General features: G+C 39.8%; 2 protein-coding genes across 6 annotated transcripts; one reads left to right on the plus strand and one right to left on the minus strand.

Annotated features, from left to right (window-relative positions):
- Positions 1 to 21,278: 21,278 nt before the first annotated feature.
- Positions 21,279 to 47,463, minus strand: LOC146665727 (uncharacterized). 5 transcript variants are annotated; one of them, XR_014912653.1, is made up of 10 exons: positions 44,051 to 44,160; positions 36,390 to 37,596; positions 35,161 to 35,308; positions 34,983 to 35,063; positions 34,835 to 34,894; positions 26,797 to 33,948; positions 25,205 to 25,467; positions 24,940 to 25,111; positions 24,435 to 24,555; positions 21,279 to 24,130 (listed from the first exon to the last, which is right to left on the minus strand). XR_014912653.1 is itself a non-coding variant. In XM_085413472.1 (5 exons), the coding sequence occupies exons 1-5, from the start codon at positions 36,606 to 36,608 to the stop codon at positions 33,407 to 33,409; spliced, it is 1,050 nt and encodes a 349-aa protein (XP_085269598.1). In that variant the 5' UTR covers positions 36,609 to 37,666; the 3' UTR covers positions 33,270 to 33,406. The 5 variants fall into 5 exon arrangements, 1 of the variants encoding a protein (XP_085269598.1); XR_014912655.1 differs by lacking the exons at positions 36,390 to 37,596; positions 44,051 to 44,160 and adding an exon at positions 47,383 to 47,463; XR_014912654.1 differs by lacking the exon at positions 44,051 to 44,160 and having other exon boundaries at positions 37,393 to 37,666.
- Positions 47,464 to 54,884: 7,421 nt separating this feature from the next.
- LOC146665728 (uncharacterized) lies at positions 54,885 to 56,629 on the plus strand. Its single transcript, XM_085410955.1, has 4 exons — positions 54,885 to 55,178; positions 55,699 to 55,899; positions 56,370 to 56,490; positions 56,592 to 56,629. The coding sequence occupies exons 1-4, from the start codon at positions 54,915 to 54,917 to the stop codon at positions 56,627 to 56,629; spliced, it is 624 nt and encodes a 207-aa protein (XP_085267081.1). The 5' UTR covers positions 54,885 to 54,914.
- Positions 56,630 to 60,723: the final 4,094 nt, after the last annotated feature.

The raw sequence follows: 60,723 nt of genomic DNA on the forward strand, positions 1-60,723 counted from the left end.
CCAGAGGTACACTTCAACTGTGAGAGACAGAATGTGAAAAAAAAATCCATGAATTCACATGGTAGGATTTGTAAAGAATTTATTCGTAAATCAGGGTGGAAAATAAGTATTTGGTCACCTCAAACAAGGAAAATCTCTGGCTCTCACAGACCTGTAACGTCTTCTGTAAGAAGCTTTTCTGTCCCCCACTCGTTACCTGTATGAATGGCACCTGTTTGAACTCATCATCTGTATAAAAGACACCTGTCCACAGCCTCAAACAGTCAGACTCCAAACTCCGCCATGGCCAAGACCGAAGAGCTTTCGAAGGACACCAGGAAAAGTATTGTAGACCTGCACCAGACTGGGAAGAGTGAATCTACAATAGGCAAGCAGCTTGGTGTGAAAAAATCAACTGTGGGAGCAATCATCAGAAAATGGAAGACATACAAGACCACTGATAATCTCCCTCGATCTGGGGCTCCACGCAAGATCTCATCCCGTGGGGTCAAAATGATCATGAGAACGGTGAGCAAAGATCCCAGAACCACACGGGGGGACCTGGTGAATGACCTGCAGAGAGCCGGGACCAAAGTAACAAAGGTCACCATCAGTAACACACTACAACGGCAGGGAATCAAATCCCGCAGTGCCAGACGTGTTCCGCTGCTGAAGCCAGTGCATGTCCAGGCCCGTCTGAAGTTTGCCAGAGAGCACATGGATGATACAGCAGAGGATTGGGAGAATGTCATGTGGTCAGATGAAACCAAAGTAGAACTTTTTGGTATAAACTCAACTCGTCGTGTTTGGAGGAAGAAGAATACTGAGTTGCATCCCAAGAACACCATACCTACTGTGAAGCATGGGGGTGGAAACATCATGCTATGGGGCTGTTTTTCTGCCAAGGGGACAGGACGACTGATCCGTGTTAAGGACAGAATGAATGGGGCCATGTATCGTGAGATTTTGAGCCAAAACCTCCTTCCATCAGTGAGAACTTTGAAGATGAAACGAGGCTGGGTCTTCCAACATGACAATGATCCAAAACACACCGCCCGGGCAACAAAGGAGTGGCTCCGTAAGAAGCATTTGAAAGTCCTGGAGTGGCCTAGCCAGTCTCCAGACCTCAACCCCATAGAAAATCTGTGGCGGGAGTTGAAAGTCCGTGTTGCTCGGCGACAGCCCCAAAACATCACTGCTCTCGAGAAGATCTGCATGGAGGAATGGGCCAAAATACCAGCTACTGTGTGTGCAAACCTGGTAAAGACCTATAGTAAACGTTTGACCTCTGTTATTGCCAACAAAGGTTATGTTACAAAGTATTGAGTTGTATTTTTGTTATTGACCAAATACTTATTTTCCACCCTGATTTACGAATAAATTCTTTACAAATCCTAGCATGTGGATTCATGGATTTTTTTTTCACATTCTGTCTCTCACAGTTGAAGTGTACCTCTGGTGCAAATTACTGACCTCTGTCATCATTTTAGGTGGGGGAACTTGCACAATCGGTGGCTGACTAAATACTTTTTTGCCCCACTGTAGCCCAGTGAATTGTGACTGGAAACTGATGATGATGATTCATAACATAAAACATGACACACTGCTCTCCCGTACATAATTATGAGTTAAAGGTATTGGTATCAGTATTGGTATTGGCATTTCTTTCCCTGTATTTACTTGGTATCGGTCAGTATCACCATTTTCAGTATCGCATTGTACCACAGAGCATCTAAGATTTCATCAGGGATTGCTATGCACACTCTCGCACACAAACTAACGTTGATTGTTAAAAACGATCATCTACCCTATTTGCTGCTCCACGTCATGACCACATGGCATGTGCATATTCGAGTTTTTGTTCCTCTTATTTTATTGTGTTCTGTTAGACTCAACAAACAGCGCTACAGCTTTCATTATAAAGAATTCAGAATGAGTTTACTGGGCAAAGGTAAAGTGGGAGGTTTCTCAGCAGGAACAGCACTGAAGCTTCTGCCGGAGAGGAGAAGTTAGCAGCGGCCAAGTTGCCTATGATAATATTTTGCAATAGTTGTGATCCGACTTTGAGTGCCTACTTGTTTGAAACTTGAACATGTGATCCAGAGGAGCAACTGGCAGGCAAGTGGGATTCCAGAGAGTAACAGTAGAGGGTGAACAGCCAGGTGAGTTACAGGCAAGTGCTTTTCTTTGTAGGAGCAGTGACCGGCCGGATAGCAGTGTCCGTAAAACTCCACAGGGTAACAATCTGAATCTGAGGCAACAGGTTTTGGCAACAGGTTTGGCATGCTGGCTTCAAGCAGGCAACTGAAAAACAGACAAAATGACTGCAAGAATTACTGAGCAAAAAAGCAAAAAAAAAAAATAAAACCCACACAGGAACTAGCTAAATACATGGATGGTCTAATTACACCATAATGGCGAGAGTAGCACAGCAACGGCAAATCAGCCGTTAAATACTATGAGCTGATGGGTTTACTCAGAAACAAGTGCAGGGGAGGAAACCCAGGAAAGAGGACCATAGCACGCTCACCTACTCCCTCCCCTTTCTTAATGCTTTTTAAAAAAAATCAGATTGCACGTCCTCATTCCTCTCCTGCATCTCAGTCCCTCCCAACAATGAGGCAAGTGGAGGAGGCAAGAAGAGAGAGGAGCTGAGGCATAAAACAAAATGAAGCCTCATTTTAAAGCGATGACGTCTGGCGCAGCTGCAGCCTAAATTGTTTCCTTATAGCATAACTGCAGTTGTGTTTTATGATCTCAGATGTAACAACATCCATAACATGTTTTACATTTAGGGCTACTTTAAATCTAATTTAGAAATCATTCTCTTGCCTGTTAGCCACATCCTGTTTTATTTATTTTTTTAGTTTCATTCCCTGTCTCTGTCTTCCCATCTCTGCAATTCCAGAATCATTTTCCCTGCTGTCTCAAAACCCAATCAGCCTTTTTTTCTTTTGTCCTCTCTCTTTTTCCAGAACGTCAGTTTGCCCACCTGTTCACCTGCCTGTTTTATCCCCATGTCCTTGAGTTTTCTAAGTAGTTATCCCTGTTTGCCTTTTGTTTTTCACCCTGCCTGTCCATCACAGGGACTTAAAACACAACACCCAGCTTTAGGTGCTTCTTGTCCATATGCAAGCCAAGAATACCTTAAATTTGAGAGAAAATGAGAAAAAGAAAAAGAAGCGCAACAGGTTGTACTGATGTCAGACTCAATGAGAAGCATTCATTAACCTTCAAAATGCTTTAAAAAATAGGAATGGGTTCAGCATGAAGGTAAACTCCATGAGCAAGACACAAAAACACAAATACAATTCTTCGTTTCCTCATGTGGTGATTCTCAGAAACATCCCTAATAAATGGACATATACAGAGAGAAGGGCAAACTAGATTGAGGGAGGCGTCCTGCGTGCTGAGGGTGATGGTTATGGTTGTCCATGAAAAGAGAGTCTTAATTGTTTCCTTGGAGACAGCCAGAAACAGCCCATGAGTTCAGCCTCTGACATCCACGCTTTTCTCATTAACTCAGCACCTGACATTCAGAGGAAAAGGAAAACAGCAGTCTTCAGCGACTCTTTCCCCCCTCAAACTGGTCGGAGCACTGACCGTCAGGTCGAAACCACTTCTTCATTATCCTTTTTATTGTTCTGCGTTCGTTGACAGTGTCCGCGGTGTTAATAGCATGACACTGGTCTCGTTTGTGGCTGAGAGATGTGTAGTCACAGTCTGCGTGTGGACACCCACTGTTTGTGAGCCTTTTCAACATAACAATGCAATGAGTGTTACGCCAGTGGATTTCACACCTTATGTAAGACATACAGCAGAGCAATGCGCAGAAAGGCCAACGTGGTTACTGCAATGAAGCATGCTTCCCATCATCCTCAGCTGCTGCTTGCAGAGAATTGTATGATTGTCGGGGATTCTCTCTCGAATACTGAAATGTTTATGCCTTACAATAAAAAGTTCCTTGAGGCAACTTGTTCTGTGAATTGGTGTTCACAGTCAAAGGGTTACTAATTACGTTTTTTAAACAACTCAAGACACTTTTGGTTTGAAGACTCTGGATGATAATGTTTGGAAAGGTGTATATACGTAAGAAGAGGCTGGCAGCGATGTGACTTCTATCTACTGTCAATAAAACCCAGCGATTTGAAGCGGTGACAGATAAAACATCCATTAGTGATGCAAAGTGGCTGGGTACCTAGTTGCCCGGGAATGATGTGTGATGTGTCTCCAATGCAGTTTCCTTCTTTCCTTTGCACTGTCTAAAAACACACTGGGAGCTTTTCAGAAACCGAGTGCTTAGTCTGCACATCCCAGCAGACAGTACTGGGATACTTTGAATCGTAAGTATTGTCTTGGGTGGGTGCGATCCGCTCCAGTGACAGTGTTGCCACTAGATTCCTGTGGTTTGTTTTGTTTGTTTTTGCCTAAACTGCCTAAATCCAACCAAACTGCTTGTGAAAACCAGACACTGTATATAAAAGACTGTTTATAGACTTTATACAGACACAGACTGTATATAAAGAATACCACAGGCATCATTTTGGAAAGTATATTTTGAATCCTTTACATGTGTGTTTTAGTTCCTATCCTGTTAGTTTTTTGTAACCATAAGTTGCCACATTTGGATAAGAGGGCAGAAAATTATCAGCTAATATTTGCAAGCTGCAAAAAAATGTATTGTACTGGTGCGCCACACAGACTCATAGACACATTTTTGCTAATTATTGCTAAATAACAGAGGAACAAGAACCTGAACCACAGACTTTTTTGGCAGGTTTCTTCCACACACCAAAGCAGACTATTGATTATTTGTCAGAAAATGTAGATAAAAATGCTCCAAGAGGCACCACAAACTCACATGGCATAGTTGGGACATCTGTCAATCAAAGCAGGGACACCACGGAAAACAGTATCCAGATGGAGGAGTTGTAAATCCAGAATTAAATTCAAAATCCTGCTCCTCACATACAAGATCTTAACTAATCAGGCCCCATCTTATCTTAATGACCTTGTAGTACCACATCACCCTATTAGAGCACTTCGCTCTCGCTCTGCAGGCCTACTTGTTGTTCCTAGAGTATTTAAAAGTAGAATGGGAGGGAGAGCCTTCAGTTTTCAGGCCCCTCTTCTGTGGAACCAGCTTCCAGTTTGGATTCGGGAGACAGACACTATCTCTACTTTTAAGGTTAGACTTAAAACTTTCCTTTTTGCTAAAGCACATAGGTAGGGCTGGACCAGGTGACCCTGAATCCTCCCTTAGTTATGCTGCAGTAGGCATAGGCTGCTGGGGGACTCCCATTGAATATTTCTTCCTCAGTCACTTTTCTCACTCACTATGTGTTAATAGACCTCTCTGCACTGAATCATACTTGCTATTAATCTCTTTCTCTCTACCACAGCATGTCTTCTATCCTGTCTTCCTTCTCTCTCCCCAACCAGTCGCAGGAAATGGCCGTCCTTCCCGGAGCCTGGTTCTGCTGGAGGTTTCTTCCTGCTAAAAGGGAGTTATTTCTTCCCACTGTCGCCAAAGTGCTTGCTCATAGGGGGTCATATGATTGTTGGGTTTTTCTCTGTATGTATTATTGTAGAGTCTATCTTACAATATAAAGCGCTTTGAGGCAACTGTTGTTGTGATTTGGCGCTGTATAAAACTGAATTGAACTCAATACCAAACCACCACCTAACCTAGTTCTGCTAGGAAAAGGGAAACTATCCAGAGAGGCCAAAACTATATTTTGTACTAGGTCTAAACATACTTTTTAATTCTGTAATGTTGGATATTTTAATATGACACCATTAAGATTTTAAGCCTCAAGTGGCCATTAGGTGAACTGCAGTTTTAGACGCCTACACTTTATTTTTCAACCCCAGAGGCAGGCCTTTGTTTCAGCACAATTGTACTTCATCATATCAAATGTGGGAACTTTTTCAGAAACATTTGAAATACCCATAAACAATACAAGCAGTGCAGTGGTAATATTGCTTAAGAGTATAACCCAGAAAGTGATGTTTTTTAAGCCTAAACAAGTAGTTTTATTGCCAAAACATAAATATTCCAAAACATTTTGACAAGCTCTTGTCTTCTTTGAATGTTTGATTTACACTACTACCGCCACTTCTCCTTACTTTTTTAAAATGACCACTTTCTCTACAAGTCAATTGTTATTATAGAACATGTGCAATTTTCTGAAACACCTTTTTTTTTAACTAAAGTATCTGAAGCCACATCATTCATGCAGTTGACTGGTGCAGCATTTCTGCAATCCAACACCTTAGGTTCAACCGCTGACTGGCACTTTAGACTGTGACTGAACTTCTGCTTGCCTTCCCTACAGTCTCTCCTTTTTCATGTTCTCAAAAAACAAAACAAAAGCCTGAGACAGATTTTTTTTTTTTTTTGTCTCAAATTGAAACCGTTTTAAACTGCATCAGTTTGCACTAAATTTAACCCGAGAGGTCATCAGGCACAATGGACAGAAAGAGATGACCAGACCTGACTGATATGCTTTCAAGTAGCACTGATTTCCTCAGGATTTTCTAACACGGATAGAACACACACACAGTTCCACAGTGAAAAATTGGGTTCACGGTGACACAGAGGAGTCTAAATCATCAATATGTGATAAGCTGGGACTGAAACTATAAGATTTTCTGCTTTCGAAGGAGTCCAAATAAGAAGTGCTGAGTTTTTGTGATGTCTTGATACCAAAACCACTACGTATAGGCAGACATATAAGTGAAGTCCAGGCAATTGAGTGTTTAAGAAAAAACGTAAGCAAAAATGTTGGAGGCTACAGGGAAACATAGGATGATTCAATAGCATGTTTACAGTTTCATACAAGTGAAGTTCTTTGTTCTTTTTCTTTTGATAAGCCCAGATTTAAAAATTCTCTTTGCACTTTTGGGCCATTTTTCTTCTTCCATCACTGAAGATAAAACCATGCAACACTCAACCTTAATATTCCTGCTCAGGATCAGCGGCGCCTCGCCACTCTCCTCTGTGAGCTTCCTCGTGTCCATGGCAACACCTCAGTTTAATATTGATTTTACCATTTGAACACTTTGCAGATCTTGTTATGCCTTATTATCGCTGAAGCAGAATGTCTTTCTCCAGCCACTGGACTGCGATTTCGGTTTAGAGCCGCACAGGCTCCATTAAAAGCAGGCCTCAGCCTATTTGGGCCCCAATGAAACACTCTAATAGTACCATTAGAGCAGGTAGATTAGTCACACATGCAGGCACGCTACATGCGCTCACAGTGAGCTCCCAGCTCATGCTGTGAATGTAGTCAGAAAAAGCAAGAAAAGGAAAATGTAAAGTTGGATAAAGTTTGAAAGTGAGTCTTGATTCTGAGATTGTAGGACAAAAAAAATTGATCCGTGTCTGTTTTCATGTCCTAATATGGCACGTATATAGTAAAACAAGTGAACCTGACAAAACCACATGATTAAGAAAAGGCTTTTCTATTAACTGAGCCTGAAGCGATCGAACAGTTGAAGTAGCGGAAACAAATAAAAAGAAGAATCAAGAGGAAGAGAACACAGAGGAACTTTATTAACAACAGGGGAGATAGAAACATAATTAAATAAACGGAGACAGGTCTTACTAAGCAATTTGGAAGACGATAGTGATTCTGCAGGCCTCTGCTCCTGTGGGAACCCACTATGAGCATGCTCAGGAAGGGGCCAAAAGCCAAACGTGCTTTCATTTACTCTCTATTTTTAGAACTGATGAAATGTACAGACCTGTTTTTGTGTGAAACACCAACGAACATGAAAGGTATGATTGTAATGCTGTAACTGGAATACTTTTATGGGTCAAAGACTGGCTTCCCCTGGCCTCTGAAAACCATTTCAGGACATTATAAAGGATTATGAGAGCCATCAAATGTCTATCATGGTCAGTAAGCAGATGTAAGAAAAAGTGTTTGGACATTTCTGTGGATGCCTGAATGTGGCAGCCATGGCTCTTATTTTAGCTCATATTATGGATTTAAAAAAAGATATCACAAAATGCTGCAATTTGTTGTATGTGCTGTAAGAATTCTTTTGACTAAACATTAAATTTGATGTTGTCAACAAGCATCACCGTTTAAGTATTTAAGAGCAAATATTTTATCATTCTGGATCTTGATCTGTTAAAGCAAATATGTTGTCAGTGCTCACTATATTAATTTTTATTTTTCATGGGTATTTTTTACAATTTACTCTTTACATTACAATAAATCACTTAGTTTGTTTATTCAGACCAAAGAAACAATGCAAACCATTTGAGAGAATGAATTCAGTTTTCTGGCGTGTAAACATGGTGATAAAACGGCAATACGATGGAGACAGTCTGTTACCAGTTTGCAACTGAATGGAGCCACGTTGGGAATTGCATGCAGAATACAACCAATTGAACCAGCTGATTCAAGTCCTCTGTTGCAAAGAGGTGTGTCACAGACTGAGGAAGATTGATTGAATTAGAATAGAATTCAACTTTATTGTCATTGCACATGCACAGGGCAACGAAATGCAGTTTGCATCCATCCAGAAGTGCTTTAGCCGATTGCAACGTTTTGCCAGTCTCTGTGTTTATAAATTAGACGGCAGTTATTTGCAAACGTTCTGTCTGAAAGTGATTATAGTGACTCTGAACTGGGATGCAACTGTTTGGAGACAGATTGCTTCCCACCAGGCAACCAGTGCAATCACTTTGTGATTGAAAAGTATCGCCCAGAGGTAGAACTTGCAACACCCTTAACCTCTGGGCAACCAGTTACCATAGTTATTTGTAATTGTGAATCTGAAAAAATGTATTCCAATGACTAGGAAACCACTGATTTTTACTAGTTCCAAGAAGTTGCAGTCCTATTTTTACTCTAGTGTGACTGAGCCTTAACTATTAAAATCAAAGATAAAATAATTTGTTTTAGTTCTAGAATCTATTGTAAATTGCTTTGACACAGTCCTGTTTAAAGGTTTGCGTATAGCAGTCACACAGTGTATATGTGTAAGATTTTTTTTCTTAAAGTCAAAGCAAATCAGGATTGGGCAGAGAGTAGTGTTTTTGCTTGAAATACAGATTCCTAGCATCTATGCAGCTTTGAAGAGCTTCTAGCGTGGTTGTAATCTTTTTGTATTGTTGACTCTTCCATCTCCAAATTTCATGATATGTTATAAATGAAATATCTTGTTTTTTATGTAATTTTTTTTAATCAATCAGGCTTTTAATGCCATTTATTACAATTTGCATTGGCTATGTATTTGTCCATTATAAATATTTCATGAGCCAAGATTTAAAAATAACCCAGCATTATTTTTTCTGTAATGAGGCCTTTCTTCAATCATTAATAGCGTATTTGCGTGCATAGTAGATGAGATGTCTTCCACAGGTAGGAGGGAATATAAGCCAACTGGGAATTCAGCTAAATGACAGTGAGAATGTCAGATTTGATCCGGCTCTCGTTTCTAAGTGAAATCCTTCTTTTTTTTTTTCTCCTCTTCTCCTGTCAAATGTGCAGCTGGGTCTCCGTTCCCAATAGGTTCCAGTTAGAGGCATGTTTTGATTTCTTCACATGAAATATCACTCCATCTTTAAAAGCCCATAGGGCGGTGGTGTTCCCCCACTCTGACCTTTACCTGTCAATCAATAAAAGCAACCCTCCTTTCATCCGGAGACCCGACAGGAAAAATGAATACATCATTTGCTACTGCATATTTGCCATCAAGCCAATGATTGTGGGCCACTTAAATAAAGTTACTACTAGTTACTAGTTATTGCTTATAAACTGTGCGCTAAACTGCTGTTTCTCACTGCTTTTTTCTTTGAGGTTTCACTTTAATGTCTCCAATGTTTTTTTTTTTTTTTTTTTTTTTTTTTTTTTTTTTTTTTTTTTTTGTTTGTTAGTGTGTTGTTTGTTTGCTTGTCTTAGTTTGTTTGTTTGTTTAGAAATGGACAGAGAACTGACAGTATGATTATTGCAGTTGTATATTTATTTATTAATGTTTCTGTCCATCCAAAAATATTAATAAAAAAATAAAAAAAAATAAAAAAAAAAAAATGTCTCCAATGTTAGCTCTGCTCTGGATTTACAGATTTTACACTCTCAACTAAACTGCTCTCCATTTTGGCCTTTTTCAGTTGTTGATGTTTGAGTATTTGCTCCACCCACATCAGCACCACCAGGTGAACATGTTCACAGTTTACACGTTTAATGTGGAATGCTAATTTTGAAAATGTGAACAAAGGCACCCATTCAAAATGTTGTCAGCCACTTGAAAAGTTGGTGTCACCACCAACATTACTGGCACTACGTGACCTACTACAGCAACTAGGGTTGGTCAATACACAGTTATTGCATCATGTAATGGTCAAGAAATCCTCTAAAAGAATCTCACTGCTCATTTGTTCCAGCTGTCCTAAACAATCCACGTAAGTATTCCTGAAATGAAATGTACACATTTTAATTTTGAAAGCCCCCCCAAAAAAACAAACAGAACAAACAGAAAAAGTTAGAAAGCTCTAAGTTACTGGAGTGGAGAGTCCCCCCGAATGGATCATCCATTTGATGTTTATGATAGGACAAAAGGTTCCACTACTTCCTAGGGGTAGGGAAGATTTGCCCACCACAAACCACTTCGAAGTTCATGTTATACAGCTTTCACATATAAGACTTGAAACTTGTTTTTACTGTTTTATAAATTTGTGCTTTTTCTTCCCTTTTCACATGTTGTTTGGGTAACTTTAGACACTAAAATTACTTGAACGACAGTAGGAAAAAACATCTTTTTACAACATGTACAAATTATAAAAGCTCAGGTTTCTAGGTTACCAGGGTGAAGACCCCTGAGAATTTTAAGGTATCCTACAAAATATAATTTGTTTTGGTTTGTCACTGATTAGAATGGATTTAGGAATAGGAGAGCACCTGCTGGCCTTATGGCAGTGATTACAACTGATAACATCCATTCAGTGATGATTACAGTATTTGAAGCCGGTGAGAAACATTGCAGGAAAACCCTTTGTTGCAGCTAGAAGAGGTCTTTCCTTTATTCAGCCTTATTTCCTTCTATTTTGATCTCTGATTTGTTTATTACTAGAATTAGAATATGTCTACTCTCTGGAAGACTGCTAGTCCAGTAGAGCTGTGTTTTCCCATATAATAGTGCCTAAAGAGAAGTACTATGTGCATACCTTTTTTTAGACTACATGCTTTATAGGTCCAACCTCCCATTTGATTGATTGTCTCACTTCCTGAAGGCTCAGCATTGATTTAAAGTGTGGGAGCAGGGAGTCCACATCATCATTGACAGCCCCGACCTCACTCTGATGTTTACAATTTAAGCCACATATGTTTGCTAATGCAGCATTACTCAGTGGTGTAAGCATGCTGAATGCTCACATTATCCTACTCACTACTGACAACCGCCGGCTGCTTCTGACTGATGGGCCATCCACGTGAGGGGGAGCGGTGAGTGATAAAGAGCTCAACAGAGTTTTAATTAATGGTGTCTAGCCAAGGTCAGAGTCATCACGTCAGTGAGCTGTGGCCCCAGATTTGATTGATCACATTCTGCTCTAAAGCAGTCAGGTGACAAACATTGATCTGGCTCTGTGGTCTGTTCCAGTACTCCAAATACAACATCTACCCATAAATTCATCCTTTTACATATCCTTTATTCATCCAACCAATGCTTCCTCTGATCTTTTTACCTATCCTAGCATTTATCCAGCTACAAACCATCAACCAGCCCAATCTTACATGCATCTATAGACAAACGTTGAACCATACACCCTTTACCCATCTGACCATATACTCATCCACGAACTATCTATCTATCTATCTATCTATCTATCTGGAATCATTCATCAACCACCTACCACTTTACCGTCCAACCATTTATAAATCTACAAACCTTTCATTCATTGAACTATCCACATTTCATCCATTCTTTATTGCTTTACTCATCCTACCATTTAAAGTGGGGCAAAAAAGTATTTAGTCAGCCACCGATTGTGCAAGTTCCCCCACCTAAAATGATGACAGAGGTCAGTAATTTGCACCAGAGGTACACTTCAACTGTGAGAGACAGAATGTGAAAAAAAAATCCATGAATCCACATGGTAGGATTTGTAAAGAATTTATTCGTAAATCAGGGTGGAAAATAAGTATTTGGTCAATAACAAAAATACAACTCAATACTTTGTAACATAACCTTTGTTGGCAATAACAGAGGTCAAACGTTTACTATAGGTCTTTACCAGGTTTGCACACACAGTAGCTGGTATTTTGGCCCATTCCTCCATGCAGATCTTCTCGAGAGCAGTGATGTTTTGGGGCTGTCGCCGAGCAACACGGACTTTCAACTCCCGCCACAGATTTTCTATGGGGTTGAGGTCTGGAGACTGGCTAGGCCACTCCAGGACTTTCAAATGCTTCTTACGAAGCCACTCCTTTGTTGCCCGGGCGGTGTGTTTTGGATCATTGTCATGTTGGAAGACCCAGCCTCGTTTCATCTTCAAAGTTCTCACTGATGGAAGGAGGTTTTGGCTCAAAATCTCACGATACATGGCCCCATTCATTCTGTCCTTAACACGGATCAGTCGTCCTGTCCCCTTGGCAGAAAAACAGCCCCATAGCATGATGTTTCCACCCCCATGCTTCACAGTAGGTATGGTGTTCTTGGGATGCAACTCAGTATTCTTCTTCCTCCAAACACGACGAGTTGAGTTTATACCAAAAAGTTCTACTTTGGTTTCATCTGACCACATGACATTCTCCCAATCTTCTGCTGTATCATCCATGTGCTCTCTGGCAAACTTCAGACGGGCCTGGACATGCACTGGCTTCAGCAGCGGAACACGTCTGGCACTGCGGGATTTGATTCCCTGCCGTTGTAGTGTGTTACTGATGGTGACCTTTGTTACTTTGGTCCCAGCTCTCTGCAGGTCATTCACCAGGTCCCCCCGTGTGGTTCTGGGATCTTTGCTCACCGTTCTCATGATCATTTTGACCCCACGGGATGAGATCTTGCGTGGAGCTCCTGATCGAGGGAGATTATCAGTGGTCTTGTATGTCTTCCATTTTCTGATGATTGCTCCCACAGTTGATTTTTTCACACCAAGCTGCTTGCCTATTGTAGATTCACTCTTCCCAGTCTGGTGCAGGTCTACAATACTTTTCCTGGTGTCCTTCGAAAGCTCTTTGGTCTTGGCCATGGTGGAGTTTGGAGTCTGACTGTTTGAGGCTGTGGACAGGTGTCTTTTATACAGATGATGAGTTCAAACAGGTGCCATTCATACAGGTAACGAGTGGGGGACAGAAAAGCTTCTTACAGAAGACGTTACAGGTCTGTGAGAGCCAGAGATTTTCCTTGTTTGAGGTGACCAAATACTTATTTTCCACCCTAATTTACGAATAAATTCTTTACAAATCCTACCATGTGAATTCATGGATTTTTTTTTCACATTCTGTCTCTCACAGTTGAAGTGTACCTCTGGTGCAAATTACTGACCTCTGTCATCATTTTAGGTGGGGGAACTTGCACAATCGGTGGCTGACTAAATACTTTTTTGCCCCACTGTAGGTCTCAATGATCTGTGCATACTTCAAACCATCCTACATTCCTTTTTCCATCTAACTGTACATCCACCCTTCCATCCTTCTATGGATCCATTAAACCAGCGGTCCCCAACCCGTGGGCCATGGACCGGTACCGGGCCATGAGTCGTTTGGTACCGGGTTGTGAGAGTTGAGGCTCAGGTGTGAAATTGATGGTTTTCAGGGTTTTTAATCTTTTTTTTTTTTTTTAATCATTTTTATAGTCAACTCTGTTTCCCTGGGCCTTTTTCCGTGTGTTATGAATAAATCTTCTTTTTTTTGGTACCACTACTGGTTTTATTTTGTTGTATTTATCTGCGACACCTTAAAGGCCAGTCTGTGAAAATATTGTCAGGCATAAACCTATCCGTGGTGCAAAAAAGGTTGAGGACCGCTGCATTAAACTATTCAAAATGTGTCCAACCATCCATTGCATTACCCCATTGTTTCTTTTAACCGCCATCCTCCATTTACCCATTTGCCCTTAGCACAATTTTAAAATCTATGAACCTTCCATTCCTCCTTTAAATCCTTCTAAATTTTAATTGTTTTATCCAGCCTACCATTTATCTCTCAGTGACTCAGCCAAACTTTTACCCATTCTACCATATTTATATCTGTGAATCGTCATCTTTTTTTAAACCATCCAAAATTTATCAGCTTCTATTCTGTGCAGATCCTAAGACTTATCTCTCAATGACCCATCAGTCCCTTAAACTATCTTATCCTAAATTCATGCTCATCCTACTATTATCTATCCACCCTTATTAGCCATCCTACCATTTACTTAAAACCTTTCATCAGTCCTTTATAAATTTATTCAACCCTCAATAATTCTATAACAGAGCCTACAATTTATCTCTCAGAGATCCAACCATCCTTTTGATACATCCTACATTATCCTACCTTTATCTATCTTTTCTATCTTTTATCCTAAAGTCATCCATCCATCCTTTTACCCATCATGCAGTGCATTTCTAAATGTGTAAATCCATCCATCTGTTAAACTCAAATGAATTCTTCCAACCATCTATTATTCTTTTGTCTACACTACTAAGTCTCTCAATTACCAGTTCAGTTTTTCCCCATCTTAAATTAATTTTCCATCCAACTGTCCATCTGTCACACACCCTTACATCCATCCACACACACAGACTTTTTATTTACCCAGTCATTTGTTTATGTATCCAGTCAATCACTTACTCAACCCTTCATCCATGACTGAGTTTTTAAATTAAGCTCAAACGAAGAAACCACCTTTTCTCTCTTCTTATCTGTAGATGGGTCCCTCCAAAATGCTGCTCTGATAGTGAAGGTATGATAACCTGCTACTAAATCTGGAACTTGGATCAAATGATCGGGAGGAAAGCACCTCTCCCTGCATGCTGATGGCCTGTTCTGTCCCAACAGTTCATCACTCTGAAGTCAGTGGCACAACCACATGGCTTCAGCTAACTGTCAGGGTAGTGACCCCTGAAACTGCCTACCATTAATCACAGTTAGACAGCACATAGGGAGCCACAGTGGGCAAGAAATGAAGGTTGCTGGAGGTCAATCTGGCAGACAGCATCATTTCAAATTATCGGTTATTGCTGTATATTGGACTGTATATAAAAGATGAACATAGACCCTGAGTCTAAACCAAGATGACAGTCTAGAAGTGCCTGAAACCTGCATTATTTCTCCTGACCAGCTGGAGCAGAAAGAAACCAAAACAAAAGATAATGGTTATAGAAAGTTAGCCTACTTATTGTTTGATTTATCTCTTCAGTAAAAATTGTGCTAGTAATTTTATGGTCTCTGTCACTAGTTTTAAATCACTTGCACATTGCTACTGACAAACCTCAATCTTCAAAACAGTATTCCACAAATCAGTGTGTGAAATCACAGTGACTTTGTACTTCTTTTTCAAGGCTAAAAGATAAGGTTATTTACAGTGGTATTTACAAGTCTTACCAAATCAAATACACAGCTAAGCATGTAAGTAAACATTTTAAATTACTTTAATTAATGAAACCGCTTAAGAAAACTGCAGTTCCCCAAATGGCCACTTGAGGCCGACTACAAAACAGAGTGAATTTCCACTGACTCCCATGTTAAAATGCACAACTTTACAGTATAAATAAACAATTAATTTTCTATTCATGACAACTGCGTATATTACTATAACTTGTATGACTGTTCATGGCCAAAAAGGCCCAGAACCTGGTTACTGACTGAGTAGTCGGCATGGAAGATGCTGACTTCTCTCCAAACATTTGCCATTTACTTTCTGAGTTCCAGTGAAATCTGAAGCAGTCTGATGCAAACTGGAAATGCAGCATATTTTCCTTCAAGGTAAAAGCTTTGGGTTTTCAAAAGGTTTTGGTTTTGGTAGTAGCTAGGTGGTTAGTTGGCGAGCGTTCAGGGAGGAGTTGGCATCTCCACGCAAACTACAGGTGACCAGACAATCTGCTAGTGACTAAAGCAATCACACATTTGTAATGTCACTTTTGTTTCACCCACTAACAGCCAGAAACAACTCAACAACTGGCCACACAATACAGATTTTTCCCTAGTAACTTGGTAACCAAACTAGCTAGCCAGTGCTAGTCTTGACTAATAACTGACCAGGTCAACCATCTCATCTAAATTGTGTTTAATGGGGAATAAATCCAATCTTGCCACTTGTCACTGTAGGTGACGCTGTTTTTGCAGTATGATTTGAAATGTCTTAGACACAGTTACAGTTTTACATTAATACAATAAGAATAATGGCTTAATCGTTTAATCCAGGGATTTCTAACTCATTTTACATCGAGTGTAAAGAAGGAGGATTTGGACCCAAACACAAGCATGGACAACAGCGTAGCTGTGAGAAAGTTTATTAACAATGAAAGGCAAAATATAAACCAAAGCAGAGCACTGCAGGGAACTACGCTAACAAAAACCTAAACAGGGAACAGCTACAAAATAATAATGAAAGGATCAAAAACCTGCAACGAGAAACCTGAAATATGAAAACCTGAGACGTGGAACATGGAGAAAGACACAACAGAAATACAGTGGTAGACACGCAGATGAACCAGCCACCAACAGAGGGAAACGCAAGGCTTAAATACACAAGGGACGAGGGAACGAGACACAGACGGGGAACACAGCTGGGAGAAATAAGACCTAACGAGACAGGGGGAGCGAAGCTAGAAACACTGACATAACCCTTCAAGATAAAACAGGAAACAATTCACAAGGACGCAGAATAAGAAACACAGACTTTACACAGAGGGAACACACAGGCAGAGAAGACTAAGCACAGAACTAAACCTAAACTAAACATGAGGGCATAAGAACAACACCTAAGAACTAAACCCTAAAACAGAATAAACTGAAACATAGAATTCTAATAATAATCAACAAGGCACAACAGTCAGAATATACACAAAATACAAAATTAAACCAAAACACGAGAACTCAAAATACTGGGTCAAAATGACCCAGAACCGTGACAGCTGTAGTAAATAAAAGGAGAAATAAATGTATAAAAGTACGAAAAAAGTTCTGTAAGCTTTTTTACCAAACTGTCGTATATTATAAAGCACAAAGTTCTTGTTATTCACATTGGGGTTTGTTTGTTTTTTCCTTTTTTAACTTTTTTTTTTAAACTGTGGGTCTATAATGTGGAAAAAAAAACCACAAAAAACGAAATTTATATAGTTATAGTGAAAAAACAGAACCTTTCAGTAGTATAAGTGATATATTTTTGGTAGTCAAAGAATTTGACACATTTATTTGAAGCAATGCCACTAACCCAAAAACAAATGTGTTCATACATTTTGTTGTCAGCATAAAAACACTGATTACAGCCACTGTTTAACACTAAATCCACCACATGAAATTTATCCTAAAAGATTAAAATGTGCGGCACAAACAGCAAAGTAATACTTTAAAATTAGTAACTATTAGAGATGGCACGATACCACTTTTTTATGTCCGATACCGATACCGATATCATAAATTTGGATATCTGCCGATACCGATATGAATCTGATATAGTGTTTTTTAATCAACAAAACTGTTGACAACAAAACCACCCCTCACGCTCCACCTCATGATGCTTAATCGACGTAATCAACCTTAATTTGATGCAGTGTGAAAAAAAATGCACAGAAATAAATTATTTTTCAAGAAATATTAAATAGATTCAACATCTTTCTTCAACAAAATTGCAGACTGCACAGATGGTACCTTCCCAAAGGAAAAAGTACTATAGCTTACTAGGGTATATATATTACCGTAGACTTAATAGTTACTACACAGCAAAATTGCCAGTGTTAAATTGACACTGTGAGTGTTAAATTTAACACTAGAAAAGTGTCTATATGTGTCCACTCTTTTGAGTGTTAAATTAACACTTTTCAAAGTGTTATATTTTTAACAACGAGCTAGTGTTATTTTAACACTGCACAGAGTTAAAAATTAACACTGAGTAACACTGACCAGTGTCAAAAATATTCTACACTGGTGTTAAGTGTTAAAAATTAACACCGAATAGTGTTGGTGGTACTTTACACTAGCCCTGGGCCCTGTTTCAGGAAGCCGGTTTGGAAAACTCAGAGTGAAAAACGACACTCACGGTTGAGTAACCCCGAACTGTCCAACTCGGAATATTCCGTTTCAGAAAGGCTGATAACAATTAGTTCAGTCAACGCGGAGTTGCTTTAACCCCAAGTGAAGCGCGCGGACGAGGATACATAAAGCCCTGATAAGCGGAGCACAGATTAAGCGAGTCACCATGGAGACGGAGGGAAAGAAGGCGCGGTCAATGTATTTCACAGCGCTTGAGGCCGAAATTCTGATGGCAGCATATGCCGATAACATGCAAATTCCGCGAAAAAAAGGAACACAGCCACAGCTGCAAAAGCATGCATGGCAAAACATAGCCGACAGAGTCAATGCGTGAGTGTTAATTTAAACATTGATCGAGGGATTTCCACCCATTTAACACGTTATTTTATCATATGTTATTTTATTTGTTATTTTATACATTTTATTTTGTGATGTGATGTGAGCGCAGGTGCAACCCAACAGGCCCCAAACGTGCCTGGCAGCAAGTAAAAATGAAATATAAAAATATAGTCCAAACAGGTGAGGTGTAATTGTATTATGAGCCATAGTGCTTGGTCTGTTTGTCCCATGTAAATCAATTGCAGTTAGAGGCTACATTAATTTTCTTTCTGTAAGCACTTATTGAAATTATCTGAGCACATTACAAGTACATATTTGCTTACTCTGTATGCTCAAATGTGGCCCGTTATAGCCAACAGAAAAAAAGCAGAGGCCCGAAAAACAGGTGGGGGTCCTCCACCACCACCACTCACAGAGGCTGAGCAGTTGGCCCTCAGCCAAAACAGTGGGCGCCCTGTGGCCGAAGGCATCTCTGCGGGGACATCCTCTGAGGCAATAACCCCGCAAGACACAAGTGCCTACATAAGGGGTAAATTCAAAATAATACATGATGTGCATACATCCTTTCTTCACAGTCACCTTTGCAGTGCGACACATTCATTTGATAAACTCTTTACCATAATGAATTCTTTTGTAGTGAAGTTATTTTCCGACTGATTTTGCCTTCCCTCAGCCTTGGTTGTCTTTGAGAGCATAATGACAATGAAGTGTAAGGTGCTTGGTATGTTTGTTAATTGCCATTTGGTCCCTTGTAAGTTATAAGTGACCTGTATAAACCTCATATTCTATCAGTTGATGGTGATGGTGTACTGCATCTGGTGCAGCCTCCTGTTGAGCCAGACCAACATGCAGTTGTGAGTAATACTCCACAGATTATATGAGTTTACAGTAGAACAGCAATGTTGTTTATTTCTTTACTACAGGAAAATAATGAAGAAACATTGACAGCTGTTACAGAGGAGGAAGCAACAGAGACACTTTATGAGGTTTACATCTTTTAATACTTTGTGTACAGGAAATACAGGCGACCAATAAAGCCAGTTGAACAAAAAATCTGTTTTTTCGTCTTTCAACATGTTGAGGTGATGGGTCAAAAGAAATGATTGTGACATATGGTGTCTCTGACTGCTCTTCCATCTTGTATGTCCGTGGGAGGGTCAGGATGTTCATGGTTTGGATCACTGCTGATGTTTGGTTCAGAAGGACAGTGTTCTCCTCTAATTGTGGCAATGTTGTGAAGAATCACACATGCCACAATAATGTCACATGCCCTTTCTGGGGTGACCCTGAGTCTTTGCAGGCACTGGAACCGGGCCTTAAGCATTCCGATAGTCATTTCAATTCTGGCTCTTGTCCTGCAATTAGCCAGATTATATCGCTGCTGTGGGCCCGGTTCAGGGTCAGGGTAAGGGGTAAGCAAATAGGGTAAACATGGATACCCCCTATCACCAAGCAAGTAGCCAGTGAACTCTCCTAAGACAGAAGGGTACACTTCAGTTCAAATGTCCCTGAAGCAATTGGTCTTTATATATTTTAAAGTATTCTCAACTCACCATGTCCAAATTTTGTGCTCAGTGTACATTCACGGAATATTTGTGAGTCATGGACAGAGCCTGGCCACTTGGCTTCCACATTTGTGATAATGTTGGCAGCATCACATATGATCTTCACAGTGCAGAGAACACAAATTAGCATCCATTACTATAATGAAATAATTTGTTAGTTTGACATGCTACAGGGAACTATGTACCTGTACATTAATGCTGTGGAAAGACTTCCTGTTCACATAGTCTCCTTCATTTACTGAAGGAGCAATGATTGGAATGTGAGTGCCATCTGTATAGCCAATCACGCCTGGGAACCCTGAAAATAAATGTACAATTTAAGTAGTAGTCCAAGTATCACCACATCATAAATTAAGTTTTGTTCATCCTGATACCTGCAATTTTGTGGCATCCCTCTTTGATAAATCTTGTGGGTCTGTGACCGGGGAACACCACAGACGAGTACAGGAGACGTTTCAGTGCAACTGTAACATTCCTGACTGCCCGACAGACGGTAGCCTTGGAAACGTGCTCAGCGTCACCAATATTATACAGAAAGCTCCCGTTTGCAAGAAACCGAAGTGCAATACAAATAATATGCAATGAACTGAGAGCATGTCCGCGATGTGTCACATGCGTAATATATGGCCTGAGGATGTTATCCAAATAAATTATAGATTGTGCTGAGAAACGGTAACGTTCGCACAGAAAATCATCAGGAAATGATAAAATGTCCAAACGCGCTCTGATCACTCTCTCCCGGCGGAGAGCTCTGCGGAGAATTTGGGCTTCACGATCTACTGGCTCTTCAAGGAAGTGGCACGCCATGTCCGACACTTCCTACTGTCAGGTTTCCGACAAAGGGGCGGAGACAGTCAGGGTTAGTTGTAGTAAACCTGCTAGGGGGCAGGTTAGCTTCACGGAGTGTGTCGTCATAGTGACTCACTCAGGCTGCAGCTGAACTCGCTTTGTGAAACCGAAAACCCAGAGTTTTCGTTAACTCAGGGTATACTTACTCAGTTTTTCCACTAAACCGGCTTCCTGAAACAGGGCCCTGGTGTTAAAAAATTCAACTCTGAATAGTGTTAATTTTCTAACACTAACACTAGTGTCAGTCAAATCATTAATACCACCAGATTACAATAAACTCCCATTAATCTCTGATATCTCTACTGCTACAATTAACCCCCAACATCCACCCATTACAAAGAAATACAAGACATTAACGTTCCAAAATACTTTGTATTCAGATACACCACAAGTAAACAAGTCATACAAAATTACAGTATGGGACAATGTACATTTTGTCATCAGTGCCATTTGAAAATTGCCTATCATAAGGTCTATAGTACACCAGATCATCTACAGAGATCAGTGCAAAGACATCTAATCCATCCTCAATAACAAATGCATTTAAGTGATCATTGAAATATACTGTTGAGACCTTACAAGTTAGAAGATAAGTATTGAAATCGCTAACAATTATACTGACAATCTTACTGAACAAAGGCATCTCATTTTCAACACCAGAACAAACATACATCCCAACTTGATATTCTGTACCATAACTTTTGACCCAGGAAGTTGTAGAAACAATAGAAGAAACATCAAACATTTTATTCAGTGCTTCACTGCCTTTTAAGCTGCTGGCCAAGACTTCATTAATGGGGCCGAACTGTAATCTTTTAAAATAAAAATTTTCAAAATGAAAGGCTAATTGATTCTGATGTTTTTTTACTAGTGTTTTTGTGATATGTTTAAAGTTCTTTACAGATCTTTTGAAGAACTTGTGCTTTGCTTCAAATCTCATGCACCACATATGTATGAGTGGCCCAATTTTTCTAATGCAGCGTGGGTAATGGATCATTAGGTGGTGCTTTGGAATCAAATTCCGTTCTGGAAAGAGAGATTTGAAAGCCTTGTGATGATCGGCAATCAGATGTTTCAAATAGCAAGTCATGCCATGAGTTATAATGGGTGAAAAAACAATGTTCACAATTTGAACTAACAAAAGTAGCAAGTTCCAATGTCCATCATTTCTGCAAACGATATCTCCAAAAATCAATGGGCTATTCCGCAAAAGACACCATGACTGCACAGCATTAAGCCCAAGATCTTTGCTGTTGTCATCCAGTTTTAGCCCACCTGGCCTGTTCCTTCTCTGTGCATATCCGTAGTTAAAGCTTATAATTCTCTGTGACAATGAATTCAAGGATATCAAAGAGGTCTTAATCAAGTACTGAAACACAAGCTTTAACTCATACTGCACCACTCCCTCTAGTAGATCATGCATTATGTCTACAGCATAGTTGTCTGAAATATGGAACAGCCGAAGTGAATTGAGTAAACAATTTCTTTTTACACCAAATGTTGAGGCCAAAGCAGGATTTTGTTGAATGGCACCACAGTGTTTGTAATGAAGTTCTTTGGAACGCAGTGTTAAGCCTACATGATCTTCACTAAAAACTGACTGCAACTCTGTCTTATCAGTTAAACAAAATCTACAACAATAGTTTGCACTAAATGATTCAACAAAACCAAAAATGCTATGTAAAGCCAAGTTGTCACCTGTAATCTGAAAAAGCGAACCTCTCACAGGTGTGGCTGAAAAGGGCACTTGCATTCCTTCAGTCTCTAAAATCTTTAGATCATCAACAAGTGGCTTTAGGATAGGATCAAACCCATATTTTTTTAAGTCTTCTGAATGAAAAAGGGCTACAAGATGAATGTTCATCAACACAGAATTTAACTCTGGTGGCAAATTTCTCAAAACAAAATAAATACAACCAAGTTTGTGCACCCCCTTTTTTGAGCCTAAAGGATTAGCAGTTTCAAAATCGTCATAGTAGAGCTGGATCTGGAGACCATGTTCTTGTTGTGAGAATAAACTGTGATTTTTGAAGTAGGAGCCGTCATTTAAATCTCTGTACAATCCCTCCATGTTTAGTTTTTTTTTCTGGAAACTGCTACAAAGTTCACTGTTTCGAAACATAGATGAAAGGGATCCCATGATAGGAACGTACATGAATTTATCATTGACAGGAACTTGCCTGTATGTCCCTGTTGTTCTATCTTTGCGTACATCAAAACGCACACCAAGAACATGCTCTATGGGTTCAACTATTTTCCATTTTTGCTCAAAATATCTTATCCTTTTAGATTCTGTGTTAAGACATGAAAATGGATTTTCAAGCTGATCAAAGCAATCCTCAACTTTTTCTAAGGTTTCTCTTGATGTATCAGTTGACAAACAGTCGACAACAGATTGTTTTGCATGTGCATGGATGTCATTAACCAGTTCCTCCAATGAACCAACTAAACACTGTACAGTACTTTCAGGAACTCCTGATGATTGTACTTGAGCAATAACAGAGCTGCACATGTTCAGTATTTGCCTTTTTTCAACTGGAACCGGTGTAGTTATTGTCATGGGATGAGCCACATTTACAGGCTGTGAAACAGAGGTTCCATCGTTAGGTACAGGCTCAAAATTGTTGATGACCTCAGAGTGAACGCAGTCTCCATGTGCTCGGAATAAGTGCCGCTTGTAACCAGAGTACATGTGAAAGATAAATGAACATCCAGGCTCTCCACAGGTCAAACGTAAAAACTTTCCTGGGTACAAACCATGCTGGAACTTCAAATGTCTAAATAACACTGAGCAACTTGTGTGGTGTATCTTGCAAATGTAACAGATGAACATTTCCAGTCAAAGTGCTGAATAGTGGATATCTTTAAACCGTACAGTGAAGACTTCCTCTTGTTTCATTGACCCGAGGACTGTCCTTCACGCTGCCAACATCAATGCCATACACTTGATGGTCTGGATGAATGTGTAGAAGTTGTCCAATGCCTTATCAAAGGACACGGCAAATTAAAAAATGTGCCTTGAAAAGTTTTGCCTTGTCAAAACCTGCATCTCCCATCTGTGTCACACAGGGAATGACCTTTTGATCTAGGACAATGTAGAAACTTTGGGTAGAAACTTTGGATGATGTTCTTTCTTTCTCCAACCCACAGGACGAATGGCTGAGTGGGGCCAGCCTTAAGAAAAGCCTCTGTGCTACCTCCCACCTGAGGGAGAGAAAGAAACCAAGTGATTCACATTAAACAAAATTGAAAATCTGATGTTGAGGCATTGCTGTTTGAAATTATGACAATATTAAAATGTTTCACTCCGCGCGCACAATTATTTTTGTTTCAATGTGTACATTTAGTTTTAATAGAAACAATGACATGTCAGTCCTGCAACACCAAGCTTGTCTGGGATAGATACATCTGCTGCAGGTTGGATCACCTTGCCATCTTAAAATATCAGCCGTTGATAATTTGCATCTGTTCTCATCAAAAGAGAAATATACAATTCTAAAAAGCATACCTTGATGAATTTCATTAGGTGGTGAGCAGCATCTGATGTGCTAATCTTTGAAGACGTCCTTCCCTTAGATGTTGGAGTGAAGTGAAGCAGCAAAAGATGGCAGCCGCCTCGCAGTCCCAAACTACAGAATAGAAATTAAGATCATCACAATTACTGTCATTTAAAGGACCACAGCAGTCATTTTTCCACGTTATGTAATACCATGATGACATTTTAGACACCTGATAATTTTTCTAATAAGGCAGTTTTCCAGCGCCTTGGTATAAAAATTCATTTCTAGAGACTTAAAATCTTCTGGCCACCAAGTGAAGTAGATATCGAGTCATAACAATAGTAAGATTATGTAACTTTTTTTGTGTTCAAACTACATTAAATGTCATTTCAGGTTTAACATGTTTGTAAGCTTGTTTTCATACCATACAGAAATGAGTGATATATTGTGTTGTGGGAATTAAGCAAATGCTGTAAAGGCATGCAAAATCTACCATTTCCAACTTACACTTACCAGCCTCGTTAGAGTAACGCTGTGCAGAAATGAGCAGCTCATCCAATTCTGTACTCTGGGACAGATTTTTGCAATCTTTGATGATCCTTGGCTTGAAGAATGTTGGCCACTTTGCAAGGAACTTACCAGACACTTCCTCCCCAAAAAACAGCATTGTGAAGTCTTGGTCAATCTTAAACACAAAGTGTAACAACAGAAACAACACATTAACAAGAAAACAAACAAAGAAACCACAAAGCAGTCATTAAATTATTTTATGCCTTACCAAGCCAGGTGTATCCAGAAATCTTGGGAAAAGGTCCAGGACAGTAGAAGCTATGGCAGGTTCTTGAACCACTTTTTGCCTATGTTGAAATGTCACCTTCATGTTGTCTTTGACATGTTTCATGTCAGTTGAGTGCCTCTTCCTTGCATTTATCACCTGACAACGGCCTCACATTTGAACACAAGTTGCGAAGAGTCTTGGGGCTGTCTTGAAAAGCTGACTTTGATTAGTTCATCTCTTCTCGGGAACCAGCATATCACCACCTGCCAAGAGTAAAATAAGGTCCAGCATATAACACCATTTCTTTGCAAAATATCTAGCATGTCTAGTCCCTTTAGACTGAGTTAAAATTAATTTTGTTAAGAAAAACATCCTTGATCCATTTTTTAAGTAGTACAAGCTGTGTAACATGACTGCAATACAGTATTCTCTCAACTATCACAGGGGTTAGTAGGAACCATATTTCTATTTTATTATTTTTTATATATTTTAAGCGATAAAAACCCTCCCCACAAATATTCCTGACAATGTAGCGTTTGGTTTGTTCGTTTTTAAATTTCAAATATTGTATAACAAGACAAAACTGCAAATATGAACGCATCCCCCCCTCTCCCTCTTAACTAACCGATGCCTTTAATTGAACTACCAAATTAACACAATGGTCCTCTCTTTCTGGTCAGACACTTTGCAGCACTTCTGCTGTAATTTTATTCATATTTAACAAAATAAAAATGCAGAAATAAGTGTACACATTAGTTTTTGACTCTCACTGAACTAACAAAGCCAATCCCTCCACATGTTTGTACTCTCTTGTTACCTCGGCCAGGTCCGCGGCTCTGAACCGTGGTAATGACACCTCTGGCCAATACGCTGGGTTGTCGGGCTTGTAGCTTTACTGTCAGCGAACACAGTGTACAGTCGAATCTTAACAGCTTTCTTACAACCAGGCACTCATTTTGGCGGCAGTGGTTATTATTATATTTACATGCTCTCTTCTTCCATTTCTCATCGGTAACAGCTCTTACTTTCTCCCTCTCTCGCGCTCAAACACACAACGGGAGGGGCAGTTCCACACGTTCTCCCCGCAGCACGGACTACACTACCCATGAGGGCCGGTAACACTCTGCCCTCATTGCCTTTATATTAAATCATTTTTGGCTAATGACAAAAAAAAGTCACTTTAAGGGCCAAATTGCATTATACTTCTTCACCTCACCTGACGTGGGCCGCAAGTGGCCTTTGGGCCACGAGTGGCCTCTGGGCCGCGAGTTTGAGACCACTGACCCTAAGGCTTTGGCAGTTTAATTCGAAAATAAATAAAAGGCATTTAATAAAAACTGTGAAATATATTAACATGTAATATTCATTACAGTCTGCCAATAGCCAGATTATGCTAAATGAATATTAGGAAAGAAACTGGTACTTTGCAGAGTTCTAGCTAGCAGTAGCCCAGCTTAACAAAAACAGTTAAAATTCAAATATGACACTTAAAGATGATGTATTTTGATATAAATACTATTTCTTTTACTAGTTATCATGTTACTTGTTCTAACATCAATCTAAAACTTAATATTTAACCGAATAAAACTTACCGCATCAGCAAGAAAAAATGGCGACCGAAGATTCTGGATTGCGAAGCTCCACAGGAAATGAAGGTGTGGTCTAATTTAACACCCACAGTGTTAAAATGCAGTAACGACTAAAATCTACACTTACACTTTTCAGGAATCAACTCCCGATGTGTTATTTTAACTCAATTAAGTGTTGAACTAACTCGGAACTCTGTTGAAATCTACTAACACTGAAAAATCAACACTGGCATTTTTGCTGTGTATATACAGTAATGGACTTCTATTCCTTTTACATCAAATTAAAACTTTGGGTGTAAGATTCGGATAATTATTTATTAAAAGCTAGACATTTTAAATGAGAATAAAGAAAAGTGTGTCTTTGTGCCCCTTTTCCCTGTTCATGCCCTATCGGCCCCCCTGGCTAAACTTTGCTAGATCCGCCCCTGCACAGTTACAGCCGTCAGCTGCGTAGAAAAAGATCCTGGTGTAGAAAGTAATATTAAATAAATTCTAACAACAGCTTATCAAGCTTAAACGTGCTGCTGCTGTTCAGCCGCTGGTTTCCTCTTTCTGGTGCAAAGTGGGCCAAAAACAAAGAAGAGAGACGGACTCGCGACAGAAAAGCCGATCAGCTGATCGTTAAGCAGTTTCATGATTGAAGTAGCAGCAAGAGGAGGCAGTCGCTCCATATATCGCTTGTTAAGCTTAACGCAGGAATGCTTTACAAACATTCAGAGATGGACTTACACACTTGCTTTACTTCTCTCGGGATAACTTTGTCGGAGATGAAATGCCGGGTTGCTAGCGAAGCTCCACATGCTATCCAGACCACGATAGGTCCCGCATGCCACAGCCGCTCTATCACGTGATGCATACTGCTCCGACGTGCTAACGTTCTGAGGTGAGTTATGGCGTGTTGCAAGTTTTGTGAGGTGCTTTCGTGATATTTAATGGATCGGATTACATTTTTTATTTTTCTCCGATATCCGATCCAGTAATTTAGGTCAGTATCGGACCGATACCGATATGTAATATCGGATCGGTCCATCTCTAGTAACTATTGGATAGTTAGCTGGGCGTGTTTGAACTAAAACACTTTTTTGAGCATATGAATGAATTCCTTCACATTTAACTTTACTAAATGCGCTGAATCAAAAGTACTACCGCCATAGTCACCACTGTCCAGCAGGTGTCAGACAGTAGTTGGTCTTTAATATATATAATATCCATAACTTACATACGTATATATATTTTTTTGCATAATCAATATTCAGTTGTTCAGATAATAAACTAAATGAGGAACACTGTGTGTCTTACATTTCCTTTAAACACACGTCCTGCTAAGAGAACTTCACCTCTGAGCCAGTGGGAGTTTAATCTCTGTGAAAACACTGAATTCTTAGCCGCATTAAGCAGAGCTCTCAGAAAGGTTAGACTAAATGCAATAAACTGGTATTAGAAGCGTGTGACCCGCTTAGTGCAGGACTCACACAGGGAAATACTCAGCGCTGTTCCAGCCACGAGAAACCAGAATTCTGCACTATTTTTCATGTTTTCAAGAAATAAAGTTTCTTCTGGCAGCAACCTTTCAGACTTTGCTTAATCTTCAATTGACCTAAAAAGAAAAAGTTTTGAATTTCTGTGTTTTTGCCTTTACCTTGAAATATTTGAAAGAAAAGACATAAACAAAAGTGATAAATGTTAAAATAGCTGCAAGAAGAAAACAATAATAATAAATAACTAGAAAGTCCCAAGTTCTTTAACTCAAACACAGATTTTACAGCTGGACAGGTTTCATAGATTTCTAATAGATCCATTGCCAAGGTAAAGCTGCTAAAGGTCACTGTGTAGCAATATGTTAGACAGTATCAACAGATAATCATACAGTCTCTGAAGGAGCATCATGTTGCACCTTAGTGGAGCTGAATGTTACTGCTGTAGCTTCTTGTGTTGAGCCTCTACCTCCATCTAGTGGATGACATAACAGAGCACAGTGACTCACTTTAATAGGTCTGGATTCAGTGACACTCATTTAAATATTTCTAAACAACATAATTACTTTTCTTAGCTCCGTGTAATCAGCAATGATCACAAAAATATTAAATATGAAGATGTAAATATTAGGGAAGGTCACATATTTACATTATTTTTCAATGTATTTCTTCAAAAATGCATCTATAACTACACAAATATGTGGCTTGAGGAATTTTGTCACTGTTAGATTGTATTATATGATGATTTTTTTAGCCATTATAGAGATTCACACTTGAAGATTAAACAAAAAGGGGAATATTTAAATTGTTCGTAACCGAGCTAGCTATACTAGTAACCTAGTGAAGTGCAGTTGATTCTCTTTTCCTATATCTTCATTAATCCTCCTTCATGGCTTTCTTTGACCTTATGACATTTTCCATTCAGATGAAGGTAAAGAGTCCACATTGTGTGGATTATCCAACAGCAGTCTGTGCATTATGAATCCAGGGGCCCGTTCTTCGTACCTCGCTAAGTAGGTTAGCCGGATTAGATTGTTGACGATTTCGCGTGATCCTGGATCAGTCGGTTCCCCGAAGCTCATCCGGGACTTGCTGTCATAGCAACAGAGCCGTAAGCGTAAACCTGCTCGGGAGCAGGTTTACTTTATGTAAACAGGATTAGATCGCGGCCACGCAGGTATGTCCGCTTCATTTATACGAAAGCAACAGCGATAAATAAATAACATCAATGTAACTGAAGATAATGCAGCACTTGATCCTTTTATTGATGTCACACAGATACATACAGGTCATTTCCTAAAAAAGGGAAATGTACTATTAACATTCTATTACATGTATGTGATTATTACAGATGTAATTCATATTTCAGAGTAGTAATTGTAAATTACTTCGTGTAATCAAGATGAGAGACCACGGCTATAAAAGCCAAGGTGGATTTGGGAAGCCTGTCGCAGCCATGTCCTGTCCGTTTACGCGAGCAACCCATTGCGGAAGGTGCAAGATTGATAAGGAGAGTCCTCAGAATTCAGCGTATATTGCGGGACAGACAGGATCCTTTAGCTCAGCGCGACAATGTGCTCATTGAGAGATATCGATTTTCCCGTGAGGATATTATTTACTTAACCAACTTGTTGACGAGGGGGTGCAGGACCACCACCTGTCTTTTTTTGCTCTGCCCTTTTCTTGGTTGCTGTTATAAACAAACAAACAGATTATTTCAGGCTCTCTTTCCAAGAGACGAAAAGCAATATAAGTGATAAATATTACCATTCTGTAGAATATTCTTATATTTCACTTTTACTTGTTCCCATGTTCTAGTGGGTCCTGTCGTGGCTCTAATGTGAAAGAGGATATAATATAACAATATAATATAATGTAATATAATATTGGATAATATAGTGTAATATAATAAATCTACCCTACCGCCTACTGGTGTTGGCCAGAGGGGCCGATGGCGCAATATGGCAGCCTGGCTTCTGTCAGTCTGCCCCAGGGCAGCTGTGGCTACAACCGTAGCTGCCTCCACCAGTGTGTGAATGTGAGAGTGAATGAATAGTGGCATTGTAAAGCGCTTTGGGTGCCTTGAAAAGCGCTATATAAATCCAATATATTATTATTATTATTATTAAATTACTTACGAGTTTAATTTGTCAGCAACTTTCTGCCAGCCCTCTCTCCTTGCTTTTGCAGCCTTTGCAGTGTTCCCTTGCGTTCTGATTAAACTCTGAAACTCCTGAAATCCCTCACTCAGGAGTTCTTGCTCTGCTGCCGAAAAATACCGAGCCGAGCGCGCTCCTTCGACATTTTCGCCGACCAATCAGAGGGTTGCCGATCAATGTTTCTACTATCGATGCGTAGCCCCTTTTATGACACCCAGTGATGTCACATTACTGCGTCCAGCTGTACTAATCGTCAACAGCAGGTGTGTTCGGGGAACCGGATTAGCGAGCTCACGGTTAGCGCGATGATTTGATCTTGGATGTGTCATTTGATCTTGGATGTAGTAAGCGACGTACGAAGAACGGGCCCCAGGTTGCTGGAGTTAGCAAATAACTTCAGCACTTTGACCTCTTGTAGATAAGTATGCTCACTTCTTGCTCCAAAAACAAAAAAGTGGTTCCGATGTATCTTTTATACAGTCTATGGCTTAAGCATCATACGTATTTAACTTCATCTCCACCAGGAAGCCATCCTCTTCATCCAAAGCTATGCTGCTCTGGACCACCTGCAGTATGTTTGCCACCTTCACAAGACCTAAAGAAGCTTCAACTCTTCTTTGAAGCCTTTCCACACAGTTTAAGAGTGTTTATGGGAATTTCTCACTGTTCTTCTAGAAGTGCATTTATGAGGTCAGACATTGATGCTAGACAGAAGACCTGGCTCGCAGTCTCCACTGTAACTCAGCCCAAAGGTGTTCAAAGGTGTCAGCTTGAGGTAGAACTCTGTGCAGGCCAGTCAAGTTCTTCCCCACCAAACTCGCTCATCTATGTCTTTATGGACCTCGCTTTGTGCATCGATCTGCAGTCATGGTAGAGGAGGAAGGGGCGATCCCCAGACTGTTCCAGAAAGTTAGGAAAATTAAATTGTCTAAAATGAGTTGGAGCTAAGGGGCCGAGCCCAACTCCTGAAAAACAGCCCCACAACATAATCACCCCTCCACCAAACTTTACACTTGGCACAATGCAGTTAGACATGTACGGTCTCCTGGCAACGACCGAACCCAGACATGTCCATCAGATTGTCAGATGGAGAGGCGTGATTTGTTACTCCAAAGAACACATCTCCATTGCCCTACAGTCCAGTGGCAGCGTGGTTTACTCCACTGCAACCACTTTATCCAACGCTTTGCATTTGGTTTTGGTGATGGAACGCTTGGATCACTTCCACTTATTATAATACCACTAACAGTGGACTGTGAGGAAAATTTCACAACAGCACAAAAAACTGAAACTAAAAAACTGAAGTGTAACTATTATTGAGTTAAAAGCCACCAAATGTCAAGACTCCCCCTCAGGCGTGTATCTTCCTGATAGTTTTTTTATAAGGTTTCAGGCACAATGAAGAAGTGCTAATTCGCTTCAGTTATCTGCTTTCTTTATTTTCCCCATTTTCCCTATTTACTTCCTCCTTTGTTTAATGACAAAGGAAATTACCAACATGTAAGTAATTCGTGTAATTCCAGTAAAACCAATCGAGTGAAAAAAATATATTAAACTGAGAGCGAGCTCTGCTTTAAAAGGAAACTTAGAGTCAGCAGCTGCTAATGAAGACGTACCACTCGTTAAAAAATGTTTAACTTTGAAGAAGTTAATTTGAACAAAGTGGGTACTTTAATGATTCTCTGTAGGCAGACAGAAATCAAATTGCTTCATTTGTGAATATAAGCTTTCATTTAATTATACAGTAAAAGTATTTTCACCAAAATCGTCATGCCCAAGTTTAAGAGTTAACTTTAACCCCACCAACCTTTGTTAGGTTCTCTAACACAGTCCTTCTGGTGAAGCATCTGTGTCGTCAATCAGTGATGAAACTTGGACTTGATCTCTCATTTACCTGCTCTCTTCTGTTTAGGTTGTTTGCCACTTCGATACCGTCAAACTCTCCTCATTCTCACTTTTATCGTTACTACTCTGATCAGGTGACCTTTGTGCCAACTGTCTCTGAGCTGGTCAGTCATTGCAATTCTTTCCTTCGTCCTTTTCGGAACATCATCTCAAGAACATGTCCTAGATTATCATCCTTTCTAACTCTAATAATGACCGTATTTAACAGAAGTAGGTTCATGCTTTATTCAGTATGACCTGAAACTATTAAACTCCTATTAAACTGGATGGCTTCCTACAACCAGAGGAGTTGCCCCCTGCTGGCCATTAGAAAGAGTTTAAACCAATAACCAGTACAAGAAGTGACCTCACAGAGTGTTTTAGATTTTCACTGCAGTTTTTCCAGTCTGCCCCTGTCCTGCCTCCTGCAGGTGAACCTTCTGATGGGTCCTGAACACGCTGTTGGTTATGAAAGTTTTCCCACAGACGACGCAGTGATATGGCCGTTCTCCCGCGTGCACCTGCCTGTGCAGCTTCAGGCTGTAGAGCTGCGTGAACTTCCTGCCACAGATGCTGCAGCTGTGCATCTTTTCCTCTGAGTGCGTCATCATGTGCATCTTCAGATTGCTCGGGTTGCTGAATCTCTTGTCGCACTGATCGCAGGCGTACGGCCTTTCCCCCGTGTGCACACTCGTGTGATACTTGAGATTGACCATGCAGCGGAATTTCTTGCCGCACACGTTGCAGACGGGCTTCTCTCCTGGTTTCTTGCCCGTGTGGATCCTCATGTGGTTCTGAAGTGCACTGGCGTGTCCACAGCGTTTGCCGCAGGTCTCGCAGACGTATGGCCTCTCGCCCATGTGGATCAGCATGTGATGCTTCAGGGCGCTCCTGTGACTGCATCCTTTGCCACACACCTCGCAGGTGAAAAGCTTTTCTCCGGCGTTTTTGCTCGTGTCACTGAAACTGAGGCTGAGCACCTCGCAGTTTTCCTTTTGTGTGTGGGTAACTCGGTGAGCGGCCAAAGATGCGGACGAGAAGAAGGTCTTGCCGCACATTTTGCAGACAAAATCTCTGTTTCCTGAATGAAGATTCTCATGATCGTCCAAGCTCTGCCTGCACTCGAAGGTCTCTGGGCAAAGTGAGCAAACAAATGTCTTCTTCAACGCGCAACAAATGTGTCGCTGAAACGCCTGTTTCCCCGTGAACTGCTCCTCGCACAGCGAGCACGTGTGGGTGATCAGTTTGTTTAGGTTGTGCTGACGCATGTGCCTGTGGAAGGTTGATTTGTACGCAAATTCCGTTCCGCACTTTCTCGGTGTGCTTTCTCGAATGTGCAATGAGCCCACGGAGTCCAGCAAAGCGCTTGCCGCACTCAGAGCAAAGGTGAGGCTTGGAGTGAGTCAGGCAGTGTCTGTTCATCAAACACTTCAGAGCAAATGCTTTGCCACATGTAGGACATGTGAAGTCCTTGGTGGGCTGCTTCCTTCCGATTTTCACAGCAGTGCATTCATGCTCAGCGTCTTTTTGGACGCCATTTTCCTCAATGACACTGGAGGCTGGTTCACGATCTGCTATTGTGACTTCAGGTTCAGAGAGGACTTCAGAGCTATTTTCCTCATGTGATGCTGGATCAGCTGAAACAAAAACAACACTAGAACTAACAAGAGAGTAACACCAACCTATCCATTTCAAAGACTTTAATGCCACACTGCAAACATGCTACTTTAGTAATACTGCTGTTATAAAAAGTCAAACTCCTAAACAGAGGATCCCACTGTGTTTAAATGTATAACCTGATTCATTTATCTGGACACTGCAGCTAGTTTTGCTATTACAGTTGTGTGCTACACATATGTTAGATCGCAGTTACATCATGATTATGTGCTTAAAGTTCTGATAATGCTTGCATTTTTATAACGTAAATATTGGAAAAATAAAGCCATAATTACTGCACAGTCCTGTTTTCAGGGACTCAAATACAAAGTCATAATTCAGTCAGTTGTTTTACGGTCAAGCATGAGCAGTTCTTCATTAAAGCTTCATAAATAAAGAAGGTAAATGAAAGTATGAATATCAAAAATCATACGCCAGATTCAGCTGAGCACAGCAAAACTAACTGGATATTGCTTCACAAAGCAGATGGAAAATAGCCCAAAACATTGTGAGAACAAGACGGAACCTATTGAAATGTAAAGATGCGGAATATTTTGCAGTGGCTAAGTGATTCAACCTTCTCTGAGCCCAGTGGCTTTTTCCACTTGCTGAAAACTAAAGAGCAGAAAAAAAACACCAACGACTGACACCTGAAGACTGCTCAAGTAGAGGCCTGATAAAGCCTCGCAAAGGAGGAAACTCATTATCTGATGATGTCCGAGGGCTCCAGATTTCAGGATTGTCCACAAAATATTAAAAATGTACATTTTTAAAATTATTTTATATTCTTTTAATTTTATTTGAGCCCTAAAATAGTAAAGAGTGTATAAAAACAGCTGCAGTAACTTGTAAAGAAAACATAGTTACCAGGTTCTGGCACAGATTCTGGGTCAGCTTCATCTGTTGACTGTTCGATCTGTTCCTCCTCTGAAAACACACAAAAAATTCCAAACTGTTTTCAAAATTTAATTTAGAAAAAGTGTTGTTTTTTTTTTATTGGTTACTGGCTGAATACCTCTACAGTATAAGTGATCACTCATCTGTCTTGTTGCTGGTTGCGATCCTTGCATGTTATTTCTCTTTCTGGACACAGATTCTGTTTTTACACAACAAAAGTTAAAAGCCTAGTTTAATATACAAAGAAATCCCAGAGTGAGAACATTAAAAGCCTCATAAACCATCAGCTTATTTACTTTTTCTGCCCCCAGTATCGATCTGCCCTGCTCTGGGTTTCTCTGCAGCAGGAGCATCTCTGGCGTCACTCATGGACACACTGAAAATTAAGGAGATTTTCTCCACAGCAACTTCAGCCCACTTTTTCATCAGGGAAGCAAACTGGTTCTGTACAATCACAGGAAAGACAGAATGATATTGCAAATGTATAGTCAGCCAATCACATAACAGTATTGCATTAAAGTTAGGGATTTAGATATGATGAATACGATCTGCTGAAGTTCAAACAGATCAGCAGAATTAGGAAGAAAGGTGATTTAAGCAGAGCTGCAAGGTTGTTGGTGCCACACAGGCTGGCCTGAGTACTTAAGAAAATGCTAATCTACTGGGGTTTTGCACATGACCATCTCTAGGAGGATGGGCAGGATAGGATGGTAACCGTTGCTCAAATAACCACTTTTTACAACTAATGTGTGCAGAAGAGCATCTCTGAGCATGAGTTCACTGTACTGTCAGTACACTGTCAGTGCGCCCCAGGGTGGCTGTGGCTACAATGTAGCTTGCCATCACCAGTGTGTGAATGTGTGTGTGTGAATGGGTGGATGACTGGGTATGTAAAGCGCTTTGGGGTCCTTAGGGACTAGTGAAGCGCTATATAAATACAGGCCATTTACCATTTACTCAAATGGCCTCAACATTCACCACCTCTCAATCCAATCGAGAACCTTTGTAAGGTGGTGGAATGGGAGACATGCGAGTCTCCCATTCCACCACCTTCCAAAGGTTGTGCCATCATGTTACCACGGACCAAAAACTCTAAGGGATTTTTCCAGCAACTTCATGAAGCTATGAGATGAGGAATTAAGATATTTCTACAGGGAAAATGGGTTACAACCCACTATTAGTAAGCTGTAACTAATAAATTGTCCATGGAGTGAACATGAGCTTGTAGTTCGTTGTAGTTTAACAAAATGTGCAGCAAAGTTTCATTCATTCATCTGCCCTGACAGGCTGAAGAAGCTAACTCATGATTAGCTTCTAAGATGAGATTTCGGTTGGAGTGGTCGCCATGGAAACAAACGATTGGACTTTTGGGTGACGTAGTGCTCATTTGTGCCACTTATACGGTATACATTTTAGGACACCGTACACTTAAGCTAAGAAGGGTAAGTGGAACTAGTGGAAAGTAAATTTCCTGTCATCAGTGAAACCGCACACATTTCCCGTGCGCGCGTGACCGCGGGGTTACCGTGACATCCTCGTGAAGGAGTTGCCTGCGTAGCGTCACCTCCCTCTCCTCATCCTCGCGCTTCACGGCGACTACGGAAGCCGCATTTGAGCGCTGCTGAGCGGCCACAACCGGAGCCGAGCTCCTCTCCAGAAGTCTCCCGAGCTCTGTCACGGCCGCCTCCACCAGAGTCTCCATCACAGACGACAACTGACTCTCAAATGTTTCCAGCCTGAACATGTCTGACTGTGATTTTGTTTGTAGTACTCATAAAACCAGACATCCTCTGCTGCTGAAGTTCAGCAGCTCATGTTTGTTTCCTCTCTTTACTTCTTCGACTGATTTCCCAGAGACAGTAAATGCATTTCGCTGCTGCCCTCTATGGGCCACAAAGCGGTACTACTTCTTTACAGACTAGATTTTTGTGTTAAACTGGTCGAGCCTCTAAATACTAAGAAAAGGTGTTTCATTACCTCGTTTTGCAGAGGATATACTGGCTCATGCTTTATAAAACGAACAAAATAACATCATCCCAATCCAAACAGACAAACAGCAAAACTGACAAAACAAGTAGGTCATGTGTCTTTAAATTTCCCAGATTAGACCAGAATCCATAAGTCTATAAACCTAACACTATGCAGTTGTGCAAAATCTGTTTATAAAGTTATGTACAAAAATGAAAAACAACCTTAATTTTAAATGTGCTTACACAAGTACAAAGTTAAATTTTACATTTAATAGAATCTGGTCATAAAGGGCATAAACCATAAATGACTTTGCACTGTTTAAGACACCTTCACCTGATTTAGCTGGGGACTGTTTCCAGAAAAGCCATGAAAAGATACAAGGTGTTTGTTTTTTCACCATTTGACCAAACCTTCCCACCAGACTAAGTGTGGTACACATTACAAATGTACCTCTGATGGGGAAATATGTTTTTAAATGACATTTTCCCCTCCAAATCCAGGAAGTATAGACAAGAAATCAGATCTTCAAAAATGGAAAAAAAAAATAGCCTTAATACTTTAAAACATGCTGTTTTATGGATGTTCGTGGCTTCATTTGTTGAGGTACTTCACAGGTCTTCCAACTGAAATTTCCGCTGTCGTGAAGCAATCGGCAGGTCCTCCATCGCTCCATCATGACCTTCCAGCAGCTTTTAAAATTGTCATTTTGTGACTTGTACAGGAAAAATGTCTTGTTTGTGACCCAAAATGCAGACAGAGGGCTGGCAGGTAGAAGAATAAAGATATTTGTTGGCACTTACTGATGACCAAAAGTTGCTGTACTCACAGCCCCCCCCCCCCCCCCCCCCCCCCCCCCCACACACACACACACACACACACACACAATGTATGAGGGCATTAGAGGGACAGGCCAGACTTCGGGTGGGAACAAGGCACAGGTAGAGAAAATCTGGCAAATTGCAGACATGGGAAAAGAAAAGTCGTTAAAAGGAAATTGACTCCTTTCAGGAAAAGGGTAAACACCAAAATGTCAAACTGAAGATTTGGAAAAACAAACACTTCCAATTCTTTGTGGATAAATTTGCTCATCTGGCATTAAGATGATGCCCGCTGGCTAAACTCTCGTTCCTGCTGAACTGAGCCAGTGTATTTGATCAAACTGCTGTCAGCTCAGAAAGCACGAGGGGGAGGCCAGATGTTTTCTCAGGGGATCGTGAAGATGGTAAAGAGACTCCACATGTGACCTCTGATAGTCACAAGGTGAAATTCTACATAATGAACAAAACATGGCAGGAGTGTAATGTCCTCATAAAACAGTCTTCAATAGAGCCAGTCGCCAAGTTAAAAAAAAAAATGCCGATCGTCTCTGTATGAGTGACGAACTTAGCCACTGTGAACAAATATTCAAGACTCCCTGGTCAGCAGTCAACTAAGTTCTGCACCCAATCAGACACTGTACACATGACACAGCTAGCACCAATCCACTGACCGTGCCTCGGATAAGCTCTTTCAGACTGGTTGCTTGAAGAACCTCCAGTACACAGGTAAGCGTTGCCCTCCAGGAACAGTCGGAGACTCCGTAGCAGTGCAGTAATCTCTGGCAATGTGATTTCAACTTTGTGGCCCAAGTCATCTTGCCAGAGACACACACAGCCACAGAAAATCAGTCGTTTCTCCGGAGAAATCCCCCACTGCTCTGCCTCCCTGTGTGGTTAGTAGTCTTTCTCCTGATACTCCAGTCCACCTTCCCCTGACAGGCTTCCATGCTCTATTTAACTTGGGGCATTTCCCTGATTAACAGTGACTCCAGAGGCCTGAGGAATTCCTAACATGACAGTGTGTTCCTCTGACAGTAACCGATTGCCCCTTTGTGTCTTAAGGTGAGCAGGTGTGAGGGCTTTGGTGGCACATTAATCCGATGGTTTGGGTATCCTCCCCCAGGAAAAGACAAGTGTCAGCCTCAATTTTTCCTGGTGGATTTAGTGGGTTTTCTGCAACATTCATGATGGAAATTCCTGCCTTCAAGTAAAGAAATCAGTCTCTAGTGACCGATTTGCTCCTTTTATATATTACTAGAGGGACAAAGGCACAGTCTAAATATTAGGGATAGCATGTCCCCTGCATTCAACCTGAAGTCAGGAGGTGCAACTCTTTTGTTCACCATGTCTACACAGCAAGAATTTTTCTGTATTTTTCGGATCATAAGGTGCACCGTCGATGAATGGGTCTGTTTTCATACACAAGGTGTCACGGTTCTGGGTCATTTTGAACCAGCTTTTTCGGTTTCTTGTATTTTGGTGTTTTTCTAGATTATGTTCATTATATTTATGTTCTGATTCTTTAGCTATCCTGTGTTGATTATTTTAATTATTCTGGTTTAGGTTTTGTTCTCTTGCCCTCATGTTTAGTATAGGTTTAGTTCTGTGCTTAGTCTTCTCTGCTCGTGTGTCCCTCTGTGTAAAGTCCATGTTTCTCAGTCCGCATCTTTGTGAATTGTTTCTGGTTTCCTGTTTTACTTTGAAAGTTCATGTCTCATGTCAGCGTGTTTTACTTCTCCCTTGTCTCATTAGCCTAATTTCTCCCAGCTGTGTCTTCCTCCTGTTTCTCATTCCCTGATTACTTCCCTGTGTATATAAGCCCTGTGTGCGCTGTTGGTGTACAGCATTATATACTAGCTAGTCCAACTTCAGTAACCCTACAAGCATCACTGCTGTTTAGTTTTCTGTCTTTGTTTATGTTGGAAGTGATAGCAGAGCTGTACGTTTGAATTTTTTCAGAAATCCCTCAGTCAGAACATGCTGTATCATGTTTAGGTGGAAACTAGCGAGCTAACTTCCTGCTAACTTCTAACTCCATTAAATTTAGTAAATTTTGTTTTCATGGATCCCTGGATGTTAGACTTGTTACTATCACCTCAAGAATATTTCAAGGATAAAAGATCTGATGTCTCAACAGGACCTGGAAAAACTAGTCCATGCATTCATCTTTAGTAGGCTTGATTACTGTAGCATCTTTACAGGTCTACCTAAAACATCAGTCAGACAACTACAGCTCATTCAGAACTCTGCTGCTCGAGTCCTCACTAAGACCAAAAAAGTGGACCACATCAGTCCAGCTCTGAGGTCTTTACACTGGCTGCCTGTCCGTCAGAGGATAGACTTTAAAGTTCTGATGCTGGTCTATAAAGCTCTGAATGGTTTAGGACCAAAATACATCAGTGACCTCCTGACTGAGTATGAACCTTCCAGATGCCTCAGGTCATCTGGATCCGGTCTTTTATCAGTTCCCAGAGTCAGAACCAGACACGGAGAAGCTGCATTCAGCTTTTATGCTCCTTATATCTGGAACAAACTCCCAGAAAGCCTCAGATCAGCTGAAACACTCAGTTTATTTAAATCCAGGTTGAAGACTCACCTATTCTCAGCTGCATTTGAATAAAGCACCAAATCCACACTTTTAAGCTTAAATTTCAAAACTTACACTAACTACTGATCTTATCTATTTCTGATTTTATCTGTTTTGATTTTATATACTGGTTTGTTTGTTTGTTTGTTTGTTTGTTTGTTTGTTTGTTTGTTTGTTTGTTAAGTGGGTTTAGAGCTCTGGGTAGCTCCCCGACTGGGTCTAGAGAGTATTTTAAATTCAGGGAATTTAAAATAGAAAGTAGCTCGTCCACAGAAGGACTGGTAGCTCCCCTTACGATAAGGGTTCAGATCGCGCGAACAGGTGTGAAATGTGTGTAGTTAGTTAGTTAGTTAGTTAGTTAGTTTGTTTGTTTGCTTGTTTTAATCAATTTTAAATCATGCTTTTTATTTGTTTTTGTTTCTAATGTCTCTGTAAAGATCTTTGAATCACCTTGTTGTTGAATTGTGCTATACAAATAAATTTGCCTTGCCTTGTTACATCTGGTAAAGCAGCAATGCTGATCATTTTATTAAAGGTGAAAGAATTCAGACAGTAATGCTTCAGTGTTCATTTGACTTTGGGACCTGAAGCAGACGGAGTTTTGGACACAGATTACTCCGCGAGGCTCCAACAATCCATCAAGCAGTGCAGCTTCGTAGCTTACCAAAGTCGTACCACAACATTTTTTGACAGATAAAATCAGTTCGAGGTCAGTAAACACAACTGGAATTCATACATAAGTAGGGATGGGTATCGTTTAGGTTTTATCCGATACCGGTGCCAAATCGGTACTTTTGAAACGGTGCCGGTGCTCAAACCGGTGCTTAAAGAATGGAGAACACATTTTTGGTCCAAAAACCTCTCATGTTCAGCTGGTTTTTGTAAAAAGATAACAATGTTAGCCTTTTCTGCAGCTATGGGGCATATATGGTATCACTCTTGGCTGGAAGCAGTGCTTAGACAATGGAAAAAACACAAACTTTATCCAAAAACCTCTCATGTTTAGCCGTTTCCCTCTTTTTCTTTGGTCATTTTAGCCTTTTTAGCCAGGGTGAAGGGAGTATCTGCCATCAAACAAGAAGACAGCCGCATGTAGCTATGATGATGTTTGCTAGTTCACCTTACCTGCATTAATGTAATAACATGGTTAGCCTACTCAACGTGAATTACACACGAACAACATTAAGCTACTCACGCAGAGAAGAACGGCTGCTGCTGCCATCATCATCCGTCATCATTTCTGCTACACTGGCAGGGCTAGGGGCCAGGACTCTCCTCTTCGTGTTTTTGGGGATGTTGCTAACTCCGGGTCCGATAACAGGCACCACACCCGCAGTAGATGCGCTCGGTGTGAGGTCTCCCAGCAAGCTATCAAATACAGCGCATTTCTTGGCTTTTAAAAAAAAACGCTATGCGTCGCCAGGTGTTTCATCGGATTTGAGGTGTTACCTCCTTTGACAGTATCACAGTATCAGCTTAATAAAGCACTTGTTGCAGGCTGCTGAGTTTGCATATTTTGCTGTGAAGTACAGCCAGACTTTTGACCGCTTCGCCTTGGGCATTTTTAATCTGTAGCTCTGCTCTAAAAGAACGTACGTACCTGGACCCGCCTACTATCCTCAGAAACGTAAAATGATTGGCTAGAAGTGTATCACAGCTCAGGAAAAAAAAGCACCGAAATAAAGCACCGAAATGTGCGCTGCTTTTCGGTCTGGTTACTACCGTTTATGTCAGAACCGTTGTCATGATACCGGTACCCATCCCTATACATAAGGCACACAGGATTATAAGATGCACTGTCAATGTTGAGAAAATTAAAAGGATTTATAGTGCGCCTTATAGCCCAAAAAATGCAGTAGACCCAAAACAGTCTTAACTTTTTTCCTTTTTTTCTTTAAAGTATTCATTTCTGTTAAATTCTGTACACATTAATCTGGCCATGATGAGATGTCTTGCAGAAAATGGGCTCTTGCAAATAAGCAAAAAAACTCCACATGGAGACAAATCCAGCGATGTGTCTTCCTGGAGATTGACCAGTTTGCAAGGCCAAGTGAATGAGTTATAGCAGATCTTTAATATACACTTGAGTATTACAGGCTTTGATTTTATTGCAATTTTCCACTTACAAAAAAGTTGTACATTTAGTGCTTTGCACTGCACCAGACCAGCAGGATTTCTTCCTGCAGAAAACCCCTAGGCCAGGGGTCAGCAACCTTTAACACCGAAAGAGCCATTTGGACCCGGTTTCCACGCAAAAGAAAACACTGGGAGCCGCAAATACTTTTTGACATCTAAAATAACACTGTATATATTGTTTTCTACCTTTATGCTTTGTGTGAACAACTAAGGTGTGTTGCTTAAATCCATGAAGTGCTACAGAGAAAATTACATTTTATTTATGTAATTAACACATTTTGAACTCTTAAAGAAATATAACAAAAGGAAAGACACCCAGCGGAACTAAAATGATCCATGTAGCAAACAAAAACTGTTGTGAGCCACCACCCTTATATCTCCTTTGGGCTTTTGAAGCCTGACTTTTAAAAAATAATTGGAAAAAAAGCACTATGCTGCTACAAAATGAAAAATAGATATTTGCAAAATTCTGCCTAAATATGTATTTTACCTGCTTAATGTGTGTGGCGGGGTGTGGTCTGCAACGCCGCTGCATTGGAGGCGGACGCACCAGAGCAGCACCCGAAATCACGCCTCGCCGCCTTTACGTCTATGCTATCTCTGCTGTTGTGTTGGTGTGTGTCAAGCTGTGAGCTGAAAAGCTACAGCCGGCTGTATGCGTACAGCAACCGTGTGTGAAAAGTGGTCAATAAAGAGATGCTATAAAGCATGTTCATGCAAACATTGTCGGGTCTGCCGTGATATTTTTACAATGGGACTTCTGCTCCTGAACCTCTGTGCACAGCGTCTGCAAATTGGGGCTGTACGAAGTCACTTTCATCTTTACGCAGGACTGTAAGCTGTCATCTGTGAGGCGTGAGCGGTGTTTGTTTTTAAACATAGTTCACGGTGGAGAACAGCTGCTGATATAATGTGGATCCGAAGACCCATAATTGGGTTGAAAGTCTCGATAAATGCATGGCGTTTGGGCGGGTATACCGGCTTATTTTGAGCGATGAAAAAAATAATAGAATATAATTTTATTTTTAGATTTCAATATAACAATAATCTTCCAATTTAGAACTACAAGTTTAAAAAGAACTAACATAAATAAAATACACTTCAGCTAAATACTTCTAATTTATTTTCTAAAACCACGCGGAGCCACACTATAAGGACTAAAGAGACGCATGCGGCTCCGGAGCCGCAAGTTGCCGACCCCTGCCCTAGGCAGACACTAAACACCTAACCTGACAGAAATAATTCAGATTAACTCTTTCTGGCATTAAAATGATTAGAAAACCACAATTATTATAGAGCAAGTCAAAAGAACAGACTCTTAATGTTTTTAAAAAAAACTAAATAAAACACACTTGACAATAAAAACTGTAGATTTAAAATTAAAATAGACATTCTGTATTCAGAATTCATAAAACTAACAAGTTTACAAAAAATTAATTACAAGGAAACAAAAGGAAAAGAAAATTGTGCAAGCATAAATCTGCCCAGCAAACCTGTTACACAATAAATGTGTCTTTTGCAGTTGAAAGACTGTAAAACTTTCTTTCAGTCCCGTGTGACTCCCTGACTCTTCCCACTTCCAAGAAAGGCCACTCGCACAGCACGAAAACTTGAAAAAAAGCCACCTAATCAACCATCCACATTCACAGCAATAAGGCAAAAATGTTCACTCACCAGTTAAAGTGTAATTTTCACTAAGGATAAACTAAACTGCAAACTGAGGTTTTGTCTACCTACAGACCAAGCAGCCTAATTGTTGAAGGAGGAGGTGCAATTGTTGAAGGAAGGGGAAAGGAGAGGTTGGTGTTGAGTTTGAAGAAGTTGCTGTCATCTTTTTATCCAATAAACAGGCAGCAATTCTTTGAATGGACCAATCACAGGGCCCCACCTGTTTCAGTATCACACCCACACCTGCAGGATTCAAGTAAGGTGTAGTGAAGAGGTTTAGTCGCCCAGTCCCCTCAGGGTGATTATTTTTTTCCAACTGTTTGGATTTTTAAGACTTAAATTTCGGGGTGTGGTCAGTTTGATAGACAGGTGTGTCTCCACAGGCAGCTGCAGCTGGTTGCTGTTTGAAAGGCAAGTCTCACCTCAGCCTCTTCAAAGTTGCTGCTTAGTAACTGCTTGAGGTCCCACATGAGCTCCAGGGCCCCTGAGGGGTACCCGGGAATACCCAGAAATGGGCACACCCAACAGTAGACCGAGAACCTGTTTGAGAGATTATACCCGTGGGAAGTGTGGCATCTAAAATATAGTGGTGGTGCTGCCATGACCCAGCTGATAATTTTTGTTCTCAAACTGTTCTCCCATTAGGAGCTCAGTCTGAGTGGAGTTTTTTTTTTCTGCTCCTCTCACCTCATGTTATGTATTTTCGTTGTTCTTTTTTCCTATCAGCCTATCTCTCTGACATGTCTCCCCAATGTAATGTTTGTGTAAAGTATGTTTGGTCAGAGGGTTCCTTTGTAAGTGCGCATGGGCCATTTAGCGTGCTGCCTGCTGTAACCTATAATTTCCTTCGGGATTAATAAAGTATTCTGATTCTGATGATTCTGATAACAGATGAGCAAAGATGATGGGTGGACAGATCAATCGAAACTTTTTCTGTGCAGGAAAAATTCATACAAAGGTCTCCTATAGGGTAGAGTTATTTGATTTAACCAGCTGTAAAAGCTGAATATACAAAGGGCATTTCCTTTACACTGAAAATGTTTGAAACCAAAGAATATTCGAACAATTTAAAATTTTGTGGATGTTTGCTTTTTCAATTTAATGCTTAAATTGTAAGGAATTTAATTGTATTTAGTTTAATTACTACAAATAATACACTGGATTACAGCATTTCAAGCATTTTTATACATTTTGACATTTTAAAGTCATGCTAGCATTATGCTGCCTGGATTTTTTTTGTGTTTTGTTTGTTTGTTTTTCTATTTTAATAATTAAATGACTCATACAGAGACCAATAAGTAGAAACATATGCATTGTGTTCACAGGTTATGTGAACACAACTTCCTGCTGGTAAGTTAATAAATTCATTGACTCTAATATTGGTCTGAGTCTCAAGGTAAACATCAAACACTACATGCATATCACATGAACAGGCTTGTGCTCAGAATCTTGTTAAGCCCTCTCTTCTTTCTTTGAAGACAAAGTAAAACTGCGTATGTATGACTGTTAGGATGCTTGACACGCAGTGCCAACAGTGACTAAATAATCTCCTCAGCCATTTAGCAATGATTTACAACTTGTGGCCGCACTCCACAGCTCCATCTTAAACCCGTCACTCATCCCACTTTCTCATGTCACGTAAACCATTTTTGCTATAAATTCTCCGCTCTTACTCAATTGCACTCATTCACTTTCAAAAGTGAACACAATGTGCTCAGGTTCATGCCAAACTTTAACAGTATGCTGGAATAAGTTGAGCAGTTAGCAGTGTGAATAACAATTTCAGTAACTACAATAAGTCGTTTGAGCCTCCCTGCTGGATTTAGTTTTTTACATATTTGATGATCTTGGGATGTGGTCCTGCCAGCTGTTCAGGCACCCTTTCTTTGAACTCCAGTAACATTAAGAGCCACTTGGGGGTAGTTCTTAAGTTGAGGGGGGCGGGGATTATAAAGCTGCATCATAAAAATAATGCATTAAAAGTACTGTCCTGGAAATGTTTCAATATTTTGCACTGTAGCTTTTACATATGGCAACGTTTGAACAGCTGCACTTCACAGGCATTTTGTACTGAACAACTGTTTTCCACAATAGAGGGAAAAATATTACACACCTACTTAAAGGTTATTTGCATAACAACAACAACACTTCAGTAGGTCACATGTAGCAGGGGAAAGTATCACAGTGGTTTCACCCAAAACCTTCGGTGGAAATGACCCACGCCTTTTTCACACAGATGATGATGCATGATGATAGTGGGTCACTGACCACCCCCTAAGTGACAACACCCACTAGGTTTTAAATACCTGGGAATCTCCACCTTTTTGTTTGAGAACTAAAGAAACCTTTGGGATAAGAGTTGAAATGTCTTTTAAAAGGTTAAAGGTGTTTTGCCTTCTGTAACACGCACGTTAGTCTACCACGTTACACCTTCTTTTCAAGCTCTTAAGACCTACCAAAAACACAGATGCTATTCTGAGAACTGTGGTTACACAAATAACCAAAAGTCACTGGCAGTTAACAATTAGCCCCCTTATCCCAGTAAGGATCTAACTGTTCCTTTCTTAAACAGCAGGGATAGTCTCTTCTGCAGTAGATTACACTAGCAGCTTTGTGCTGTGAAATACCTTTGTGCACACACCCTGTTGTCACTCTGGCAGTCACCAGTGTCTTGTGTAATTTCACAACTTGCCAAAGGCTTTTTGTTTAACAAGAGGTAATTTGATGTGCCTCAGTGGGGAAAGTGCAGGTGTAATGACTTCATTATGCCTGAAATGTATTTTTCTGTTCTCTCTCTCTTTCTTTCTCACAAGTCTTGATACAACACAGTTATAAGTGGTGGCTGTGCTTGGACAAGTCAAAAGGGCTGTTCCTTTTCTTGTACTGCAACAGTTCTTAATATTTACAGCTTCTTGCCTGCCTGTTTCTCCTTTCAGTTATGTTTGCCAAAGCCTGTTTGACAGGCTTATCTGTACAGTCTTCTCAGTCCCCCATCGCACATAACATTCCTTTTTTTAGTGTGAAAGTCTCAGGGGAAACACAGTCTGCCCAGCAGCCCAAAAAGTTGTGAAACTTGCATTTGTAGATACTAAAATAGATTTGTTTTAGCTCTCATATGCACGGACCTATTTTGCAGACAGAGGTTAATTTAAGCATAGATTATTTTAGATTGTAGCTGAAGCACATGGAACAAGAACTGAAACCTATAACATGATCAAATATTGTATAGAGCTGCAGACTATATGATCATTTCACCATGTAAATCCAAAAATAAAACATGCAGAAACAAAGGGGGGAAAAAGAGAATCTATTTTTCTCAAAAAATCTTTTTCACTTACTGCAAAGTGTCAGTCACAGATGCTCCAGATGCACGTCTTCATACTCTTCATAGCTTCTTTCTTACAGACTCTCTGACAAGCTATGGAGTTATAGTCCAGCCTCCTCAGACAAACACAGACACACACACCCCTGACACATGCTCTTGGCTCCTCACCCTTACACTTCTAATGGTGTTTAAGTAAAAAGCCACTATAGAAGAGTTTATATCAGGAATATCAAACTCATTTGACAGCTCACTTTGATCTTGAATGGAGCAGTGAATGACATTTCCTAAACATTTAGCCCCTGAGATTTCTTAATATGAGAAAAAGAAGTGCATGTTAAACACTGTCTTAGTTACATGATGAATGTGTGAAATTACAGAGAATGTTCTGGTAGCTCATTGCTCGCACTGTCCTGTATTTATAAAACATAAAGTTTTTCTTAATTCACAGATTTTAAAAAAAACATAGCAATAGTAGTAGTAGTGGTGACGGGGAGTGAAAAACTTTTCTGTCATTAAGTTGTTTATCTATTACTTAACTAATTTGTTGTAGTAGGATAGCATGAATGGGAATTGAGGGAGGGCTTTATCAGTAGGAAAACCTGTACACATTATAAAAACACAGCTTAAAGTTCAACATCTGTGCATTTCTTGGCATTTTCCAAAGCTTTCAAGTGGGCCGGATTGGAGTCTTTGCCGGGCTGATTCTGGCCCACAGGCTTTATGTTTGATCTGGTATTATATGATTAATAATTAATTCCATTTAAAAGTGCCAGTCCAGCTGAACACAGGTGAACACATCATACGTTTTGAATCAAGTAATTAGTGCACTTAACAGTTAAATACTGCTGACCCACCCAAAACAAATGAGATAAACTAAATATTAATATTTTATTAATGCATTTATTTATCAATAAACACCAGTTAAATGTTGTTTCTGACTCCCTATGAAGGAAGGATATGTAACCACACTCTGGACAGGAGGGTAGACTACAGTAGCTTCTGGGTCCGAGAACAACAAGCTAATGAGGCTACAAAAAGCATTCTGAGAGCAACTTAAGATTTACAGCTTAAAAACACTTCTGATCTCCATGTCACTTTTCATAATTTTATTTTAAAGAGCCCTCAGTTAAGTCTTTCATTAGATTGACAAGGCAATACAAGATATAATAATTTTCTATGAAGCTTTGGTTTACTAAAATCTCTCCTATAAGACAACCTCACCTTTTAAATATTGACATATAGAGCTTTATTATCATTGAGGATCAAAGCATTATTTATTGTATATTATTCACAGAAATCATTAATAACAAAGACACGCTGCCTTACTTTGTAGCCTGTCCGCTTGCTCATGTAGTGACCCGGTGACTCTGCTGCCCTGCAGCTTTTTTCTGCACAATGCCAGGAGGAAGCAGTGGGCTGAGGCTGACTCTTTTCTCTCCTTTTATAAATCGGGCTTTATGAGCTTACATAGTGCCATTTGTGCATGAGGCCTGTCCCTGCTCCAAAACAATTCAAAGAGTTTGTTGGTCTGCCTCTTTTTGACAAAGCCACTCTTTCAGCCTGCGTCTATGGAACGCCAGGACTGCCATAATGAATTAATTAAATACACCATTAAATAATTAATTAAATGTGGCAATAATTAATTAAAATTGGAATTAATTAATTAAATAAATAGTTATGATATATGTAATTAATTAATTATTGACACATTTAATTAATTATTTATGTATTTCACATTGTAATTAATTATTGACACATTTAATTAATTATTTATGTATTTCACATTTTAATTAATTATTGACACATTTAATTAATTAATTATTGGCACATTTAATTAATTATTTATGTATTTCACATTTTAATTAATTATTGACACATTTAATTAATTATTGACACATTTAATTAATTATTTAATGATATATTTATTTATTTCATTTTGGCAGTCCTGGCGCCTGGCTCTCATCATGAAATAATTTTATCTGTCAGCCTCACCCATCAAACTCAGGGGGCGGGGTTAACGCTGATCGAGTCAAAACCATTGCTTTGGCCTGGTGGCCATTGTTTCTAGCACACAACAACCGGCATGTGGAAGCTAACAGAACTGAGCTTTGAAAAACCCTGTTTGTGTGTTACCAAATACCGTTTTAATATTTTTTTAGCCGAGAATGTAGTGGTTTAATCTTCATGTGTCTGGTCGGTTTGTCAAGATACAGCCTCTTTGCAAAAGTGTTTCGATGATTTCGGAGATGTCTGCCCAGTCTCACGGCAAAGCGTGGGATAGACCCGCTCGCCTCGCAAGCAATCCCACCGACAAAGCGCAGGCCCCGGTACACAGCTGTAGTAACCCCCGCTGACTTCTTTTACTGAGGTTATATTTATCGGTGTTTTATTTCCTGATGTTCTTATGTGTCCTACGTGTTTCAGTCGCCAATTCTGAATTATAACTAACATTAAAAACATGTTTAAGGAGGAGAGAGAGCAAATAAATCTGTTTAACATCTGATCTTTGGGTTTTTGTTCAGTAATCAGCGTGACCTGTGTATAAACACATAAAAGAGATAACGTTGGTGTTTCCGTCATGTAGTAACTGCTGGCTTTAACTGTACAAAGGTTGTTCGACACTATGAAACACATACAGACTTCATGATGTTCGGCTAATATTTTTATTGTGAATATTAATCATGCTGACCTCGCTCTGTACACCACGCAGCGAGGTCAGCATATCCACGATATCCTCAGCTCCATGAGTTAACACAGAGTTTCCCAGCTGACTATCTAACTGCCAACTATTCCAGAGACGTGAAAATATACAGCATAAAGAAAAGTGTAAGAGACTCAGCAGCAGATTAGAATAACAGTTATACATTTAATAAATCACCAAATGAATCCAAGAAACGAGCAAACCTGTTCCGACAATTTGAATTTGTATTCCCTCAGCTGCAGACTCGCTGCTGTTTAAATGTTTGAAAAGGAAGATTAGATATAAAAAACGTCAAACATAGACTCAGTCTGCCTTCACATTTGATATGAGGCCAGCACGTATAGTGGCCTCAGCAGGCTATTACTGAAATACACGTGCTATATCATAAACTATGATATAAATAGGGAGGTCCTATTAACATGTTTAGTTTTAAAGGACACCTTCCTGCCTTTAGTCTCATTCATGAGCAGTATTAGTTTTCTTCTAACATCCAGAAGTCTGCACGATGTGTTTCATAGTTTGTAACAAGCCTTTGACAGGTAAACATAACATGACCGAAAAAGCAAAAAAAAAAAAAAAAAAAAAAGGAGAGAGAGAGAGAGAGAGAGAGAGTTGACATAAGAAGAGAAAATGCTCTCAATTATGGAGACAGGCAAATGGTTCATTTATGTTTGATGTGTGTTTATTCCTCCCTAAATATCGTCGCTGAAGTTTGCCACGCTCGTCAGATTTTCCTGCGCATTTTTATACCTCTGCCAACAGAGAGAGAAAAAAAAAATCACATTCTAACAGACAGCTGGTGCTTAGAATACAGTTGAATAACTATTAAAAAACAGATGATATTTAGATGATAGTTCAGTCTAACACATGTGCCAGTGAACCATTAAACGTCTGTGAAACTATGCAGTTATGAAACGTAACTTTAACCTCAGCCAAACCGATTTGCTCAGTTGTAAATAAAACAGCGAAGTAAACGTGACCCGACAGACAGAACCTGAGTGAATGAAGTCCAGCGTTTAACCACTGAGAGCTAAAACTCAGCTGAGGTTTCAAAGCTGTGTGCCGGTGATTGGACATCAGCCGCTGATGAAGCTGTTCGCCTATAAAGTGCTCTGTAAGGAAACAAGCTCCAGCAGCTCTGCGCTCGGGGAAAACACTATATTTACTTATCTTGTGCAGAAAAATGCGCTGACATTGCGTTATATCGAGCACCGGCTGCCCAGTTAAACTGTGACTATCACCAGGTAACTAGGCGTGTTTCTTGAATTAGCAGCAGGTGTTAAACAGCTGACAGATGAGGAGGAGGATGCATGCAGGTAAACTGAGGGTCTGTTAAGCTGATCGCTGGTTTCGTGAGAAAAATGTCAGCTCGTTCTTTATGTTACAGAAGCACAGAGACACAAGACCAGGCGGAAAGAGACGATCGTTCGGTGAAAATGAGAATCTGCGAATGCAACATGTGGAACACGGAGAGTGGAATATGTAAACAAACCGGTTAACGTAACCCCCTCGGTGCACTCTGCATGCTAATTGTTAGCAGAGCTAGTGAAATCTCTGAAAACATCTGAGCACTTTTGCAAACATGTTCTATGTTGACAACCTGACCAGACATACGTCGCGACATTCGCGGCTAAAACACTGTTAAAAGTGTAGCTGGTGACAGAAAAACGGGGTATTTTAAAACTACACCACCACCATTGCTGCCTGTGATTTGATCTGCATTCTGGGATACCTGGCTGCCCCAAGTCTACACAAGCAATCGATTTTCTAGGATCGACCTGTTTTGACTTACTTTGCACGGCAACCAATCAAATGTTAGAGAAGCTGCATGGGCAGCGTTAACCCCGCCCCCTGAGTTTGATGGGTGAGGCTGACAGATAAAATTATTTCATGATGAGAGCCAGGCGCCAGGACTGCCAAAATGAAATAAATAAATATATCATTAAATAATTAATTAAATGTGTCAATAATTAATTAAATGTGTCAATAATTAATTAAAATGTGAAATACATAAATAATTAATTAAATGTGTCAATAATTAATTAAATGTGTCAATAATTAATTAAAATGTGAAATACATAAATAATTAATTAAATGTGTCAATTAATTAATTAAATGTGTCAATAATTAATTAAAATGTGAAATACATAAATAATTAATTAAATGTGTCAATAATTAATTAATTACATGTGTCATAACTATTTATTTAATTAATTAATTCCAATTTTAATTAATTATTGCCACATTTAATTAATTATTTAATGGTGTATTTAATTAATTCATTATGGCAGTCCTGGCGTTCCATATGCGTCTGAGTGCAGGAAGTCTTATTCTCTTAATTCAGTTCACTGCAGAAAACCTTAACTGGCACAAAGAGGCCAAACAAGAAGGTTTGAAAATAATATTTTCATCAGCTTTCTGGCATTAACAACCCACATCGGAGTAAATCAGTTTCATTCTTTTTCCTGTCTCTTTTTATCCAATAAAATAAAACATTTTAGTGCAGGTTTCATCTTTTGTGTTTTATAACATGAAATCAAAACAAGTCTGTGTGAGTGTACTTGATCACATCACTAGCACCCACGTCCAGCACGAGGAAACATTATCATTCAGCTGTGTGTTATATTTCTGTCCAGCTGAACACCGTATCTCCAATATTTGCTCTGTTTTCGGTCTTTACCCCCATATGGAGGATATCTGGCTGTTTAGCAGGTAAATGCTCCAGTATGTTCTTTATGTTATGCTATTAACATGTACAGCACTTTGTGAAACTCTGGTTTTATGTTAAAGTGCTTTAGAAATAAAGTTGGTATGGTATGGTATGGTATGTCCATACTTGGTCTGTATGTAACCTAGGTAGGTAGTATACGCTTTCTTTCTTTCTTTGTTTTTGTAGAAAGTCAATGTTTTAAAAGTGTCATGGTGTAAGTGTAAGTTGTTATTAAATGCAGATAAATCAAAAATCATGTTATTTTTTAGAATGGCAATATACTCTTATACTCTAAGTAAATTTTAAGTAATGCATAAGTAATTTTAGTAATTTTAAGAATCAGATAACTTCAGGTATTTTGCAGAAAAGGAGACACAAATTATTCTGTAAGTAATTTTAAGTACTGCATAATTTCTTGGTAATTTTACAGAAAAAACAAACAATATTTCTTCATCTCACACTGTAAGTACACTGTACTTTTCAGCGTGTGGACCATATTACAGAGTAGTTTAACCTTACCTAACTTCCTGGTATTTTACAGGAAAGTGCTTTCTGTACACTCCTTTTGACAGTTGTTTGAACAGTCATTGTGACAGAAAAAAAAAGTTAGACGTTAGACATGGATCCATTATTATAAGGACACAATGGCCTGCAGATTTTAATAGTATTTATCTTTTTCTTATAAGTTATTATAATTATCTTGATAAAATAAAAGGACAGTTGAATAAAAGAACATCCTTCATGTACATGAACATAGTGACTATTAAATAAAGATGTAAAAACATAAAGGTGTAAAGACAAAATATTCAAATATAAACCCTGAATCCTGAAAGTACAGCATATTTACAATGTACGTTATTCTAGTGTGCCTTTAAGCATTTGTATATAAAATATAATTACACTGTAATTTAAAATAAAATACCTTGAAAGTCCAATTAAATACAGGAGTATTACACCCTTATTTACATGCTGTATTATAAAGCATTACCCTGACCCGAACCCAAAAACGTTAGATAGTGCATGCAGTTGATCTTTTTGTCTTATTACTGGCTGAGAGGATCATGAACACCTGTTAAGTAGATATCCTTGTACATCTGTAGAGTTTCCCATTAGATGTATTTTTTTGTTTTTAAATAAAAATCTCTCCTTAAGCTCATTCTGATCTCTGCACATACATATGCGAAAACCATCATCGCTATGGCCTTGGGTCAGTATTTTACCATCGTTTGTCCCCAGAGTCAGAAGAGAATATGGGCAACAATTAAATATGGTGCCTATGTTTCCCCAACATGAGGATCTGAAACTGTTAGAGCTGGTACTGTGTGAGAGTCAGAAAATATTACTCCTGATCAGTGTGGCTGCTCTTGGAGTTGCACTTTACCTCATTAGTAACAATATTGTTGTCGTTGATGTTATTTTTGCATATGATTTAAACATAGTGTTCCCTCTAACCAACCACAGACTTGGCTTGGAGGAAGAAATAAATATCCTGTATATCCAGTTCACTTTGTAGAAGTACAGAGCTCATCGAAGCTCCTGAAACAACCAGCAGGCGTCTCTCTTTCTCTCTTTCTTTCATGTATAAATGCAACACAGACTCTTTCACATAGGGAAAAATGTGTTCAAAGTTCAGCAAAGTGTTGGCTTTAGTTTAAATTATTAAACATTGCAAACGTTTGTTATTGTTCGTCTTTCTTTAAGGAGTTATTAAATAATTTTCCATGTGCAAACAATGTGTGATGTGCACATGTGAAAGGTATTAGTATATTGATCACTTAAAATTCATACAGTGAATATATATTACAAGCCAGCCTGTGATGTTAAATATAATATTCAAACTTTTGGTTAAATTCTCCTATTTTATAATTCATACGTCAGACTGGGAACACCCCTTCTTGCCTCCATGTGGCTCTCCACCCTCTCCTCATCCCTCTATCCTTCACCATACAGAGCTCCAGACCTCCTCTGGGAACATCCGAGACATATCAGTACACTACAGACTCTGCAGACGTTTAATCACCTCTCAACAGCTCAACAGCTGCTGGTACTCTGGTATTTAATCAGATGTGCTTCTGAGTTGTCAGTAGATTTGAATAGAGGGATTTAAAGCCGCTAACTGGTGACGTTTTGGAGCATGAGGGTGAGCCAAGTGTTGCAGTTGTCCACTTTACTGGTAGGACTTCACCATGTCTGGTGTTCACCTGCACTAGGTCAGGTCCCTGTGTCTCAGGTGAAGATGCTCTCGCTGGGTCTGGCTCACCTGCTGGAAGAGGTGACTGAGAACGTGGAGCGACTGGAGCAGCACGGGCAAATGATGGGAAGAGAGATGGACGGGGCAACAAAGCGTTTGGAGAGCCTTCGTAAGAAAAATATACAAGTGGGACGGACTCACAAACAGGTGAGTGAGAGCTCTGCAAATTACTTTTCACAGCAAATCAGACAACCTAGTGTGCAATCTTTGCCCCAAAATCTCCAGCATATGCTTCAGATTATATATTTTGGATGTTTTTTAAAGCTACAACTAACAACTTTGAAGAAAACAGTTCATTTTGGAGTCTAAAATTTTGGAGTCTACACTAGTGTGTTAGTGTAGTGTTATTTGATTAAAAATAACACTACTCTAACACACTAGCTACTAATTTATTGTCATTTAAATCCAGTAATTGATTAATTACCTAATAACTGATTGTTATATTATTATTTTATTATATATTTGTGCTGTCCTTTGTAAGATGGGTAAAATATAACATTGAATATGGCAGCTTTGTTAAGCTGAAAGTATTGATAAAATTACAGGTAACCATCTTCTACTTTTTATTAATCAAAATCAACTAAAATGGCATAAAATATTAGATTTTAAGCCCATAGCTCTGCATCTTCCTTGGTGGTTTGGCTGATTTAAATGTGTTTCTCTCCAGGTGAGGAAGGTCCTGCAGACATCGTCTGCCAGGAGGGACAGACAATGGAGGACAGTCAGAGACCTGCAGAAGGAGTCGGAGGATCTGGAGACTGAACAGGCAGGCATGCAACGCCGCATGAACCGGATCCTCCAGAGTATGAGGAGCCTGACTGAGGCAAGGTCAGGGGGTGGGGCTTGCACTGGCATCAGCTCCATGAAGGTGAGCAAAAACCAGGAAGTTAACCAATAAATTATCAGGAATCATGAAGAGACCAAGTCATCAGTCACACTCACGTTTGCTGCAAAAAAATGTTTTGCAAAGTATATTGATGACTCGCATATGAGGGGGTGGTAAATAAATTAGCACATTACTTAAGCAACTGGAGCTGGAAATGGCCACTACCAAGCGATCTCTTTATATGTGGGCAGGTTTCAGCCAACATTACCTTACCAACATTAACAGAGCTACTGAGGCAAGGAAGTCAATTGTGAGGGTGTTAAAAACATGACAAACTTTCCAAATGCTGCATAAATATCAACAGCTGCTGTACCATTAGCACTGGAGCTGTCCTGGATCAGGAGCATGCTGATTGAACTTTACAAAGAAGAAAGCTTCAGCAGTTGCTTCGATGGATTTATCAATGAAGTTCAGAGATCTTCTTACACTTTAACATTGTTGCTGTGTTGCAGGTTCTCGTTGATAAACAGGCCCGACGACTTGCCAACCTGACCTCTGAGGTCTCTGCGTGGGAGAGAATGATTGACAGACGCCAGCAGTACATCGAACATCTGGAGAAACAGCTGTCTTCAGGTTTAATGCTAACATTTTATACTTTTTTCATATCATGTTTTTGATTCTGTCTTTTCTACCTTTATAACTAAATATTTTACCTGTCTTGTGTATGTCACAAGGGAGGGCAAAGTCAGGCCTGCTGGTTGACCCAGTATGAAACTTCTCATTAGTTTCTTTTTTAAAAACACAGTTTTTACCCATTATCTAATTTGCCAAAAATTACATTAAATATCTCTAAATATACTTGATAAATAGCCTCAAAATCTTGTACAGACTTTTGATCACCAAACTACTGAATATTTCCACAACCACTGCATCGATTGCTGAATAATGTGACACAGATGAGCATGTTTTTTTTTTAACTTTTGGCTGCAGATGTACTTTATGATTGGTGCTTACTGGATAATTTGAGCTCAGCAGTGTAGCATGGCTGACTATCTTGTCTGTCACTCTAAATGTGTCTCTGTATTTTCTTTTCTCTGGTAATTACTTGGGTTTGCTTTCTACCTGCTCTTGTCCTCTCTGTCTAGTGCAAATAACTGTGAAAGTCCTGCACTGGCTGTGCTGTGTTGTTCATTAAAAATGCTCAGGAGTTTGTCTTCCTCTCTGGTGTGTCTTTGTGTGTTTGTTTTAGATGCCTAAAAGCCTCCCAGCAGCGCAGAGGGTAGAGGTTCACCCAGCCTGTGACCGATGAGCACAGCTGCATCAACACTGTGACTCTGACCAACTTACAGGCTGAGACTGATGCTGCAAAACTGACAAGGCAAACAGCTCTGACAGTCAGCCATGTGAGACGTCAGTGCCTTTTTAAACGTGTGTGCCATCTGCATCTCACAAGGATGTATTTTTTTTTACAGCATAAAGCAAATATTTTTACCCAAAACATAATAAAACATCTCAATTTCAATAAACCTAATGCAAAAAGCTGTTTGGATTCCTCATCTAGTATTTATAAATCAAAATCATCTCACCACTCCTCAGATTTATATGGTGGCCTCTTAGATAGGCTGGACTCTCAAGCTGGGCACCAGTGAGGAAACTAGCTAACTATAGTTCATGTAATTAAAACAATAACACCGTGTCTGTTTTGTGAAACTTCTTTTACTTTACGGGAGTTTCTTGTGTTATTCAGAGTGCTTTAAGGCAGGGCTTTTACTTCTAATAGAGCATTTTTCTATGTTATTTAGAGTTCGTCTGTGTCAAATATGTTGTGGAAGTGTTCTGTCCTCAGTAAGAGCTGCCTGTTTCTAAAGGTTTGAAAACACTACTTGACTTGTTCCTGAGTCATCACGTTGTGGCTCTGGCTTTCACATTGTTGTGGTGATGATGAAACGACTCACGAAGATAGTTTGTCACACTCACTGAAATAAACACGAGCGTAGTGAGACAGTTGTTCAGCACACCCACCGATAAAACAAATCATCCAGTTGAGTCACACTGAAATTTTTAAGAACTAAAAACTGAAAAGGCAAAGTTAGACTTGGTCAGACATTATTTAACTAACAAGTTACACGAAAGAACACAGAAATTAAACGACTGTGCTAGAATATTGAACTAAGACTATATTCTGAGATCCAGCAACTATCGCACTGCTCCTTTATGAGTAACAGAGAAAACAGTGTTTGTCATTTTGATGTCGCTGGCCAGAAATTTGTTAGTAATTGTTCGTGTTTTGACCTTGATCCTACATTACAGATGATCTGGATGTTGGTCTTATGTGTTTGTGTTGTGGCTTGGTCATTCTTGAAAATGAGATTTTTGATCTCAGTTACGTAATGGACATACTGTATACTGTCTGGCTTAAAGAAGAAGAAGAAGAAGAAAAAGAAAAAGCCTCCAGCTGGATTTAACTAAGCAAACAGGTAAATCAAGAAAACAGTTGAGATTACTGAAGCTGCTGAAACTAGGTTAAGAACTGTCCGAAGCATTATTAAAACCTGTGATAGTGGTCAACCATCAAACTGCAGTTATAAACTCAGAGTTTTAAATTTTGTGGGTTCATGATTTTTTGTTTTAGTTTCATATTGTTTACGGTCTTCAGTTATTTTGCTATTTTTGTGTCTTTTTGTCATTTGTGCCTTTAGTTTGTTGCTTAGTAAGGCTATAGATGTGTGAGCTCCCTTTGATGATGCCATTCTGTTCCTTCAGTCCTGTCTCTATGGTTGTCTTGCTGCATCAAATTTGTATGTTTAAGTCTTTAAGGGTGTCCAAATTCATGGGCTGCATCCTCCTGCACAGCAAATTCAAAAGTGTTAAATGTTTTGGTGTTAGTAGTCTTCTTGCAAAAGTAGAGTTAATTTTACTCTAAGCAGAGTCACATTATTTTAATGTAACTCTGAGGTGTAAAATGATAGTAGTTAAAATCGAGTGTTAAAAATTAGTGTTTCTATTTCAAATCTGGAGGTGTTACAATGGAAACATTAACTCTTGACCTCTTAACTCCGAACTCCTACAGGGGCTATGACACCAACAGAGTAAATTCACAGACTCCGCCCCCAGCACCACAGGCTCCGATCAAAGCTGAAGTGAAGCCGTTTCAGAACATTTTGCTCTACATATTTGAGTTGTTTGCGATGCTTGGTAAGGCATTTTTTTTCAAAGATTGTTTCAATTATTATTATGAGCTTTTACTTCTGTGGCTCTTTGGAGTTGAGACAAAGCTGTGTGAAAGGCATTAGCCATGTTGCTCGGTGATAGCATAATATTCTGTTTTAGCTAGCTGAAAGGTATTGTTTGCGGGCAAATACCACAGCCTTGAAAAAAAGCTTGCATGTGAATTTTCAGTCAAACCTTTGGTCAAATACACCTAAAACAATGTCTAGAATTTGAAATGTTGGTATAATGGTGCTACTTGAACCCTGAAAACGATCTCCCATAAAAATAAAAATAAAAACGAGCAAACAGCAGTAGCAGATGTCCTGACTGGGTTCTACCTACCTACCTCCGTGCCAAACTTCGTGATGCCTTTGGTTTTCTCACTAGCTCCTTCTCTGACATTGTCGGGAATCTGGGTGTGCTACTTGACAGCTCATTTAAACTTGATAAACAAGTGTCTGCTGTCGTCAGATCCAGTTTTTACCAACTTCGCCTTATTTCTAAGGCCAAACACTATATCCCGCACAATGACCTGGAAAAGCTCATCCATGCCTTTGTAACGTCAAGGCTAGATTATTGTAATTCACTTTATTTTGGTCTCCACTCTACCCTTCTACATAGATTACAGACAGTCCAGAATGCCGCTGCACGCATTCTAACTAAAACTGTCACGGTCCGGGGCAGCGGCCGTGTGGAGAGTGGAAGGAGGACTCAAAGCGCAGCACTCATTCAGGTGTGAGGGTGATTTATTGATAATAACAAACATAAAGAGGAGATGGCAAAACAGAACTACGGATGAACTAAACTGGGTGAAACTACACAAAGGAGTGGCAAACCTGAACACGAAGGGAGAACAGCAGGGAGAGCACGCAGAGGATTTCACAGGGTAGATGCAGAGTACGCAGGGTAACACAGAGGATGAACACAGGTAGGAACACAGACGACGCGACGAGGAGCAGAGGAAATCACACGCTATAAATACACAAAGAGACACTGGGAAATCACACACAGATGGGGGAAACAGCTGGACCTGATTAACCTGACGAGACAGGGGAACACTAACACCAGGGACCAACAGAGGGAGCACAAACCCAGAACCCAGTGTCTAAAATCCCAAACACAAACCATCCCAAAACAGCCATGAATAATAATGAAAGTAATAACAATAAGTACGTAAACATAAAGTCACTGAGTCATGGTCGCAGGACCATGACAAAAACTAAGAAGTTTGCTCACATCACTCCCGTCCTCGCTGATCTGCACTGGTTGCCTGTGAAATTTCGTATTCAATTTAAAATTCTGTTGCTTACTTTTAAAATTACTAATAACACAGGACCAAGCTATCTTAAGGAACTCTTAAACTCATATGCTCCTGCGAGGGCTTTAAGATCATCCTCACAGTTATTGTTGGTTCAGCCCAGATCTCGTTTGAAGTCTAGAGGTGATCGAGCGTTTGCTCTAGCTGCACCTGAGCTGTGGAACAATCTCCCGATTGGCATCCGGGCGTCTGATTCTATTCAATCTTTTAAATCACGGCTTAAAACATATCTGTTTGAACTTGCTTTTTCTACCAGTTAAATCCTGGCCTTGTTTGCAGTGAGTTATTCTATTAATTTTTCTGTTTGTCTTGCGTTGTCTTGCGTTGTCTATGTTCTC

The sequence above is a fragment of the Rhamphochromis longiceps genome, linkage group LG7 (genome assembly GCF_057381845.1).
Source record: "Rhamphochromis longiceps isolate RC_006_pf linkage group LG7, R_longiceps_female_GT1.1, whole genome shotgun sequence".
Lineage (NCBI taxonomy): Eukaryota > Metazoa > Chordata > Actinopteri > Cichliformes > Cichlidae > Rhamphochromis > Rhamphochromis longiceps.

Bases quoted from the DNA above. Each gene is read 5' to 3' on its own strand.
- LOC146665727 (XM_085413472.1), bottom strand. From the start codon at position 36,608: ATGTTCAGGCTGGAAACATTTGAGAGTCAGTTGTCGTCTGTGATGGAG. The intron at 35,309-36,389 runs GTAACCCCGCGG...GTGATTGTACAG, and splicing joins TCCTTCACGAGGATGTCACG to AACCAGTTTGCTTCCCTGAT. The intron at 33,949-34,834 runs GTAACTATGTTT...TTTTTGTTTCAG, and splicing joins AGAATCTGTGCCAGAACCTG to CTGATCCAGCATCACATGAG.
- LOC146665728 (XM_085410955.1), top strand. From the start codon at position 54,915: ATGAGGGTGAGCCAAGTGTTGCAGTTGTCCACTTTACTGGTAGGACTT. The intron at 55,900-56,369 runs GTGAGCAAAAAC...GCTGTGTTGCAG, and splicing joins CTGGCATCAGCTCCATGAAG to GTTCTCGTTGATAAACAGGC. The intron at 56,491-56,591 runs GTTTAATGCTAA...GTATGTCACAAG, and splicing joins GGAGAAACAGCTGTCTTCAG to GGAGGGCAAAGTCAGGCCTG.